At 49.8% G+C, this 71,199-nt stretch overlaps 1 long non-coding RNA gene across 6 annotated transcripts; it reads right to left on the reverse strand.

Annotated features, from left to right (window-relative positions):
• Window positions 1-19,616: 19,616 nt before the first annotated feature.
• LOC144731176 (uncharacterized) lies at window positions 19,617-45,377 on the reverse strand. Of its 6 annotated transcripts, XR_013587922.1 has the most exons (8): window positions 45,086-45,377; window positions 33,403-33,501; window positions 32,528-32,677; window positions 28,167-28,298; window positions 24,588-24,661; window positions 23,106-23,177; window positions 21,271-21,393; window positions 19,617-20,615 (listed from the first exon to the last, which is right to left on the reverse strand). It is a non-coding gene; the product is annotated as an uncharacterized LOC144731176 (long non-coding RNA). The 6 variants fall into 6 exon arrangements; XR_013587923.1 differs by lacking the exon at window positions 24,588-24,661 and having other exon boundaries at window positions 21,271-21,390; XR_013587919.1 differs by lacking the exon at window positions 24,588-24,661.
• Between the last annotated feature and the right edge of the window lie 25,822 nt (window positions 45,378-71,199).

The following is a 71,199-nucleotide window of genomic DNA, read 5'->3' on the forward strand; positions in this document are numbered from 1 at the left end:
GTGTGTGTGAGTCTCAGAGTGTGAGAGTGAGTGTGTATGTGAGTCTGAGAGAGTGAGTGTGTGTGTGTGAGTCTGAAAGTGAGTGTGTGTGTGTGTGTGAGTCTGAGAGTGTGAGAGGTGAGTATGTGTGTGTCTGAGAGTGTGAGAGTGAGTATGTGTGTGAGTTTCAAAGTATGAGAGTGAGTGTGTGTGTGCGAGTCTGAGATTGAGTGTGAGAGTGAGTGTGTGTGAGTCTCAGAGTGTGAGAGTGAGTGTGTATGTGAGTCTGAGAGAGTGAGTGTGTGTGTATGAGTCTGAAAGTGAGTGTGTGTTTGAGTCTGAGAGTGTGAGCGTGAGTGTGTGCGAGTCTGAGAGTGTGAGAGTGAGTGTATGTGTGTGTGAGTCTAAGAGTCTGAGAGTGTGAGTGTGTGTGTCTGAGAGTGTTTGTGTATGAGTCTGAGAGTGTGAGCGTGAGTAAATGTGTGCGAGTCTGAGAATGTGAGAGTGAGTGTGTGTGTGAGTCTGAGAGTGTGAGAGTGAGTGTGTGTGTGAGTCTGAGAGTGTGAGATGTAAGTGTGTGTGAGTCTGAGAGTGTGAAATGTGAGTGTGTGTGAGAGTCTGAGAGTCTGAGAGTGAGTGTGTGTGTGTGTGTGAGTCTGAGAGTGTGAGAGGTGAGTATGTGTGTGTCTGAGAGTGTGAGAGTGAGTATGTGTGTGAGTTTCAAAGTATGAGAGTGAGTGTGTGTGTGCGAGTCTGAGATTGAGTGTGTGTGTGAGTGTGAGAGTGAGTGTGTGTGAGTCTCAGTGTGAGAGTGAGTGTGTATGTGAGTCTGAGAGTGTGTGTGTGTGTGAGTCTGAAAGTGAGTGTGTGTTTGAGTCTGAGAGTGTGAGCGTGAGTGTGTGCGAGTCTGAGAGTGTGAGAGTGAGTGTATGTGTGTGTGAGTCTAAGAGTCTGAGAGTGTGAGTGTGTGTGTCTGAGAGTGTTTGTGTACGAGTCTGAGAGTGTGAGCGTGAGTAAATGTGTGTGAGTCTGAGAGTGTGGGAATGAGTGTGTGTGTGAGTCTGAGAGAGTGAGTGTGTGTGTGAGTCTGAAAGTGAGTGTGTGTTTGAGTCTGAGAGTGTGAGCGTGAGTGTGTGCGAGTCTGAGAGTGTGAGAGTGAGTGTATGTGTGTGTGAGTCTAAGAGTCTGAGAGTGTGAGTGTGTGTGTCTGAGAGTGTTTGTGTATGAGTCTGAGAGTGTGAGCGTGAGTAAATGTGTGTGAGTCTGAGAGTGTGAGAGTGAGTGTGTGTGTGAGTCTGAGAGTGTGAGAGTGAGTGTGTGTGTGAGTCTGAGAGTGTGAGATGTAAGTGTGTGTGAGTCTGAGAGTGTGAAATGTGAGTGTGTGTGAGAGTCTGAGAGTCTGAGAGTGAGTGTGTGTGTGTGTGTGAGTCTGAGAGTGTGAGGGTGAGTGTATGTGTGTGAGTCTGAGAGTGTGAGAGGTGAGTATGTGTGTGTCTGAGAGTGTGAGAGTGAGTATGTGTGTGAGTTTCAAAGTATGAGAGTGAGTGTGTGTGTGCGAGTCTGAGATTGAGTGTGTGTGTGAGAGTGAGTGTGTGTGTGTGAGTCTCAGAGTGTGAGAGTGAGTGTGTATGTGAGTCTGAGAGAGTGAGTGTGTGTGTGTGAGTCTGAAAGTGAGTGTGTGTTTGAGTCTGAGAGTGTGAGCGTGAGTGTGTGCGAGTCTGAGAGTGTGAGAGTGAGTGTATGTGTGTGTGAGTCTAAGAGTCTGAGAGTGTGAGTGTGTGTGTCTGAGAGTGTTTGTGTATGAGTCTGAGAGTGTGAGCGTGAGTAAATGTGTGTGAGTCTGAGAGTGTGAGAGTGAGTGTGTGTGTGAGTCTGAGAGTGTGAGAGTGAGTGTGTGTGTGAGTCTGAGAGTGTAAAATGTGAGTGTGTGTGAGAGTCTGAGAGTCTGAGAGTGAGTGTGTGTGTGTGTGAGTCTGAGAGTGTGAGGGTGAGTGTGTGTGTGAGTCTGAGAGTGTGAGAGTGAGTGTGTGTGTGAGTCTGAGAGTGTGAGATGTAAGTGTGTGTGAGTCTGAGAGTGTGAAATGTGAGTGTGTGTGAGAGTCTGAGAGTGAGTGTGTGTGTGTGTGAGTCTGAGAGTGTGAGGGTGAGTGTATGTGTGCGAGTCTGAGAGTGTGAGAGGTGAGTATGTGTGTGTCTGAGAGTGTGAGAGTGAGTATGTGTGTGTGAGTTTCAAAGTATGAGAGTGAGTGTGTGTGTGCGAGTCTGAGATTGAGTGTGTGTGTGAGTGTGAGAGTGAGTGTGTGTGAGTCTCAGAGTGTGAGAGTGAGTGTGTATGTGAGTCTGAGAGAGTGAGTGTGTGTGTGTGAGTCTGAAAGTGAGTGTGTGTTTGAGTCTGAGAGTGTGAGCGTGAGTGTGTGCGAGTCTGAGAGTGTGAGTGTGTGTGTCTGAGAGTGTTTGTGTATGAGTCTGAGAGTGTGAGCGTGAGTAAATGTGTGTGAGTCTGAGAGTGTGAGAGTGAGTGTGTGTGTGAGTCTGAGAGTGTGAGAGTGAGTGTGTGTGTGAGTCTGAGAGTGTGAGATGTAAGTGTGTGTGAGTCTGAGAGTGTGAAATGTGAGTGTGTGTGAGAGTCTGAGAGTGAGTGTGTGTGTGTGTGTGAGTCTGAGAGTGTGAGGGTGAGTGTATGTGTGCGAGTCTGAGAGTGTGAGAGGTGAGTATGTGTGTGTCTGAGAGTGTGAGAGTGAGTATGTGTGTGAGTTTCAAAGTATGAGAGTGAGTGTGTGTGTGCGAGTCTGAGATTGAGTGTGTGTGTGAGTGTGAGAGTGAGTGTGTGTGTGTGAGTCTCAGAGTGTGAGAGTGAGTGTGTATGTGTGTGTGAGTCTGAGAGTGTGAGGGTGAGTGTATGTGTGTGAGTCTGAGAGTGTGAGAGGTGAGTATGTGTGTGTCTGAGAGTGTGAGAGTGAGTATGTGTGTGAGTTTCAAAGTATGAGAGTGAGTGTGTGTGTGTGAGTCTCAGAGTGTGAGAGTGAGTGTGTATGTGAGTCTGAGAGAGTGAGTGTGTGTGTGTGAGTCTGAAAGTGAGTGTGTGTTTGAGTCTGAGAGTGTGAGCGTGAGTGTGTGCGAGTCTGAGAGTGTGAGAGTGAGTGTATGTGTGTGTGAGTCTAAGAGTCTGAGAGTGTGAGTGTGTGTGTCTGAGAGTGTTTGTGTATGAGTCTGAGAGTGTGAGCGTGAGTAAATGTGTGTGAGTCTGAGAGTGTGAGAGTGAGTGTGTGTGTGAGTCTGAGAGTGTGAGAGTGAGTGTGTGTGTGAGTCTGAGAGTGTGAGATGTAAGTGTGTGTGAGTCTGAGAGTGTGAAATGTGAGTGTGTGTGAGAGTCTGAGAGTCTGAGAGTGAGTGTGTGTGTGTGTGTGAGTCTGAGAGTGTGAGGGTGAGTGTATGTGTGTGAGTCTGAGAGTGTGAGAGGTGAGTATGTGTGTGTCTGAGAGTGTGAGAGTGAGTATGTGTGTGAGTTTCAAAGTATGAGAGTGAGTGTGTGTGTGCGAGTCTGAGATTGAGTGTGTGTGTGAGAGTGAGTGTGTGTGTGTGAGTCTCAGAGTGTGAGAGTGAGTGTGTATGTGAGTCTGAGAGAGTGAGTGTGTGTGTGTGAGTCTGAAAGTGAGTGTGTGTTTGAGTCTGAGAGTGTGAGCGTGAGTGTGTGCGAGTCTGAGAGTGTGAGAGTGAGTGTATGTGTGTGTGAGTCTAAGAGTCTGAGAGTGTGAGTGTGTGTGTCTGAGAGTGTTTGTGTATGAGTCTGAGAGTGTGAGCGTGAGTAAATGTGTGTGAGTCTGAGAGTGTGAGAGTGAGTGTGTGTGTGAGTCTGAGAGTGTGAGAGTGAGTGTGTGTGTGAGTCTGAGAGTGTAAAATGTGAGTGTGTGTGAGAGTCTGAGAGTCTGAGAGTGAGTGTGTGTGTGTGTGAGTCTGAGAGTGTGAGGGTGAGTGTGTGTGTGAGTCTGAGAGTGTGAGAGTGAGTGTGTGTGTGAGTCTGAGAGTGTGAGATGTAAGTGTGTGTGAGTCTGAGTGTGAAATGTGAGTGTGTGTGAGAGTCTGAGAGTGAGTGTGTGTGTGTGTGAGTCTGAGAGTGTGAGGGTGAGTGTGTGTGTGAGTCTGAGAGTGTGAGAGTGAGTGTGTGTGAGACTCTGAGAGTCTGAGAGTGAGTGTGTGTGTGAGTCTGAGAGTGTGAGGGTGAGTGTATGTGTGTGAGTCTGAGAGTGTGAGAGGTGAGTATGTGTGTGTCTGAGAGTGTGAGAGTGAGTATGTGTGTGTGAGTTTCAAAGTATGAGAGTGAGTGTGTGTGTGTGTGTGAGTCTGAGAGTGTGAGGGTGAGTGTATGTGTGTGAGTCTGAGAGTGTGAGTATGTGTGTGAGTTTCAAAGTATGAGAGTGAGTGTGTGTGTGCGAGTCTGAGATTGAGTGTGTGTGTGAGTGTGAGTGTGTGTGTGAGTGTGAGAGTGAGTGTGTGTGAGTCTCAGAGTGTGAGAGTGAGTGTGTATGTGAGTCTGAGAGAGTGAGTGTGTGTGTGTGAGTCTGAAAGTGAGTGTGTGTTTGAGTCTGAGAGTGTGAGCGTGAGTGTGTGCGAGTCTGAGAGTGTGAGTGTGTGTGTCTGAGAGTGTTTGTGTATGAGTCTGAGAGTGTGAGCGTGAGTAAATGTGTGAGTCTGAGAGTGTGAAATGTGAGTGTGTGTGAGAGTCTGAGAGTCTGAGAGTGAGTGTGTGTGTGTGTGAGTCTGAGAGTGTGAGGGTGAGTGTGTGTGTGAGTCTGAGAGTGTGAGAGTGAGTGTGTGTGAGACTCTGAGAGTCTGAGAGTGAGTGTGTGTGTGAGTCTGAGAGTGTGAGGGTGACTGTATGTGTGTGAGTCTGAGAGTGTGAGAGGTGAGTATGTGTGTGTCTGAGAGTGTGAGAGTGAGTATGTGTGTGTGAGTTTCAAAGTGTGAGAGTGAGTGTGTGTGTGCGAGTATGAGATTGAGTGTGTGTGTGAGTGTGAGAGTGAGTGTGTGTGTGTGTGAGTCTCAGAGTGTGAGAGTGAGTGTGTATGTGAGTGTGAGAGAGTGAGTGTGTGTGTGTGAGTCTGAAAGTGAGTGTGTGTGTGAGTCTGAGAGTGTGAGAGTGTGTGTGTGAGTCTCAGAGTGTGAGAGTGAGTGTATGTGTGTGTGAGTCTAAGAGTCTGAGAGTGTGAGTGTGTGTGTCTGAGAGTGTTTGTGTATGAGTCTGAGAGTGTGAGCGTGAGTAAATGTGTGAGTCTGAGAGTGTGAAATGTGAGTGTGTGTGAGAGTCTGAGAGTCTGAGAGTGAGTGTGTGTGTGTGTGAGTCTGAGAGTGTGAGGGTGAGTGTGTGTGTGAGTCTGAGAGTGTGAGAGTGAGTGTGTGTGTGAGTCTGAGAGTGTGAGATGTAAGTGTGTGTGAGTCTGAGAGTGTGAAATGTGAGTGTGTGTGAGAGTCTGAGAGTGAGTGTGTGTGTGTGTGTGAGTCTGAGAGTGTGAGGGTGAGTGTATGTGTGCGAGTCTGAGAGTGTGAGAGGTGAGTATGTGTGTGTCTGAGAGTGTGAGAGTGAGTATGTGTGTGTGAGTTTCAAAGTATGAGAGTGAGTGTGTGTGTGTGTGTGAGTCTGAGAGTGTGAGGGTGAGTGTATGTGTGTGAGTCTGAGAGTGTGAGTATGTGTGTGAGTTTCAAAGTATGAGAGTGAGTGTGTGTGTGCGAGTCTGAGATTGAGTGTGTGTGTGAGTGTGAGAGTGAGTGTGTGTGTGAGTGTGAGAGTGAGTGTGTGTGAGTCTCAGAGTGTGAGAGTGAGTGTGTATGTGAGTCTGAGAGAGTGAGTGTGTGTGTGTGAGTCTGAAAGTGAGTGTGTGTTTGAGTCTGAGAGTGTGAGCGTGAGTGTGTGCGAGTCTGAGAGTGTGAGTGTGTGTGTCTGAGAGTGTTTGTGTATGAGTCTGAGAGTGTGAGCGTGAGTAAATGTGTGAGTCTGAGAGTGTGAGAGTGAGTGTGTGTGAGACTCTGAGAGTCTGAGAGTGAGTGTGTGTGTGAGTCTGAGAGTGTGAGGGTGACTGTATGTGTGTGAGTCTGAGAGTGTGAGAGGTGAGTATGTGTGTGTCTGAGAGTGTGAGAGTGAGTATGTGTGTGTGAGTTTCAAAGTGTGAGAGTGAGTGTGTGTGTGCGAGTATGAGATTGAGTGTGTGTGTGAGTGTGAGAGTGAGTGTGTGTGTGTGTGAGTCTCAGAGTGTGAGAGTGAGTGTGTATGTGAGTGTGAGAGAGTGAGTGTGTGTGTGTGAGTCTGAAAGTGAGTGTGTGTGTGAGTCTGAGAGTGTGAGAGTGTGTGTGTGAGTCTCAGAGTGTGAGAGTGAGTGTATGTGTGTGTGAGTCTAAGAGTCTGAGAGTGTGAGTGTGTGTGTCTGAGAGTGTTTGTGTATGAGTCTGAGAGTGTGAGCGTGAGTAAATGTGTGTGAGTCTGAGAGTGTGAGAGTGAGTGTGTGTGTGAGTCTGAGAGTGTGAGAGTGAGTGTGTGTGTGAGTCTGAGAGTGTGAGATGTAAGTGTGTGTGAGTCTGAGAGTGTGAAATGTGAGTGTGTGTGAGAGTCTGAGAGTCTGAGAGTGAGTGTGTGTGTGTGTGTGTGAGTCTGAGAGTGTGAGGGTGAGTGTGTGTGTGAGTCTGAGAGTGTGAGAGTGAGTGTGTGTGTGAGTCTGAGAGTGAGTGTGTGTGTGTGTGTGAGTCTGAGAGTGTGAGGGTGAGTGTGTGTGTGAGTCTGAGAGTGTGAGAGTGAGTGTGTATATGAGTCTGAGAGAGTGAGTGTGTGTGAGTCTGAAAGTGAGTGTGTGTTTGAGTCTGAGAGTGTGAGCGTGAGTGTGTGTGAGAGTCTGAGAGTGAGTGTGTGTGTGTGTGTGAGTCTGAGAGTGTGAGGGTGAGTGTATGTGTGTGAGTCTGAGAGTGTGAGATGTAAGTGTGTGTGAGTCTGAGAGTGTGAAATGTGAGTGTGTGTGAGAGTCTGAGAGTCTGAGAGTGAGTGTGTGTGTGTGTGTGAGTCTGAGAGTGTGAGGGTGAGTGTATGTGTGTGAGTCTGAGAGTGTGAGAGCTGAGTATGTGCGTGTCTGAGAGTGTGAGAGTGAGTATGTGTGTGAGTTTCAAAGTATGAGAGTGAGTGTGTGTGTGCGAGTCTGAGATTGAGTGTGTGTGTGAGTGTGAGAGTGAGTGTGTATATGAGTCTGAGAGAGTGAGTGTGTGTGAGTCTGAAAGTGAGTGTGTGTTTGAGTCTGAGAGTGTGAGCGTGAGTGTGTGCGAGTCTGAGAGTGTGAGTGTGTGTGTGTGTCTGAGAGTGTTTGTGTATGAGTCTGAGAGTGTGAGCGTGAGTAAATGTGTGTGAGTCTGAGAGTGTGAGAGTGAGTGTGTGTGTGAGTCTGAGAGTGTGAGATTGAGTGTGTGTGTGAGTCTGAGAGTGTGAGATGTAAGTGTGTGTGAGTCTGAGAGTGTGAAATGTGAGTGTGTGTGAGAGTCTGAGAGTCTGAGAGTGAGTGTGTGTGTGTGTGTGTGAGTCTGAGAGTGTGAGGGTGAGTGTGTGTGTGAGTCTGAGAGTGTGAGAGTGAGTGTGTGTGTGAGTCTGAGAGTGTGAGATGTAAGTGTGTGTGAGTCTGAGAGTGTGAAATGTGAGTGTGTGTGAGAGTCTGAGAGTGAGTGTGTGTGTGAGTCTGAGAGTGTGAGGGTGAGTGTATGTGTGTGTCTGAGAGTGTGAGAGTGAGTATGTGTGTGTGAGTTTCAAAGTATGAGAGTGAGTGTGTGTGTGCGAGTCTGAGAGTGAGTGTGTGTGTGAGTCTGAGAGTGTGAGATGTAAGTGTGTGTGAGTCTGAGAGTGTGAAATGTGAGTGTGTGTGAGAGTCTGAGAGTGAGTGTGTGTGTGTGTGTGAGTCTGAGAGTGTGAGGGTGAGTGTATGTGTGCGAGTCTGAGAGTGTGAGAGGTGAGTATGTGTGTGTCTGAGAGTGTGAGAGTGAGTATGTGTGTGTGAGTTTCAAAGTATGAGAGTGAGTGTGTGTGTGTGTGTGAGTCTGAGAGTGTGAGGGTGAGTGTATGTGTGTGAGTCTGAGAGTGTGAGTATGTGTGTGAGTTTCAAAGTATGAGAGTGAGTGTGTGTGTGCGAGTCTGAGATTGAGTGTGTGTGTGAGTGTGAGTGTGTGTGTGAGTGTGAGAGTGAGTGTGTGTGAGTCTCAGAGTGTGAGAGTGAGTGTGTATGTGAGTCTGAGAGAGTGAGTGTGTGTGTGTGAGTCTGAAAGTGAGTGTGTGTTTGAGTCTGAGAGTGTGAGCGTGAGTGTGTGCGAGTCTGAGAGTGTGAGTGTGTGTGTCTGAGAGTGTTTGTGTATGAGTCTGAGAGTGTGAGCGTGAGTAAATGTGTGAGTCTGAGAGTGTGAAATGTGAGTGTGTGTGAGAGTCTGAGAGTCTGAGAGTGAGTGTGTGTGTGTGTGAGTCTGAGAGTGTGAGGGTGAGTGTGTGTGTGAGTCTGAGAGTGTGAGAGTGAGTGTGTGTGTGAGTCTGAGAGTGTGAGATGTAAGTGTGTGTGAGTCTGAGAGTGTGAAATGTGAGTGTGTGTGAGAGTCTGAGAGTGAGTGTGTGTGTGTGTGTGAGTCTGAGAGTGTGAGGGTGAGTGTATGTGTGCGAGTCTGAGAGTGTGAGAGGTGAGTATGTGTGTGTCTGAGAGTGTGAGAGTGAGTATGTGTGTGTGAGTTTCAAAGTATGAGAGTGAGTGTGTGTGTGTGTGTGAGTCTGAGAGTGTGAGGGTGAGTGTATGTGTGTGAGTCTGAGAGTGTGAGTATGTGTGTGAGTTTCAAAGTATGAGAGTGAGTGTGTGTGTGCGAGTCTGAGATTGAGTGTGTGTGTGAGTGTGAGAGTGAGTGTGTGTGTGAGTGTGAGAGTGAGTGTGTGTGAGTCTCAGAGTGTGAGAGTGAGTGTGTGTGTGTGAGTCTGAAAGTGAGTGTGTGTTTGAGTCTGAGAGTGTGAGCGTGAGTGTGTGCGAGTCTGAGAGTGTGAGTGTGTGTGTCTGAGAGTGTTTGTGTATGAGTCTGAGAGTGTGAGCGTGAGTAAATGTGTGAGTCTGAGAGTGTGAGAGTGAGTGTGTGTGAGACTCTGAGAGTCTGAGAGTGAGTGTGTGTGTGAGTCTGAGAGTGTGAGGGTGACTGTATGTGTGTGAGTCTGAGAGTGTGAGAGGTGAGTATGTGTGTGTCTGAGAGTGTGAGAGTGAGTATGTGTGTGTGAGTTTCAAAGTGTGAGAGTGAGTGTGTGTGTGCGAGTATGAGATTGAGTGTGTGTGTGAGTGTGAGAGTGAGTGTGTGTGTGTGTGAGTCTCAGAGTGTGAGAGTGAGTGTGTATGTGAGTGTGAGAGAGTGAGTGTGTGTGTGTGAGTCTGAAAGTGAGTGTGTGTGTGAGTCTGAGAGTGTGAGAGTGTGTGTGTGAGTCTCAGAGTGTGAGAGTGAGTGTATGTGTGTGTGAGTCTAAGAGTCTGAGAGTGTGAGTGTGTGTGTCTGAGAGTGTTTGTGTATGAGTCTGAGAGTGTGAGCGTGAGTAAATGTGTGTGAGTCTGAGAGTGTGAGAGTGAGTGTGTGTGTGAGTCTGAGAGTGTGAGAGTGTGTGTGTGAGTCTGAGAGTGTGAGATGTAAGTGTGTGTGAGTCTGAGAGTGTGAAATGTGAGTGTGTGTGAGAGTCTGAGAGTCTGAGAGTGAGTGTGTGTGTGTGTGTGTGAGTCTGAGAGTGTGAGGGTGAGTGTGTGTGTGAGTCTGAGAGTGTGAGAGTGAGTGTGTGTGTGAGTCTGAGAGTGAGTGTGTGTGTGTGTGTGAGTCTGAGAGTGTGAGGGTGAGTGTGTGTGTGAGTCTGAGAGTGTGAGAGTGAGTGTGTATATGAGTCTGAGAGAGTGAGTGTGTGTGAGTCTGAAAGTGAGTGTGTGTTTGAGTCTGAGAGTGTGAGCGTGAGTGTGTGTGAGAGTCTGAGAGTGAGTGTGTGTGTGTGTGTGAGTCTGAGAGTGTGAGGGTGAGTGTATGTGTGTGAGTCTGAGAGTGTGAGATGTAAGTGTGTGTGAGTCTGAGAGTGTGAAATGTGAGTGTGTGTGAGAGTCTGAGAGTCTGAGAGTGAGTGTGTGTGTGTGTGTGAGTCTGAGAGTGTGAGGGTGAGTGTGTGTGTGCGAGTCTGAGATTGAGTGTGTGTGTGAGTGTGAGAGTGAGTGTGTATATGAGTCTGAGAGAGTGAGTGTGTGTGAGTCTGAAAGTGAGTGTGTGTTTGAGTCTGAGAGTGTGAGCGTGAGTGTGTGCGAGTCTGAGAGTGTGAGTGTGTGTGTGTGTCTGAGAGTGTTTGTGTATGAGTCTGAGAGTGTGAGCGTGAGTAAATGTGTGTGAGTCTGAGAGTGTGAGAGTGAGTGTGTGTGAGTCTGAGAGTGTGAGAGTGAGTGTGTGTGTGAGTCTGAGAGTGTGAGATTGAGTGTGTGTGTGAGTCTGAGAGTGTGAGATGTAAGTGTGTGTGAGTCTGAGAGTGTGAAATGTGAGTGTGTGTGAGAGTCTGAGAGTCTGAGAGTGAGTGTGTGTGTGTGTGTGAGTCTGAGAGTGTGAGGGTGAGTGTGTGTGTGAGTCTGAGAGTGTGAGAGCTGAGTATGTGCGTGTCTGAGAGTGTGAGAGTGAGTATGTGTGTGAGTTTCAAAGTATGAGAGTGAGTGTGTGTGTGCGAGTCTGAGATTGAGTGTGTGTGTGAGTGTGAGAGTGAGTGTGTATATGAGTCTGAGAGAGTGAGTGTGTGTGAGTCTGAAAGTGAGTGTGTGTTTGAGTCTGAGAGTGTGAGCGTGAGTGTGTGCGAGTCTGAGAGTGTGAGTGTGTGTGTGTGTCTGAGAGTGTTTGTGTATGAGTCTGAGAGTGTGAGCGTGAGTAAATGTGTGTGAGTCTGAGAGTGTGAGAGTGAGTGTGTGTGTGAGTCTGAGAGTGTGAGATTGAGTGTGTGTGTGAGTCTGAGAGTGTGAGATGTAAGTGTGTGTGAGTCTGAGAGTGTGAAATGTGAGTGTGTGTGAGAGTCTGAGAGTCTGAGAGTGAGTGTGTGTGTGTGTGTGTGAGTCTGAGAGTGTGAGGGTGAGTGTGTGTGTGAGTCTGAGAGTGTGAGAGTGAGTGTGTGTGTGAGTCTGAGAGTGTGAGATGTAAGTGTGTGTGAGTCTGAGAGTGTGAAATGTGAGTGTGTGTGAGAGTCTGAGAGTGAGTGTGTGTGTGAGTCTGAGAGTGTGAGGGTGAGTGTATGTGTGTGTCTGAGAGTGTGAGAGTGAGTATGTGTGTGTGAGTTTCAAAGTATGAGAGTGAGTGTGTGTGTGCGAGTCTGAGAGTGAGTGTGTGTGTGAGTCTGAGAGTGTGAGATGTAAGTGTGTGTGAGTCTGAGAGTGTGAAATGTGAGTGTGTGTGAGAGTCTGAGAGTGAGTGTGTGTGTGTGTGTGAGTCTGAGAGTGTGAGGGTGAGTGTATGTGTGCGAGTCTGAGAGTGTGAGAGGTGAGTATGTGTGTGTCTGAGAGTGTGAGAGTGAGTATGTGTGTGTGAGTTTCAAAGTATGAGAGTGAGTGTGTGTGTGTGTGTGAGTCTGAGAGTGTGAGGGTGAGTGTATGTGTGTGAGTCTGAGAGTGTGAGTATGTGTGTGAGTTTCAAAGTATGAGAGTGAGTGTGTGTGTGCGAGTCTGAGATTGAGTGTGTGTGTGAGTGTGAGTGTGTGTGTGAGTGTGAGAGTGAGTGTGTGTGAGTCTCAGAGTGTGAGAGTGAGTGTGTATGTGAGTCTGAGAGAGTGAGTGTGTGTGTGTGAGTCTGAAAGTGAGTGTGTGTTTGAGTCTGAGAGTGTGAGCGTGAGTGTGTGCGAGTCTGAGAGTGTGAGTGTGTGTGTCTGAGAGTGTTTGTGTATGAGTCTGAGAGTGTGAGCGTGAGTAAATGTGTGAGTCTGAGAGTGTGAAATGTGAGTGTGTGTGAGAGTCTGAGAGTCTGAGAGTGAGTGTGTGTGTGTGTGAGTCTGAGAGTGTGAGGGTGAGTGTGTGTGTGAGTCTGAGAGTGTGAGAGTGAGTGTGTGTGTGAGTCTGAGAGTGTGAGATGTAAGTGTGTGTGAGTCTGAGAGTGTGAAATGTGAGTGTGTGTGAGAGTCTGAGAGTGAGTGTGTGTGTGTGTGTGAGTCTGAGAGTGTGAGGGTGAGTGTATGTGTGCGAGTCTGAGAGTGTGAGAGGTGAGTATGTGTGTGTCTGAGAGTGTGAGAGTGAGTATGTGTGTGTGAGTTTCAAAGTATGAGAGTGAGTGTGTGTGTGTGTGTGAGTCTGAGAGTGTGAGGGTGAGTGTATGTGTGTGAGTCTGAGAGTGTGAGTATGTGTGTGAGTTTCAAAGTATGAGAGTGAGTGTGTGTGTGCGAGTCTGAGATTGAGTGTGTGTGTGAGTGTGAGTGTGTGTGTGAGTGTGAGAGTGAGTGTGTGTGAGTCTCAGAGTGTGAGAGTGAGTGTGTATGTGAGTCTGAGAGAGTGAGTGTGTGTGTGTGAGTCTGAAAGTGAGTGTGTGTTTGAGTCTGAGAGTGTGAGCGTGAGTGTGTGCGAGTCTGAGAGTGTGAGTGTGTGTGTCTGAGAGTGTTTGTGTATGAGTCTGAGAGTGTGAGCGTGAGTAAATGTGTGAGTCTGAGAGTGTGAAATGTGAGTGTGTGTGAGAGTCTGAGAGTCTGAGAGTGAGTGTGTGTGTGTGTGAGTCTGAGAGTGTGAGGGTGAGTGTGTGTGTGAGTCTGAGAGTGTGAGAGTGAGTGTGTGTGTGAGTCTGAGAGTGTGAGATGTAAGTGTGTGTGAGTCTGAGAGTGTGAAATGTGAGTGTGTGTGAGAGTCTGAGAGTGAGTGTGTGTGTGTGTGTGAGTCTGAGAGTGTGAGGGTGAGTGTATGTGTGCGAGTCTGAGAGTGTGAGAGGTGAGTATGTGTGTGTCTGAGAGTGTGAGAGTGAGTATGTGTGTGTGAGTTTCAAAGTATGAGAGTGAGTGTGTGTGTGTGTGTGAGTCTGAGAGTGTGAGGGTGAGTGTATGTGTGTGAGTCTGAGAGTGTGAGTATGTGTGTGAGTTTCAAAGTATGAGAGTGAGTGTGTGTGTGCGAGTCTGAGATTGAGTGTGTGTGTGAGTGTGAGAGTGAGTGTGTGTGTGAGTGTGAGAGTGAGTGTGTGTGAGTCTCAGAGTGTGAGAGTGAGTGTGTGTGTGTGAGTCTGAAAGTGAGTGTGTGTTTGAGTCTGAGAGTGTGAGCGTGAGTGTGTGCGAGTCTGAGAGTGTGAGTGTGTGTGTCTGAGAGTGTTTGTGTATGAGTCTGAGAGTGTGAGCGTGAGTAAATGTGTGAGTCTGAGAGTGTGAGAGTGAGTGTGTGTGAGACTCTGAGAGTCTGAGAGTGAGTGTGTGTGTGAGTCTGAGAGTGTGAGGGTGACTGTATGTGTGTGAGTCTGAGAGTGTGAGAGGTGAGTATGTGTGTGTCTGAGAGTGTGAGAGTGAGTATGTGTGTGTGAGTTTCAAAGTGTGAGAGTGAGTGTGTGTGTGCGAGTATGAGATTGAGTGTGTGTGTGAGTGTGAGAGTGAGTGTGTGTGTGTGTGAGTCTCAGAGTGTGAGAGTGAGTGTGTATGTGAGTGTGAGAGAGTGAGTGTGTGTGTGTGAGTCTGAAAGTGAGTGTGTGTGTGAGTCTGAGAGTGTGAGAGTGTGTGTGTGAGTCTCAGAGTGTGAGAGTGAGTGTATGTGTGTGTGAGTCTAAGAGTCTGAGAGTGTGAGTGTGTGTGTCTGAGAGTGTTTGTGTATGAGTCTGAGAGTGTGAGCGTGAGTAAATGTGTGTGAGTCTGAGAGTGTGAGAGTGAGTGTGTGTGTGAGTCTGAGAGTGTGAGAGTGTGTGTGTGAGTCTGAGAGTGTGAGATGTAAGTGTGTGTGAGTCTGAGAGTGTGAAATGTGAGTGTGTGTGAGAGTCTGAGAGTCTGAGAGTGAGTGTGTGTGTGTGTGTGTGAGTCTGAGAGTGTGAGGGTGAGTGTGTGTGTGAGTCTGAGAGTGTGAGAGTGAGTGTGTGTGTGAGTCTGAGAGTGAGTGTGTGTGTGTGTGTGAGTCTGAGAGTGTGAGGGTGAGTGTGTGTGTGAGTCTGAGAGTGTGAGAGTGAGTGTGTATATGAGTCTGAGAGAGTGAGTGTGTGTGAGTCTGAAAGTGAGTGTGTGTTTGAGTCTGAGAGTGTGAGCGTGAGTGTGTGTGAGAGTCTGAGAGTGAGTGTGTGTGTGTGTGTGAGTCTGAGAGTGTGAGGGTGAGTGTATGTGTGTGAGTCTGAGAGTGTGAGATGTAAGTGTGTGTGAGTCTGAGAGTGTGAAATGTGAGTGTGTGTGAGAGTCTGAGAGTCTGAGAGTGAGTGTGTGTGTGTGTGTGAGTCTGAGAGTGTGAGGGTGAGTGTGTGTGTGCGAGTCTGAGATTGAGTGTGTGTGTGAGTGTGAGAGTGAGTGTGTATATGAGTCTGAGAGAGTGAGTGTGTGTGAGTCTGAAAGTGAGTGTGTGTTTGAGTCTGAGAGTGTGAGCGTGAGTGTGTGCGAGTCTGAGAGTGTGAGTGTGTGTGTGTGTCTGAGAGTGTTTGTGTATGAGTCTGAGAGTGTGAGCGTGAGTAAATGTGTGTGAGTCTGAGAGTGTGAGAGTGAGTGTGTGTGAGTCTGAGAGTGTGAGAGTGAGTGTGTGTGTGAGTCTGAGAGTGTGAGATTGAGTGTGTGTGTGAGTCTGAGAGTGTGAGATGTAAGTGTGTGTGAGTCTGAGAGTGTGAAATGTGAGTGTGTGTGAGAGTCTGAGAGTCTGAGAGTGAGTGTGTGTGTGTGTGTGAGTCTGAGAGTGTGAGGGTGAGTGTGTGTGTGAGTCTGAGAGTGTGAGAGTGAGTGTGTGTGTGAGTCTGAGAGTGTGAGATGTAAGTGTGTGTGAGTCTGAGAGTGTGAAATGTGAGTGTGTGTGAGAGTCTGAGAGTGAGTGTGTGTGTGAGTCTGAGAGTGTGAGGGTGAGTGTATGTGTGTGTCTGAGAGTGTGAGAGTGAGTATGTGTGTGTGAGTTTCAAAGTATGAGAGTGAGTGTGTGTGTGCGAGTCTGAGAGTGAGTGTGTGTGTGAGTCTGAGAGTGTGAGAGTGTGTGTGTGAGTCTCAGAGTGTGAGTGTGTGTGTGCGAGTCTGAGAGTGTGGGAGTGAGTGTATGTGTGTGTGAGTCTAAGAGTCTGAGAGTGTGAGTGTGTGTGTCTGAGAGTGTTTGTGTATGAGTCTGAGAGTGTGAGCGTGAGTAAATGTGTGTGAGTCTGAGAGTGTGAGAGTGAGTGTGTGTGTGAGTCTGAGAGTGTGAGAGTGAGTGTGTGTGTGAGTCTGAGAGTGTGAGATGTAAGTGTGTGTGAGTCTGAGAGTGTGAAATGTGAGTGTGTGTGAGAGTCTGAGAGTCTGAGAGTGAGTGTGTGTGTGTGTGAGTCTGAGAGTGTGAGGGTGAGTGTGTGTGTGAGTCTGAGAGTGTGAGAGTGAGTGTGTGTGTGTGAGTCTGAGAGTGAGTGTGTGTGAGTCTGAGAGTGTGAGAGTGTGTGTGTCTCAGAGTGTGAGTGTGTGTGTGCGAGTCTGAGAGTGTGGGAGTGAGTGTATGTGTGTGTGAGTCTGAGAGTGTGAGAGTGAGTGTGTGTGTGTCTGAGAGTGTGAGAGTGAGTGTGTGTCTGAGAGTGTAAGAGTGAGTGTGTTTGTGTGAGTCTCAGAGTGTGAGCGTGTGTGTGAGTCTGAGAGTGTGAGCGTGAGTGTGTGTCTGAGAGTGTAAGAGTGAGTGTGTTTGTGTGAGTCTCAGAGTGTGAGCGTGTGTGTGAGTCTGAGAGTGTGAGAGTGAGTGTATGTGTGTGTGTGAGTGAGAGTGAGTGTGTGTCTGAGAGTCTGAGAGTGAGTGTGTGTGTGAGAGTCTGAGAGTGTATGTGTGTGTGAGTCTGAGAGTGTGAGTGTGTGTGTGAGTCTGAGAGTGTGAGCGTGAGTGTGTGTGTCTGAGAGTGTAAGAGTGTGTTTGTGTGAGTCTCAGAGTGTGAGCGTGTGTGTGAGTCTGAGAGTGTGTGTGTGTGTGTCTGAGAGTGTGTGTGAGTCTCAGAGTGTGAGAGTGAGTGTATGTGTGTAGTTACCTAGAGTATTTTACAGGTAAGAACAACAGGTTCCACACTGCCCATCAGGGATCATGTGTCTGTCTGTCTGTCGTGCATATCCGGAATTCCGCCCACCCATGCACCTCCCCACCGAACACCAAGCTACGCCGCGATTGGTTGACGATGTCGGGAAGGGTGGTGGGGAAGGGTCGGTCAACATGCCCACTCATCCAACTGCCCCTACCCCCGAACGCCGTGCTGTCTAACCAAGTTCCGACCTGCCCACTCCGAAGGAACGTGTTTGTCTGGCTCTCGGACCATGGGGTTCGCCGAGAGAAAATATGGCTGGGAAGCACGCCCCGAGCCCTGCGGTGGGAATAGGCATTTCCGTTTTTTCGTTCCTAAACTTTAAAGCGGTCCGATTATCGATTTAGTGTGATTTCTCTTTATTTATTTATTTACGTTTGCCGACCAGCACGCGACGAAGCACGCCGTTGCGCATGCGCGAGACGCCGACCGGGGGTTGCCCTTGGCAACGGGCGGTTGCCCCTGGCAACGGGCAGCACGCCATCGCTGCAGGGCGGACGCCATTGCTCATTCCCGTTCCAAATGCACAAAAATGTACACGCCACGCTGATGTAAATTCATCCAAGTTTCATGTCCTCTTCTCTCCCACCCCACCCCAATGTGTGCAATTACTATTATAGGGTCGGTAGATAATAAAATTATAGCGATTAGACAGTATTATTCTAGCTCTGCACGGTACTAAGCCTCGACACCCCACACTTGTCAGGCGAAGACTTTGTGCTATAAACTCGATATACCCAGCGTTGCCCGGGGAAAAATACATTTAAAATCTTCTGAAAACGTTAAAACATAACATACCAATGAAAATAAAACTAATTAAAATGTTTAAACCTCACGCTCACCCTCACCACTCACCACACCCCTCACCGCTCATCAGTCACCCTAACCCCTCGTGAACACGACACACACACTCATGAACGCGACACACTCGTGAACGCGACACACACACTCATGAACGCGACACACTCGTGAACGTGACACACACTCGTGAACGCGACACACACACGAGTGAACGCGACACTCACACGAGTGAACACGACACTCACACTCGTGAACGTGACACAAACACGACCATAACATAGGGACATAATCGAACTGTTGACCGTCGGTCGAGTCTTAGCCCCGGCATTTCTAGCAATGGCTGGCCATAGCAAATGCTGTGGTAAAGCGGTGTCTAGAGTTGTGCGGTCGTGGTGGAAGTGTAAAACGTGTTAATATAGTCGCGTGGTATAGTGTCGTGGTACAGTGCAGTCGTGAGGCGGAGCGCAGTTGAACCTACTTGAAATTGATGTCGCCTTAAATTTTACCCGAACCGCACTCACCCGCATCTGCTCCCCGCCACTCATCGGACGTCCGTCATCTCGACTCTCGGTAGACGCGAAAATCGCGTGCGTGCGGCGAGAGGCTGAGACTTCGCGCTGCCGCCGCAACTGTGCCAATTCGTTGCTTGGCGGTGACATCACCCGCGCGTGACGTAATGAGGGCGTGGTTAGTCACGCACCCGACTTCACGCGCGCGTGACGTAACAGAAAACGAGGCGTGCTCAACCCTTACTTCACCTGCAGCGTGACGCAATAAAAGGGGCGTTGCCTTCCTTAACACCCACGTGACGTAATAAGGGGGCGTGGTTAATCACGCACACCTGACTTCACCCGCGCGTGACATAATAGCAAAAGGGGCGTGGTCAAGCACGCCCCCTTATTACATCACCAGCGCGTGACGTAATAAGAAAAGGGGCGTGGTCTTCCTTCACGCCCATCGACGCAAAGGGGCGCTGGAGCCACGACGAAACGTTGCGGAACCACACGAGTAGACGTAACACAAAAACAACATACGGACCCCGTCGGTCGATTGACCGTTGGTCCAGCCTTAGCTGCGGCGTCCCTAACAACGGCCGGCCATAGCAAATGGCGTGGTTAAGCGGTGTAGCATAAGTCGCAGTGGTAGCATTTCACCTACTTGTAATTGATGATGTAGCCTTCAACTTGACCTAAATTACACTCACCCGAATCTGCTCCGCCACTCGGATGGCCGTCGTCTCGAATGTCGATAGAGCTTAAAACCACGTCCATGCGGCAAGACGACTCCGTGCTGGGAGACCTCGTGCTGCCGCCTGCCACCGCTGCTTGTTGTGCCTTTAGTTGCTAGGCGACGCGTGACGTCGTAAGGGGGCGTGGTGAACAAAGGCCACGCCCATCGACTCGCGCCATGATCAAGTGGCCGCGGCACGCACTACCGCCCTTCACCACTAGATGGCGGTGACCATAACCACGGCGCGTTCTTGTGTAATGATACGTGCACTTGGCCAAGCGCAGTGTTCAAGATCCGCTGGCAGGTTACAGAACATACCCAGGTGCCATGGGCTGAGATGACTGACTGGAAGATGCACCGTGATCACAACTGCTAACCTTCTGGGTTATAGCCGTATAGCGCTCTGCTAGTTGTCGCTGGAGGGCGACTGCCTCCCGACTCCACAGCAGCGTCCTTCACGAACTTCCTACAGTGGCCGATCTTGACATCGCTGGTACCAGTAATCGGCAAGTCCAATCGGCTACGCATCCTTCTGTACCACTGTATTCCATCTCCCTAGTATGTGCCACACCCGTTTAGCCCTATCCGGCCAAACAGAAGCTGGCATGCAGTGGCTAGGTATGCAGGCTACATGTCACCGATGGAAGTGTCCAGATCTTTCAAGGTTCTGCGAGTTCCTCGCACAATCCAGTCTGGTTAAATCCAGAATAGATCGTATGGCTAGCCTGAATGTTTAAAAGTAGCGCAGATGTTCCATTAAGAGGGCTACACGTTTCCTAAGCATAGTGGACATAACTGTGGCCGAGAAGACCCGGAGTATGTATCATGCCAGGTAGCTTCTACATAGCGTTACACAGCTGATGAAAAGATGTCGCTCGACTGATTCAGTGAGACCTCGGCTGCCAAACCAGAGCTGGTCATCAGCACACTGCCCAAGTACAGAGACTTATCTACTCTCCCCACAACTATCTCATCACTTGAGGAGTTAATGGAGGGGAGCATGTGATGACATAAAATACTCAGGCCGGTGCTTTGTTTTTGTGGGGCCAATGGCAAGGCGCTATTTCTTAAGTAGCATGCTCCAGGTTCAGCAGCAGGATCTGCAACTCTTTCTCAGTGGGCAGCAATTGCCAGATAATGCGCATACGTATGGTTGACACAGACATGCAAAGATTCCCCCAAATCATGTACTGTACCACTAGGACTGCACAAAACATGATCTTATATTAAATATAATTTTGTACCAAATTGTGTTGCCTTTAAGGACTTGCCTTATTCAAAATCAGTCAAATTCACTAAGGGGTTGCACAAAACTTTCAAGATGCAAACCATAGGATATTTATACTATTTGAAAATATGCAAACATGTTGGAATGCATCACATAATCCACATTCATAACTCTTAATAATTTGTTCATACTCAACTGAAAGTCTGCACTATTGACTTTTTAGGCTGAATTTGAAGAAATATCCTGACAGCAGGTTGCTGGACGTATGTTGAACGTATTTCCCACCATACATATCCAACAATGCTTAATAAGTGCCGGGAAAGAAGTAGAAAAAGCAGTTCTAAATAATGTTAGTTAATGCTGGAGCTCCTGGATGTAACATCTTTCAAAAACAGATATCTTGAGCCGTCATCATCCTCTTCCACACAGAACAGAAAGAGGGAATAGTGCGTGAGCAACATCTTCCATTTTTAAACCATGAGACTTTCTTTAAAGTAGCAATCACAGTACACACGTGTAGGGACTGTGTTGGATACCGTCTCCTTTACTAAAACAGATGCTCCCTTCTTCCCCATCTCAGTCTCTCCACTGTCAAGTGGTTCAGGTGGACAAGCCTCTGAAGGAACCGGAATGACGCAAGGGTCACACGTGCAGCTGCACCGAGCCCTGCTGCAGTGAACATGTGAGCCCTCGTCTGCATAGACTGGCTGCTCAACAATTTTAAGATGTCCGGCACTTGCTGTACACCTTTGTGATCACGCCAATCGTGCGGGTTCCTTCCAAGGGTGAGGCGATGGGGGCGATCGCATCCCCCTTGAGACGGCAAAATTGCTATTCTGTTATTTTTTCTATCTACGTGGCTTTACCAAAAGACCCAAATAATATTTTATTGATATTTACCAGTAAGACATGTTTTAAGCAGCTTAAAATGTCGCCACTACCGTCTCTCCCGTTACGAAGTTTATAGACCCGCCTCTGCACTACTGTAACTCTAATCCAGTGTTGTTGCGCTGCTAGGTGTCATTCAGTGGGCAGGCAGGAACATCGAGACGTCGCTGCTGGGGTTCACTGGACACGCGGCTCGTGTGCAGCGCGTGTGGTCCTCGGTGGAGAATGTGGGTCTGGGACAAGTCCGTCGTCCACATCTTCACAGAAGAGGAATACTGTTTGGAATCGGAGACGTCCACATACGAATCTGCCAGCATCACAAAACAAATATAGGCGATGAGTCAAATTCCATTTTTGATCACAAATTTTCTTTTGAAATGTGAAATAAAGTACATTTAAATTAACATTGTTTTAGTGTAAGTGCTCATCTCAGAAATATCAACATGCAGCTGATTGCTCGCACCACTGCCGGCGGAAGAAACTCAACTGGGGGAGCTCTGGAGAGCTCCTCGAGGATTATAACTTATCTTTCAAGATGGCCAGGCGTCTTGGAAAGGAAGTACCCACACTTTACCTCACCACATGCGTATTGTCGATCAACTCGTTGCTGGGTGGACAGGCACCATGAATTTAGGAAACTTGCTTTCACCTTTAGGTCAACTCAGCCTTAAATTAGTCTGAACCTATACTAGGTCTCCCCTAGGTCAAATCAGCCTTAAATTAATACAAACCTATATTGGCCCCTCCCTTATGGTTTACATTGGATACATACAAGGCACAATTAGTATAACTAATACTCATAACCATACTATCGCTACCTCTAAATCTATTCCTAACATTTGCTCCTGTCTACAGCCAGAAGGTTACACTTCATATGAAAGTGTATGTGCTTGGATTTTAGATGTAAATTTGCAGCATGGGTCTTGCAACGTTGTAATGTACTCAGTGGGGAGAAAACTCACCACACAGGAAGTTGTCCATGGTGGAAATGGAACGATGAGATGGGCTGTGTGCAGGGGACGGGTCCTGGCATCACAGGACAGTGCAGGGTGGTAAGTAGCCTTGATCAGTGACCATCATGGCTGCTGATTGAGAGCATACACTAATGTTTCACGACGGATGACCACAACATTTTTTCTTCATAGTAGAGTTTTGTTATGGATATAGTGCAACAAAACATTCTGTAAGAATAATCTTCCTACAATATATACATTGCAAGCAATATTAAAACATGACATTCACTTATTTTGTACAAACTTATTGTGTTTAAACAGGAAAACATTTCATTTCAATGTGTCTGTTTGCAATCTGTCCCCTTTGAATATTATACGTGTGAAAATGAACCAGAGAAAGCCCACAGAAACCACAAGATAACACTCAAGCTAAGTCATTCAGTACTACGTCGCATATCCGACTTGCTGGGGAGTGTGGTATAGGCAGATCGGTGAAACCTTTGGATATGTGACCGAGCATGCATATGCAATGACAGTCAAAACATGCAAAGATGCTGCACTGGGTGTGGCCGGTGAATTGATCAGGATGGATATGCAACGTACTCTATGTCAAACATACTTGCTGTACCAAATCCTACAGGTACCATCCCATCACCCTGCAGGCGCATGCCCCCAGCAAACACGATAGCTCCATCTCCACAAAATCTACCAAACCTCAAGTACAAACCACTGGTTCACAGGCTCATGTCACATTGGTTATCATGCTGATTTACGTAGCAAAGCGTCATTGAGCACATTGACTATTTTTCAGAAGAGTCTTGCCAGGTTTGCACAGGAGTGGGTTACGATTGCTATGTATATCCCCAATTGAATCATTCAGGCACAATTTCTCATGACAATGAGGCCTCTGCCAGGAGAAGCGCGGAGCGCGTCCCGTGAGCCAGGCCGGCTCCAGTGCCGTCACTTTCCTCACGAAGAAGCGAGACATCTGCACCATCTCGTTCAACACCACCCAAACGCACGTGCACACAAGCACGCAGATAGTGACCCTCGTTTAGAATTAATTAAATACTGGAGGGGGCTGCTGTGGTGCAATGCCTAGCACACTGGCCTGGCAACAGGGAGGTTGCTCGTTCGACCCTCTGGCACAGCAGTTGAAACAAATGGTCAAGTAATCTTAAATTCCCCTGCCTATACCAAGCAGTAAAACATCTGACCAGTGTGGAAGAGTAGACCAAATACTTTGTAAAGGGGCTCTCACACGAGCATCCTCTTGTGGAAATTATTTCTGCCAGCAGAGGCATGAGAAAAAGCAACGTCATGACTGTGCCACAGCTCCACAATCCAAATTGTTTTGGCAAAGTGTTCAAAGAATGTTGCTAATTAAAAAGGTTGCTTATGTATTTAACACATTGGTGTTTAGAGGCCAGAGCACCGAACTGGCACCACCGAGTACCTGAGTTCGAATCCAGGCAGCTGCCTATGAATAAAGCGGGTTCTCAAATCGAGTGAATTAATGGTCTCAGTCCGGTCTTCATTGACTGCACAAAATAACGCATCATATTACTGTAATTCTGCACGACTAACATTACTCTCATATGAGAAACGGGTGGGCAAGTCCTGCCCTTTACTATGTGGACGAAAGGTCAATTAAAGGGTACAAAGTAGCTCTGTTAAATCAGATTCATTGGGCTATGATCTAAAACAATGCTTGTATTGCTCTGTAAGACACGAATGAATACTTGGGGACCCATGACATGATAGCGAGAGCACAATCGCGGTAAATTGGAAAAATATGTAAAAAAATGCAGGTTTACAAATAAAAAACATTGCGGGTTTATTACCACTACAGTAGCTTCTCGGCATTGAGCACGGAGGTGGTGTGGATGTAGGGCTCAAAGTCATCTCCTACCGTCCTGTTTCACGAAAAAGTGGAAAAACAGTACTAGTCAACAGACGTCTACTGCCATTAATATCAACAAAAAATATAAAACACGCACATTTGCATGAAATTGTCCACGTCTCCAACTTGGCCATGATGAACCCAGTGAGACAACCAAAGCTGGGGACAGCATGAAGAATCTCAGCACTGTTAGATCAGTTTCTCTGACAAAGACACTGACCCAGAAGCATGTACATATACAAAGATACCACATATAGCCTTTACCAAACTTTTGGAACAAGTGGTGTTTGCAAGAACCCATGAAGTCCGGCTGGCATACTAGGAGCTGGGTAGTCAGCACCACGCCCGGCCACCTTTGTCTCCCAAGTGGTTGTTTACACACCGCACCAGGTACTGATTTCAGGTTGAGTCGACATAGAGGAGGCCGAAAACCGGTTCAGATAATCGTCACTGGTGCTGGCCATGAGCGGGACCGAACTCGGGTCACCAGTTTCGTAGTGCAGCTCGCTAACCGCTACAATACCACTCCCCACCACTACACACATACGTACACACACACAAAACAAAAACACAAAGAGTCACATAGTTTATACAGGCTGCCTGGCACATGCCAGGCAAGTGCTGCTGGCATGTGCCTATTAAGACTGGCAATGTGCACAAGGGGGTGGTGGGGCCAGTTCCAAGCCTAGCTCCCTTTGCTGATGTTACTACACACTGAAGCATGTACTTATTTGGAGCTGAGTCTACACATATAGGAGACTCGAATTGGTTCAGATATCACTCACCACTGATGCGAGCCATGGCACGAAATCAAACTTAGGTCGCTGGATTTGTAGCCACTAGCGTCCTGCAACACATATACCAATTTCTACACACGTACACTCAAACCCCTGAAAAAAACCCAGAAAATACCAGGGATCCAATCTCAGGTCTCAACAGTGCCAGCGTAGTGTCTCTGACTCTGGCCATTGTGAACTCTTTCAGAGCAACAGGTAGATACCCCTCTTAATCCAGGATCTCAGCAGTGCTCATCACTTCATTTAGGACATAGCCATTCTGATTGCCCTGAACCACACAACCAACTTTTCTTATTCTAAGCCAAACGTTCCATTATTACATGGGGTCAGCTGCTTCTATTTCCTTTCTCCATGAGCTTCCATTCCGTGCCTTTTTTCTCGTCATATCCACCGTCCTCGTGTCTCGTGCCACCGCAGCCTCTCATCTCCCCCTCGGTCGCCCTCTACTCCTTTTGTGCTGCATCAGTAACATCTCCATAGCACCTTTCCCTTACACCTTCTTTATCTCTTCTCAACACAAACCATCAAAGTCTCACCTCTCTAACCTTCGTGATAATCTCAATAACCCCGAAGGCACATGACCACTTCGTCACATTAAAACATGAGGCAATATGGAGAAACGGCACCTGTAAGATTCACGGTGGTGCAGTTTGGCAGCATTGGTGAAGAAACCGGACACAATGCACGGGGTTGGCATCTTCTGCTCATGCAGATAAGACACACAACACACACATTGGGAATAGTGACTAAAATCCAATTCTTTGGTTCTTTCAGTAGTCACGTAGGTAGAAAAATAAAACAAAAATAATAATATATCACGACGTTTCGATCGCAACACAAGCGCTGGTTCAGCAGTGCCACTGCAGGATTATTTGTTTTGCCTGAGGACGACCGCTTGTGTTGCGATCGAAACGTCGTGATATATTATTTTTTCTGTGAATTTTCTACCCACGTGACTTTACCAAAAGAACCAAAGAGTATTGATTCCTGCAGTCACGAAAGCTTCAAATCAAGATTAAAATCCAATTATCTGTGATTACATTTTTGCCTTATCTGCATTTGTCCACAGGTAAGAGCAGATAATGAGAAAGTTGGCAATGTGAGAAATATCCTGGGTCAGCTGGGGATTTGATGAAGATAACTCTGCAAAGAAAAATGGAAAGGAAACGGGGAAGAGGGAGGAACTGATCAGTTGGTGGCAAAATGTGAACAGTTAGACGGGACTCTCCATGAGAGAGCCTGAAGATCACGAAAAATGAAGAGCATCGTCCTTGGACATCAACCCTCGGTTATGACAATGACAAGAGATGGACAGGAAAAATGAGATAAGAGTTGTCAACATTTAACATTATAATTGGTTTTGCACTTCAGCCAGGCGGAGGTGGCGCAAGCCTGTGATCCAGTACTGTGGAGGCAAGAGTTGGTAGATCACACAAATGTTTGTTAGAATGCAGCACAGCACAAATCTTGACGCCACCTGTTCCATCTGTATGGGAAGGAATGTTGCACTCCTCCGCACTCAGAGACTGATCTAGCCAACCATACTAAAAGAAAGTGTGCTAATCTAAGGTGAATTGCGAAAAAAATTACGATGAACGGTTACAAACCACTGCATTGACATAGTTGGGAACCCAGGTAACTGCAACTGTTAGTCAACCCGGTATGTTTACCTGTGACACATGTGTAATAACAGCCATAGAGGGTTCACGTGGGGATTGGCTTGCCGGTCCTGCTTGTAGCCAATAAGGGTTAAGATAGGGACCATGGCCCAGGCGTGATCACGACATGGCATCAGGAGTGATTGGCCTAGCCATTCGGGGCCCCAGCTAATGGGGAGCCGGATGAGGGGCGTGGTCCCGGGATTGACAGGGAACCATCGAGAATGGTCGAAGCTGTCCATGAACGATTGGCTGGGGGGACCACGTGACGAAGGTATTAAGAGAGAGTGAGGGAGAACGATCGAGAGCAGACTGGAAACTGACAAGAGCAGGGTCACACGCGGACGGGGCTCGGGGGTGCCACGTGCGCGGTGGGGACTTGGTGCGAAGTCTGTCCTCTCTCCGTTGTCTGCCAGCAACGAAAAGTGAGTGAGCGAAGTGTATTGTGGAGTGGAAATAAAAGGACTGATCCCGAAGCCGTCTCAAGAAAGATTATTACACATGGATCAGACTCACACGAGTTCAGCCCGTGAGCCTGTCACTCCACGTGGTCTCAAAGTGCCCCTCGCCTGGGCAGAAGCAGACATCGTCGGGAAGTCATCTGTACTTGTAGAACATTTCTGAGAGATAGTTACATCCCTCCATGGTTAAGACGGTGCTCGTGTACTTGTGGTTGAAGCGCTTTAGAATCTCTGGATTAAAAGTAGAAAGTAATGGTGCAGTTCTACAATTACTTGCTCGTGTCACTGCTGGCAGAAGGGCCTCCACTAGAGAGACCGTGCAGTGGCTGGTGCACCAAGCAGTGGCGAGGCCTTTGTGTTCCTGAGGTTGGTGATGATCAGTGTTGATTTCGTGAGCATTTCACTCTTTTAGTATTAGTCTACAATAACCTGCAACATTTTAGTCAACCCATCATCTGTTTTATTTAGTCGTTAAAATAAATATGCCAACTAAAATAAATCCACAGAATAAGACTTTACGTAAATTCCACAGGTTTTTGGTAACCAACAAAATTAACGTTCATGTTGATATATCAAAAGCCACCGACTACTTTTTGTCAGAGTTGACCTACAATCAGAATGGGAACAAAGCAGCATCGGTCAATATAACCATAGCACTGAAAACCAACACCACCTGCTCATCACATGCAATAGCACGGCATCGATACTTGCATTTTAAAGCCACACTAACATCAACCACACAATCAACTCAAACCTCTGCATTAAGAGGAGCAGATGTAATGATAATCCTCAGCTCGTCTCACTTCTTCTGAATTTGCCAAGAAAAATATATAATACCATGTGTATGTATGTATGTTTAACTTCTTTTGCACCATTCAAAGTCAACTGTGCTAATCGGAGGTGTGGTAATTGAAAGTGAATTGTGAATAAAAGTATGAAATAAAGAAGACAATTAGGGCAGGAGAGAGTGCTTTTGGAATATCGATTTGATCATCAATAGCAGCATAACAAAGTGCCTGAATAATAAAGGTGGTTTTCAATCGGTACACATTACCCACTGTGACAAAGATCAGAAAACAATGAGACTAAGCTAAAACGTATGCAAAGAACAGAGTTGCATTCTTGGGATTACAGTGAAAAACAGATAAGGGAACACGTGAATCAGGGACAAACACAACCAGATCAATCTTATTGTATTTATGTACAACTTCTTTCGCACGGTATAAAGCCAACCACGCTAATCGAACTGTTAAGAAAAGCAAGAGGGGGCTTAGGCTGGACACCACTTGATGGGATGATAGCCGATGGACAAAACCGGTGCCGGAATTGCAGCCAAAGGAGAAAACAAGGGCAAGACAGAGCGATGAGATAAGTTCAAGAGCGCGATTGATTGCGGCAGCACGCACGGCAATGAGGAATGCCGATGGTATGGGGATCTGTTCATTCAGCAGTGCAGATACCAGGGCTGATGTTGACAATTTGCATTACACATACAGTACATTGACGATTAAATTATGTACAGGGAGTAAAGCTGTTCTATTACTGTCAATCTTAGCTCATTACACTGAGGTTTAAACTTTCCTTTATAAATATGGTAAATGGTTCTAACTTTCTCAGCAGCCCAGGAGGAATATTGGTGTACAGTGTCCATTCATGGGCTTCATCAAATATAATGGCATAGCGGACACAAAAAATTAAACTCAATGAACCCTCGCACAGCGCTCACTAAACACTATACCAGGAACCAGAGTGCATTAGACACATTGTTTAAGGGAGGATGAGATACAATCCTGAAATATATAATTGAAGCCACTGCTGGCTGCAGGGCCTCAACTAGAGGGGACACTAGAGAGGTGAGTGTGACAGTCCGAAAGAGCCAGGTGAGTAAGTGAGTATGGATAGAGAGGTGAGTACGACATATCCAGGTAGGCGAGTGTGGGTGAAGAGGTGAACGGTCTATGTGTGGCAGTGAGATAGACTTGGGTGAGTAAGTGTGGGTAGAGAGGTGTGACAGTGAAACAGACCAAGGGGAGTGAGCAAGCGGGCGAGTCGCGAGCGAGGCGTGCGTGTGCAGCGTCGCTCTCACCCTTGCGTGGGTCGGGCACGAGGCTGTGGCTGCCACTGCAGGAGGTCGTCCACCCCCACGCATAGCTCCATCGTGTGGCTGGCAAATATAGTTGTCACCGATGCTGGCCGTGAGCGGGAATCCACCTACACCCTACACATACATAGACCGAGTTGTGATTCAAATGGATCCTCAAGTTGTATTGATTTTATGGTCTCAGCCCAGCCACCAATGATTTACATCGAGACCCAGTGAGTCACACAAGGCACCCATAGGATCAGAGAGACACACAGACTTCCACTGAGTTGTGATTAAACCTGGTCCTCAATTTCTGTGAGTTGATGGTCTCAGCTCGATCACCAATGACTTACGTAGAAAACAATAGACTATTCTGGATATACAATGACTCCTCTACTTAGCCTGGCACCATCAGTAAACCCCATGGCACCTGGGTTTCCCCCGTGACCTCCTGCACCTAGCCTGGCACCATGAGTCAACCCCTTGGCACCTAGATATGTAATGTGACCTCCTGCACATAGTCTGACACTATCAGTCAACCTCTTGGCACAAGGGTCTCACCAGTGACCTCTTGCACCTAGCCTGGCACCATCATTAAACCCCTTGGCACCTGGGTCTGTCATGAGACCTGCTGCACATAGCCTGGTAACATCAGCTAACCCATAACACCTGGGTCTGTCACGAAACCTCCTGCACCTAGCCTGGCACCATCACTCAAACCCTTGGCACCTGGGCCTGCAGAATGACCTTCTGCACCTTGCCTGGCATCATCAATAAACCCATTGGCACCTGTGTCTGTCCAATAACCTACATAAAGCATGTCATAATCAGGCAACCCAAAGTACCTGGGTCAATCATGTGATCTGCAGCACATAGCCTGGCATTTTCAGCAACCCCTTGGCACCTGGGGCTGTCCTGTGACATCCTGTACTTAGCCTGGCACCACCAGTTAACACCTTGACACCTGGGTCTGTAGCGTGACCTCCTACACATAGCCTCACACAATCTATAAACCCCATGGCACAAGGATCTACCAGTGACATCCTGCACCTAGTCTGGCACCATAAGTCAACCCCTTGACACCTGGGTGTGTCCCATGATATCCTGCACATAGCCTGGCACCACCAGTCAACCCCATGGCACAAAAATATGACATGTGACCTTCAGCACCACTTTTCTTCCTGTACCCTCTCATCTCACTGTACCCCCCTCCACACACTCACCTGTCTCTCTTCTCTCATCTCACTTTACTCCCCTCCACAAAGTGACTCGTCTCACATCTATAAAATCTCACTCGTCCACTCACCTGCCTCTCCCCTCTTCTCAATCTACTTCCCTCCACAAACTCATCCGTCTCTCCCAACTCACTCTACTCTACTCCCCTCCACACTAACCTGTCTCTCCCCTTTCATCTCTCTACGCCCCTCCACACATTCACTGTTGCTCCCCTCTAATCCTACTCTACTCCCTCCACATACTCTGCTGCCTGTCCCCTCTCATCTCAATCTACTCAACTCCACATACTCAACTATCTCTCTCCTCTCCTCCCATTGTACTCCCCTCCACAAACTCACGTGTCTCTCCTGTCAAATCCCACTGTAATCCACATTCACCTACCTCTCCCCTTTCATCTCACTCCTTCACCCTCCACATTCTCACCTGTCCCCCCCTCTTATCCCACTAGACTCCCCTCCACAAAACTGTATCTTACCTCTCATCCCACTCGACTCTGCTCCACACACTCACCTGTTTCTGCCCTCTTCTCACTCTACTCCTCTCCACAAACTCACCCGTCTCTCCCCGCTCATCTCTCTCTACTCCTCTCCACACACTATCCTGCCTCTCTCCCCTCTCTTCGAACTGTACTCCACTTCACAAACTCACCTGTCTCTACCCTCTCGTCTCCCTCTACTGAGCTCCAGACTCACCACTCTCCCCACATTTCGATGTACTCCCCTCCACACACTCACTATCGCTCCTCTCGAACCCCCCTCTATGCCCCTTCACACAATCTGCTTTCTCTGTCCACTCTCATCTTATACTGCACCCCTCCACACACTCCGCTGCCTCTGCCTTTTCACCTCCCTCGACTCCACTCCACACACTCACCTGTCTCACCCTCTCAACCCAATCTACTCCCTTCAACAAACTCACCTGTACCTCTCCTCTCATCTCACTCTACTGACCTCCACAGACTCAACTGCCTCTCCCCTCTCATCCCACTCCACAACCTCAGTTACTAACCTCTCATCCCAATGTACGCCCCTCCACACACTCCCCTGACTCTCCCCTTTCACCTCGCTCGACTCCACTCCACACACTCACCTGTCTCCCCCTCTCATCCCACTCTACTCCCCTCCACACACTCCCCTGCCTCTCCCCTCATTTCAATGTACTCCCCTCCACGAACTCATCTGTCTCCCCCATCTCATCTCACTACTCCTCTCCCCACACTCACTGTCACTCACCTCTCATCCCACTGTACTCCTGTCCACACACCAACATGTCTCACCACTCATCTCACTCTAGGCTACAATCACCTGCCTCTCCCCTTCCATCTTACTCTACTCCTCTCCACACACTCACCTGTCTCACCCTCTCATCCAACTCTACTCCCCTCAATAAACTCACCCGTCTCTCACGCTACTCCCCTCAACAAACTCACTTGTCTCTCCCCTCTCGTCTCACTCTACTCAGCTCCACACTCACAAGTCTCTCCCCTCATCCCAATGTTCTCCCCTCCACATACCAAGTCACTCCTCTCTCATCCCACTGTACTCCACCTCCACACACTCATCTGCCTCTCCCCTTCCATCTTACTCTACTCCTCTCCACACTCACCTGTCTCGCGCCGTTCATCTAACTCTATTCCCTTCCACACACTAACCTGTTTCTCCCCTCTCATCTCACTCTAGGCCACTCACATGTCTCTCTCCTTTCATCTTATTCTACTCCTCTCCCCACACTCACTGTCACTCCCCTCTCATACCACTGTATTCCCCTCCACACACTCCACTGCCTCTCCCCTTTCATCTCACTTTACTCCCCTCCCCATACTCACCTATCTACCCCTCTCATCCCAATCGACTCCCCTCCACACACTCACTGTCACTCCTCTCGAATCCCCCTCTACGTCCCTCCATACTCTGCTTCCTCTCCCCTCTCATCCCACTCTACACCCCTCCACAAACTCACCCGTCTCTCCACGCTCATATCTCTCTACTCCTCTCCACACACTATCCTGCCTCTCTCCCCTCTCTTCTAACTCTAATCCCCTCCACAAAATCACTTGCCTCTCCCCTCTCCTCCAACTCTATATTCCGCCCGACAAACTCACCTGTCCCTCCCCTCAAATCACACTCTAGTCCCTTCAACAAACTCACCTGTACCTCTCCTCTCATCTCACTCTACTGACCTCCACACAATCAACTGCCTCTCCCTTCTCATCCCACTCTACTCCCCTCCACAACCTCAGTCACTAACCTCTCATCCCATTGTACTCCCCTCACACACTCCCCTGCCTCTCCCCTTTCTCGTCACTCTACTCCCATCCACACACTCACCTGTCTCCCCCTTTCATATAACTCTACGCCACACTCAGCTGTCTCTCTCCCCTCTCATCCCACTCTACTCCACTCCACAAACTCACCTGTTTCCCCCTCTCATCCCAATCGACTCCACTCCACACTCACCAGTCTCTCCCCTCATTTCAATGTACTCCCATCCACACACTCACTGTCACTCCTCTCGAATCCGCCTATATGCCCCTCCACACACTCTGCTTCCTCTGTCCCCTCTCATCCACTGTACTCCACCTCCACACACTTCCCTGCCTCTCCCCTTCCATCATACTCTACTCTTCTCCACACACTCACCTGTCACCCCCTCTCGTCCAACTCGACTCCCTTCAACAAACTCACCTGTCCCTCTCCTCTCATCTCACTCTACTGACCTCCACACACTCAACTGCCTCTCCCCTCTCATTCCACTCTACTCCCCTCCACAAACTCAGTCACTAACCTCTCATCCCACTGTACTCCCCTCACACACTCCCCTGCCTCTCCCCTTTCACCTCACTCTACTTTTCTCCACATACTCACCTGTCTCCCCCTCTCATCCCAATCTATTCCCTTCAACAAACTCACCTGTGCCTCTCCTCTCATCTCAATGGACCTCCACACTCAACTGCCTCTCCCCTCTCATCTCACTCTACTCCGCTCTACACTCACCAGTCTCTCCCCTCATCTCAATGTACTCCCCTCCACACCCTCACTGTCGCTCCTCTGGAATCCCACTCTACGCCCCTCCACACACTCCCCTGCCTCTCCCCTTCCATCTTACTCTACTCCCCTCCACAAACTCACCTATTTCTTCCCTGCGAGTTCGCGTTGCATTGTAGCCATGCCAGTTGCCCCGGGACCGGCGCGCAGTTCCAGGTAGGCGAGTGGTGCCGCTGGTGTTAAGTTCCCACCACACTCGCCGCGCCACAGCTGGGTGCAGACCCCAGCTGCGCTCTGGGGGCGGGGGGCAGACAGAGAGAAGCAGACGCTCGCCAATTGATTCGCTGCTGGGTGGACGATGTGGCAGCGCATCGAGGTGCAGCGGGGGAGCACAGGAGAGAGGAGCGGGATCAGGATCTGCCTGAGCAGACTCCCACCACGGGGAGTTCATGGAATATTCTTGATTCCTCACGGGATGCGGTTGTTCTTGCTCTATTTCACCCTTGCAAATGCATCCAAACTCCTCTCTCGAGTCCTCATCTGGTGACATAAAATCAACTCTGGGATACTTAAGAATCGTATCTGGTTCACAGGTGTGTTTCTGGGTCGTGCCGCAAGGCGTGGTTCAGCACAATGACCGACGTCTTGCTCCACGTGTTGGGAGCTCGTGCAGGAACTATGGGGAAGGTGGTGTTGGTGGGTGGGGACAGTCAGGGTGGGATGGCTTCACGACAACAGCCAACCTCCCCCTTGGAGTAGCAAGACAACATACGATGAGGACGCCTGTCTCCACGGCTATGTCACTCTCCATGGTAACAGCAATGCCAGTGATTTAACTAAGACACCGTGAGACGGGTGCTGCCACATTTGTATGTTTTATGACAAATTCCATTACTCGTCACAGATTAGCATCATGTGGGAGGAAACCGGGAGAAAACTTGCCAAGTGTAAGTGGAGATAAGACGCTGATATTTAGGAATCCACTGCACACGTATCACGTGTCACTGTGCACCACCTGCCTTTCCCGCACGCGTTCTGGGAGTGGCCGGTGAGCCGGTGGCTCCACGCGCCGGCGACGAATGTGCAGATCGACTCCCCGCCACCAAGGAGTCCTGGTCCTGTAACAACAACAAACACAAAGATTCCCCCATAGCCTCAATGCTACGTTGGGGCAAGTGCTGAGTTGAAACCACGTGCTGAGTCTGTATGTTTTGCAAGAGTGTAGAGTGTGAGCGAGTATATGTGTTTGGGAGCGTGTCCGAGTGTGTGTGTGTGCGTGTGATAATGTACAAGTGTTTGCGAGTGGGGAGCAGTAGCATATTGGTGTGAACCCAGCGAAAACCGAGTTCTATTCCTGCTCACGGCCATTATCAGTGACAAATATATAAACCTGTTCTGGGCCTCCCCTAAGTCAGCCTGAAATGAGTACAGGCAGTCCCTGGGTTCGGGAAGACCCGACTTATGGAAATCCGACTTTATGAAAATGCTCCGATAGATGTAAAAAAAATGTAAGATGCGGAAATGTTTGCATAAGTTACGCAAGCGCAAATAGTGCAGCGCGTTGAGGTTGCGTATGAATACCGCAGAGCGACGCATAAGGCACGCCGCCTTACGCCTCACTCCACCAAAACGCCTCCCTTCACCAAGCCCAAGCTTCACCAGGATTATGGTCAATTGAATTGTTTTGTACCATTACGTAAATGTTTGATATCTATGCTTCGAACTATCTTTTTCCCCCATGTTTCTATTGTTAGGTTTTTACTGTATTTACTGTGTGCATGTGTGTGCCTGTGTGTGCGTGTGTATGTAAAGTCTAGGCCTAGCCTAATGCACGGTAAAAGAACATTCGGAAGTGACTGCTTTCTATTAACAATTTTTATTAAAATGTTTCGTGGTTTTCATAAACAATTGGATCCAGTACATGTTCCAGTTTAGTTATGGGTAGTGTTATTCGATTAAATGAAAAAATCATAGCAAGTGCAGAGTAAATTTCGATTTAAAGCTTTCGTGACTGCATGGATTCATATTCTTGGTTCTTTTGGTTCTTCACCTGAGGACGGCTGCTTGCGTTGTGGCCAAAACGTCGTGAGAATTTTATCTTATTATGTTTTATTTTTTATTATTTCCCTTCTACGTGACTTTACCGAAAGAACCAAGAATACGTGCAGAGTATGTACAGCAATAGAATAAAGGTAGAAATAGAAAACAGATGACAGCGCAATACAGTCCGGAGAGAAAACGAACTTGTATTCAGGTAGGGGAGGCACAACTATTTCTGGCTATTGGATTTTATCTTTATTTTAGGGTAAAATTGTTCAGTTACCGACATAATGAAAATTCGGGTTACAGATCGTTCTCAGGAACATAACCCTTTCGTAACCCGAGGACGACCTGGACCTGGCAGCACTGGGGAGACTAAGCCAGGTGTGGTGCTGGCCACCCACCCTCTCGTGTGATGTGTCGGCCTTCATAGGTGCTCTCGAACAGAACTTTTCCCAGGTAGCGTTTGTCTGCAGATTGCCCGATATGATATAATCACAACTTTCTGGACCACAGAGGACGAGTGCTGCAAGATTGGAAGGATGCCTTAGTGGTCCACCTATATAAGGGGGACCCGTACTACCAGAGCATCTTCCTCCTCAGTGTGCCGGGAAAGGTCCTAGCAAAAGAATGTTCAACATCGCCCTCTTGCCAAACACACTGCGGAAAGGCTTGCAGTGCCCCAGTGTAGTTTCAGGCGGGGCGGTCTGCACGGACACAGTATTTATTCTCTGTCCGTCAGCTATAGCAGCAGCAGATGCAGCCAAAGCAGCTCCACTTCTCAGGAAGAAATGCGAACTTGGCTTCCGATAAGGTGGATTCGCCGTGTTCATGATGCAGGTGGCGTCCACCTCCGTGAAAACAACCCCTCAGTGTTTAGTGGCAGCAGTAGTAGAGGAAGGCACGCCATAAAGAAGCGCGCGTGACAGAGGGGAGCATGGAAATTGTTATAAGTTTATTATAGTCATGAATAATGTTACCATCTTCGAAATATTATCGTTGTTTATAAAGTAGAATGCAATGTTGTTCATGTTATCATAGTTTATTGTTCTAGACAATGTTAAGAACGTTAGAAAGGTTGTCAATGTTGATATAGAAGAATGCAATGTTGTTAATGTCGATTTAGTTCATAATACAGTTGACTCGATTATCTGCATGCGATTTTTCCTTTTTAAGGATTAACCACGCACCTGATATTGACACAAATTAATAACTCATGAATGTTTCCCTTAATCCCAAATTAATAATCTAAAAACAGTGATACACTTATTCATGGAAATGTTTATTACAAGTCACGTGCTTAAACCGAACAACTATGTGCTCCGGTTAATCCGAAATCCACGTGATCGCTTCTACAGTACAGTAGTTGCATATCTTGACAAGTGGGTGGAGTGTGATTGATTTTGATTGGCGTGGCTATGCTTCTGTCCACTTAGTGGGCCGAGTCTTCTGCGCGGGAGCAGGAAAGTTATCACTGAGCATGCGCATCATTCGGTCGATCGTTATCATTCATTCTAAATCAAATACTTTTGTTCATTAACAAACTCAATTTCCTTAACTTAAACATTATTAGTGGTTTTTGGCAAAGAGATCCAAGTAAAGTAAAATTGATATTTTTGGATGATCCACAATTTTGAATTATCCGCGGCTGTCCTCATCGGCATTAGCACGGATAATCAAGAGGCTACTGTATTGTAATATATGTTACCATTTATCAATGTTGATGTAGTAAAATGCAATGTTAATGGGGGAGAACATACCAACTCCACACGCTCTCTTATACCCACTCTTATATTTGTAGAAGTGTTACGGTAGGGCGAACAAACACACCAGGGGTGGTTATGCCCGCACGTGGAAGGATGCTTACATCCACGTCCGGACCGTTTAGCCTGGGGGGCTGAAACGGCGCTGTGATCCCCCACGGCCCCACTCCTCGGAGGGGGAGTTGCTATATAAGGCGGTGAGCCGGTGGGCTCGGAGTTCAGTATTTAGCTTAAACCAGTGAAGAAGGAAGACCGGCTAGATAGGCCCTGGGACTCCCCTGGATCGCCGTCCTTCTAAGGACCGACCAGGGCAAGCCAGTGGCGTGGCCCCGAGAGCCCAGAGCCGATGTTCTTGTAAGAGCCGGTCTGGTGACTCAGGGTGCCGTGATCCCAGCTTGGCCAGAGCTGGATCAGCTAGCCTCCCCTAGCTCTGTAGTGGAGGACCTGGGAGTAGGCTAGCCGGGATAGAGATCGTGGGATCTCCCTGTTAGATGGGTGAAGGGGCCGATACCCCTTCGAGTGTTGTATACCTTGGCCTGTATAGAGTGAAACGGTTAATAAATAAGTGTGCCTCCGACTACGTCGTCCAAGTCTCTTTGAACCTATTAAATATTCACTCACTCACACTCTTGCATACTCACACTACAGAATAGCGGGCGAACATACAGAATCCACACGCTCTGATACTCACTCGCACACACACACACTCTTACCAAATAAATAGATATATTTTGAAAATGTAAAGGCGCAGCCCTGGAATTGCTTGCTCACGTCACTGTTGGTGGAAGGGGCCTCCAGTAGAAGGAGCTCTAGTAGGAAAGCCCTGATCCAGCAGTACATTGAAAATCGCTGTAAATAGAAATGTGTGGGACCCATGAAATCATAGAAGTTATGTTACCGGCTTCCTAGACGACCTGGGACAACTTTTCCCTGACACTCCCCAACGGCTCGCAGTTGACGACGCACTGACAAACGAGTGACTATACCAATATAGAAACCTTCTCTATTCACGACGGGTACAGCGGTCTTAAAAAGTCGCGAATCCAGAATTCGCAAATGTAGACATCTTGCTCAACAGGAAAAATGGGATAAGTTCTTGATACGAGAAGATAGCACTGGGGGGCACTAGCCGCAACACTTTCCCTGATTGCATTCGTCTTATTCTTAATGGATCTCACAGTCGACGCCAAAATGTCGCCCCATCACAAACATACTCTCGAGTGCTAAAATGATAACTGTGCATTGTTATCAAACACCTGCATCTCCCTAGGAGTCGTCCACATGAATTCCTCACCATCTCCATTGACATCAAATCATCATCATGAAAGGGAATAAAAAAACATTGTCATTCATATTTTATTATTTATTGCAGTCAGTGTTATTAAACTTTTACCATTCCCACCCTATGTTCACTCGTGCCAGGAATGTAACCCCATTTTTCCTGTTGAACAAGGTTTCTACATTCGCGAGCGTTTTCAAGAACATAACCCTTGCGGGTTGAGAGGGTTTACCGTCGATATTTTATTTTGGAAAAAGACAGTGTTATTGACGAATGCGTCCATGTATTTGTTGTTTTGCTTGTGTACCACTGCCAACGTAGAAACACCAAGTCTAGATTTGAAGCTTTCGTGACTGCAAGGAATCATATTCTTAGGTTTTTTCGGTAAAGTCACGTAGGTAAAACATCAAAATTAATGAAAATAAAATAAAACAAAAATCACGACGTTTCGGAGGCAACACAAGTCTCCGTCATCAGGTGGGACCGTCACAGCCGAATTAGCTGCATCAAGTGAGGCAATGATTCAAGAAGTAATCCCTTATAAGCAAGTTGAAGGGGGGAAGAGAGGGGGGGGGGGAGCTCATCAGAATGTGGTAGCCAATGAAAAACAATGTACTCCGGCTTGGACGAGGTTGCTGCTGCACACGCCAACACAATGGACAGAGAGGGGGGAGGGGAGGTCTGATACACATGATAGACAAAAGAACGAAAATGCCCATGTTTATACCAATGCTGGCTGAACAATGAAGAGAGCACTGCCAAAAAATAACTGGGGATGTTAACACTCGGTAAAGTAAAGTAAAATAGTGCCTGTCAGATAAGATGGTCCAAAAAAGTGTAATTAAGTCTTTTTTGCGTGGTTGATAACATCTTTCCAATGATTACTAAGTTTGTACCCATCATCACGGTTGAAATTATGTCTGTGTTTGTATATTTGTATGGCTTCGTGTACAAACCTTTGATGGTAGCCGGGAGGTTTGCAGAGAACCTTGGTCTCGGAAAAGACAATTTCATGAGAGCCCACCGAGTTGTAGCAATGATCGGCAACGGCAGAAGAATCAGTTCTGCCGTGTTTCAGATCTGACTTGTGCTCGCGGACACGATCAGAAACATGACGTTTCGTTTCTCCAATGTAGCAATCACCACAAATGCAACTCAATTTGTAGACTCCAGGATACTGTAAGTCAGGAACGACATCCTTCACAGATGGAATCAGATCACGGATTTTATGTACTGTACTGAATCGGACTTGGATCTTATGTTTGTTTAGAATTTTGGAGATCTTTTTGGTCACGCCTGCTATGTATGGTAACGTGATGGTTTTGGTCGGAGTTTCAAGTGGCTGTTTCTGTGTGGTGGGAGAGACAGCTTGGCGGATAGTACGGTCAGAGTATCCGTTCATCCTGAGGGCCCGATGTACATGTCTTAATTCACCGGTCAGGTGGTGTTTGTCAGAAATGCCATGGGCTCTGTGGTATAGCGTTTTGATGAGAGAATTATTTTGAGATGGGTGGTGGTGGGAATCCGGTTTCAAGTAGGAATCTGTGTGGGTGGCTTTCCTGTAGACAGAATGTCCCAAGGATCCGTCAGGCCTCCTCTCAAACAGAATATCCAAGAATGGTAGTTTACCGTCTTTCTCCACTTCCATGGTGAATCTGATGGATGGGTGTCTAGAATTGATGTGGTCCAAGAAGTGGTTCAATGCTGGGAGGCCATGTGGCCAGATGACGAAAGTGTCATCCACATACCTCTTCCACAGGGAAGGACGCAGGGTAGATGTCTGGATGGCGTCTGATTCAAACTTTTCCATGAACATGTTGGCTATAACTGGTGACAAAGGGGAACCCATAGGGGTACCCTCATTCTGTTTGTAGAAGGTGCCATTCCAGGTAAAATATGTGTTGGTGAGGCAATGCCTAACCAGCGCAGGTGCATCAGAATGGATTGAATTCTGATGCACCTGCGCTGGTTAGGCATTGCCTCACCAACACATATTTTACCTGGAATGGCACCTTCTACAAACAGAATGAGGGTACCCCTATGGGCTCCCCTTTGTCACCAGTTATAGCCAACATGTTCATGGAAAAGTTTGAATCAGACGCCATCCAGACATCTACCCTGCGTCCTTCCCTGTGGAAGAGGTATGTGGATGACACTTTCGTCATCTGGCCACATGGCCTCCCAGCATTGAACCACTTCTTGGACCACATCAATTCTAGACACCCATCCATCAGATTCACCATGGAAGTGGAGAAAGACGGTAAACTACCATTCTTGGATATTCTGTTTGAGAGGAGGCCTGACGGATCCTTGGGACATTCTGTCTACAGGAAAGCCACCCACACAGATTCCTACTTGAAACCGGATTCCCACCACCACCCATCTCAAAAGAATTCTCTCATCAAAACGCTATACCACAGAGCCCATGGCATTTCTGACAAACACCACCTGACCGGTGAATTAAGACATGTACATCGGGCCCTCAGGATGAACGGATACTCTGACCGTACTATCCGCCAAGCTGTCTCTCCCACCACACAGAAACAGCCACTTGAAACTCCGACCAAAACCATCACGTTACCATACATAGCAGGCGTGACCAAAAAGATCTCCAAAATTCTAAACAAACATAAGATCCAAGTCCGATTCAGTACAGTACATAAAATCCGTGATCTGATTCCATCTGTGAAGGATGTCGTTCCTGACTTACAGTATCCTGGAGTCTACAAATTGAGTTGCATTTGTGGTGATTGCTACATTGGAGAAACGAAACGTCATGTTTCTGATCGTGTCCGCGAGCACAAGTCAGATCTGAAACACGGCAGAACTGATTCTTCTGCCGTTGCCGATCATTGCTACAACTCGGTGGGCTCTCATGAAATTGTCTTTTCCGAGACCAAGGTTCTCTGCAAACCTCCCGGCTACCATCAAAGGTTTGTACACGAAGCCATACAAATATACAAACAGACATAATTTCAACCGTGATGATGGGTACAAACTTAGTAATCATTGGAAAGATGTTATCAACCACGCAAAAAAGACTTAATTACACTTTTTTGGACCATCTTATCTGACAGGCACTATTTTACTTTACTTTACCGAGTGTTAACATCCCCAGTTATTTTTTGGCAGTGCTCTCTTCATTGTTCAGCCAGCATTGGTATAAACATGGGCATTTTCGTTCTTTTGTCTATCATGTGTATCAGACCTCCCCTCCCCCCTCTCTGTCCATTGTGTTGGCGTGTACAGCAGCAACCTCGTCCAAGCCGGAGTCCATTGTTTTTCATTGGCTACCACATTCTGATGAGCCCCCCCCCTCTCCTCCCCCCTTCAACTTGCTTATAAGGGATTACTTCTTGAATCATTGCCTCACTTGATGCAGCTAATTCGGCTGTGACGGTCCCACCTGATGACGGAGACTTGTGTTGCCTCCGAAACGTCGTGATTTTTGTTTTATTTTATTTTCATTAATTTTGATGTTTTACCTACGTGACTTTACCGAAAAAAACCTAAGAATATAAAACACCAAGTCATTTGCTGTGCGGTGTGTAGATGAGACCAAACAGTCGGTGTGGTAGACCAAAATTGTTAACATGGGTGAGGGAATGAATCTGACTGCTCACCCTTCATCTCGATCAGGGGTCCTCAAACTACGGCCCGCGGGCCACATGCGGCCCGCCGAGGACATTTATCCGGCCCATGGTCACTAATTGGGCTGCGCTTGTGAGCACTAATTGGGCTGCGCTGGTGAGCACTAATTGGGCTGCGCTGGTGAGCACTCATTGGGCTGCGGTGGTGGGCACTGATTGGGCTGCGGTGGCGAGCACTGATTTGGCTGCGCTGGTGAGCACTGATTGAGCTGCGGCGGTGGGCACTGATTGAGCTGCGGCGGTGGGCACTGATTGAGCTGCGGCGGTGGGCACTCATTGGGCTGCGCTGGTGAATGGTTCAATGGGCCAATTGACTGGACTTGCCCCCCAGGCCTAAGGCTGCCAGCCCTCCCCTGGCTGCGCTTGACTGGCTCTCCCTCCCTCAGCTCCACTCCCAGTGATATTCCTGTGTGCTGGGGATGTACTGCGATCTGTGAACAAAACTGCAGGTGTAATTAACTTTTTAATGGCACCCGCACCAGTGTGAGCCTGGGGTAAAAGCGGAGTTCCCCAATCAGACTGCATTGATGGGCAGTGCAGTCTGTATGTCTCTGTGTGGGCAAAGTTATTGCTGGTATATTGTTTTTGTAGCGCTGTATATATATTGGTATAGCACTTTTGACTCCCTAGGAAACTGATGTCAAGAAAGAGAAAAATTTACTCGGAGTGTAGGATATTCAAAGAACAGTGGACTTATGATTACTTTTTCATGCAGTACAAGGAAAAAGCTGTGTGTCTGATATGCCAGAATATAGTGTCTGTGTTCAAAGAATACAATTTACGTCGACACTATGAAACTCAACATGAAGATAAATATGATTGTTTGGTCGGAAAAGTGAGAAAAGATAAAATATTAAAACTGAAAAATACATTAACAACTCAGCAACATACTTTTGTGAAGCAGAAGCAGCTAAATATTTCATCACTGCGAGCAAGTTTTCAAGTTGCCAAGCTAATAACGTGCACTGGCAGACCATTCGTGGAGGGAGAATTTGTTAAAGAATGCCTTCTTTCTGTTGCCAAAGAGATGTGTCCAGAGAAGGCCGATTTATTTAGTACAGTGAGTTTTTCAGGACCTACAATTACACGGAGGATTGAAGAAATGGGAGACAATTTGCATCCTATTTTTCCTTGGCACTCGACGAAAGCAATGATGTTCGTGATTCTGCACAACTTCTAATTTTTATTCGTGAGACGAATTACTATTTTCGAAGTCACAGAAGAGCTTGCTGCACTGCAAAGCATCAAAGGAACAACTACAGGAGAGGATATCTATGAAAAGGTTTGCCAAACTGTGAATGGTTTGGAGCTGAATTGGGCTAAACTAGCCAGTGTGACAACTGATGGTGCTCCTAGCATGGTGGGGTCTAAGAAAGGAGTAATTGCTCGCATTAACCAAGAGATGGACAAACATAACCATTCTCATCCAATAGCCATACACTGCCTCATCCACCAACAAGCGCTGTGTAGTAAATCACTGAAGTGGGACTCTGTTATGAAAATTGTGGTATCTTGTGTTAACTTCATTAGAGCTCATGCACTAAACCACAGAAAATTTCAGGAATTTCTGTCTGAGCTAAATGTTGACTATGAAGATGTTCTGTACCACACAGAAGTCCGTTGGCTGAGTCGAGGGAGAGTTTTGAAACGTTTCTATGACTTCCACAGATTACAGCTTTTCTGTTTTCAAAAAACAAAGAAGTACCAGAGCTCAATGATGCAGAATGGAAATGGCACCTTGCCTTTCTGACAGATGTAACAGAGCTACTCAACAGTTTCAATGTGCAACTTCAAGGAAAGGGGAAGCTCCTCTGTGATATGCAATCACATGTCAAAGCATTTGAAGCAAAATTAGGCCTCCTCATCAAACAAGTTAAGGAGGAAAACTTCTGCCATCTCCCCACAACTCAAAATCTGTTAGTGGAAAACCATTGGTTGCAATTCCCAAACAAAACATGTGTGGATTCACTGGAAAAATTGCAAAAGGAGTTCCAATTTAGATTTAAAGAGCTTCATCTCCATGAACAGGACATACAGCTTTTCCGTAACCCATTTTCTATTGACATTGAAAATGTGGATACAATTTACCAAATGGAACTGGCTGAACTGCAGAATTGTGACTCTCTGAAAGACGCATTCAAGTCAAGCAGCCTTCATAATTTCTATGCATCTCTCCCCTCTGAGACATATCCTCATCTCAGGAACCATGCACTCAAAATGGCAACCATCTTTGGCAGCACTTATGTCTGTGAACAGACTTTTTCCAGAATGAAACATTTGAAATCTCCAACCAGATCTAGACTAACGAATGCACACTTGCATCACTTGTTACGACTAGCAGTGACAAATATGGAACCGGACATTGACCATCTCATTAGCCAAAAGCAGGCCCATAATTCCCATTGAAATACTGGCAAGTTTGTTGATTTAACTTTACTTGTTCATTTTAAATATTGTATTTGTTCCCGTTTTGTTTCTTCACTTCAAAATAAGATATATGCAGTGTGCATAGGAATTTGTTCATAGTTGTTTTAACTATAGTCCGGCCCTCCAACGGTCTGAGGGACAGTGAACTGGCCCCCTGTTTAAAAAGTTTGAGGACCCCTATCTAGATGAATCATCGATTGTGCATTTCCTATAGTGTACCGTCAAAATACACGACTGCATTCTTCTTCAGGGTCATTTTCAATTATGCGACCCAACTGGGTGGGATCGTTTTGCATAATTTCATCGATTTCAGGCTCACAGCCTTGCAGGTCAATGCCGCGCAAAGAACACATTGTAATTTCAAACGTATGTGTGCATTCCATGTAGTCTTGGGTCTCATAAAGCCATCCTCATTGTCGATGTGATGGTAATGTCTGTCACTAATGGCTTCTCTAGGCCAGTGGTTCGCAACCGGGGGTACGTGAGGTGATTTATAAATGTGTGAAAATATAGCATATGAGAGTCACTGGTAAATAATCACGTATGAATCTGCCAAAAGAAAATTACGACGCTAATATTTAAATCCATATCGTAACTTAGAACGATATAAAAGACCTTTCTAAATTCATTCATTATCAACAATGTTGTTTCCAAAATTAACCAGAGAGCGCGAACAAATGACGTCGTTGATTTTGTATTCGCTTACTGGCTAGTTAGGGATACCTCACAAAATGGACAACTAGTTAACATATCGAAGTCCATTAGTCAAACATTTATTTCTCAAGAGCCATGATGGGTCAGGCAAGTGAGGGTAATCGGTTGAAACACAATTCTACAAGAAGACTAATAGTAGCCAGAGAAGGTTGAGAACCACTGCTCTGACAATCGGGTAAATATTTGCCGGACGCGAGGATGACAACACAATGGGGAGGTTAACACGAGGCAGTTTATATTTTGGACATTCGCTAATCCATGTATATAGTTTAAAGTGAAATCTCTGGAAGGCTTTAGACCCACGTCATATTGGGCACTTTATTTTACCATTTTTAATGCCATAAGTCACGCTCTGAAAAGAAATATTATCAGCACGGAGAGGACGGTAGAGCGAGCAGCTGATTGCAAACTGGACGTCTCGTAGTCCCATTATTTTTAAACGAATCTAGATAGAATATATTAAAACCTACGAACAAAAATATGCAAAAGACACTTAAATTGACGACTTGGTTAAGTTTGACTTTTAAACGCTTAACACTTTTTTCGAGAGAGAGAAAAGTCCTAATTTTGCAAAATAAACATTGAGTGAACCTCTGGGAGGGGGGGGGTAACGCACAAATCGATTCTGTGATATTTCCACGAATGTTAGTACAGTCGTATTTTTACCGCCAAAATATTGTACACGTGAATTTTACTCAAACTTGCCTCTACCAAAAAGTGTAGCCCTTAAGCGTCGGGCACAAAGAAAAGAAGAAGAAACTACATACCTGATATAAAATATATGTAACCCAACAATAATATAAGTATAGTAAAAAGCTTATTTACCCACCGCTGTTGTTTGTGAGGGCTGGCAGATTTTGCGATGGCGGCCCCGCCCGCCGATCCTCGGGAGTGGGGTCTAGCCACCACGCCCGGCCGCCTTTGTCTCCCCGGTGGCGATGTTTACACGCCGTACTAATTTGATGCCGAGTCGATCTCGGAGTGTCCCAGGACCACTTCGTACAATCGCCACCGGTGTTGGCCGTGAGCGGGAGTCGCGAGTCGCTCCCCACGCGCCGCCATGACAGTGCTGCTACCGCCACGTGGTCACGTGCTCAGGTGGCGTGCGCAGGGCACCGCCTTACGACGATCACGCCCCTTGCCAACACGGGACGTGTTGCGAACAAATTGGGCTAAATTCAAATTGCGCGTTCTAGCAGATTCTAGTGAAGAAGAACGCTCGTTAAGCGAGACGCGCCTGTGGTTGGGAAACGAAACGACGTGAAAGCAAATATGCAATGAAACCACAAATATACAAATGAGCGATCAAATCACAGCATCCGTGAGAGATAGTGTGTGGAAGATGAGTTTGTTGAAGTTGAGCTGCCGGCTCCACTCAATTTTCAAAGTTTCTTTCAGACGACGAAATTGACCCGTGCCCCCACTTGGGGCGAATACTGACCACCTCAGCTGCCTGGAAACACACTTCGCAACCAATGTCCCAGTTTCTTTCAGACGACGAAATTGACCCGTGCCCCCACTTGGGGCGAATACTGACCACCTCAGCTGCCTGGAAACACACTTCGCAACCAATGTCCCTGATTTTGACGTGAAAAGATGTGATTGGGTACAAAAGTAATTTCAATGCCCAGCCTAAAACAATGGATGTGACCGCAGCTGAAACGAAACTCATTGAAATGTCACGTGACAAGTTTTTCCTCACGGAAAAGAAAGAATCCGCAAAACCCCGACATCTTATCGCGTGCCTTTTGCAAGCATGTAGTGTACACGTGAGTGAGCGCACTGACTTTGGATGTGAGAGCTGAAGAAGGTGGGATGTGCAATGTCAGCCACACCGCAAGATTTTAAGAAACTGTCGCATGCCTCAAGCCCACGCGTCTCACTCAACCTGGTGAGTCCAAATTATTGCTTCATCATTTCTTTATCCAAATTTTTTATATTTGTTGTTCTGCAATACCGAAACAAAATGACCGTACATAATATCCTGTCACTTGAAATGTTTTTTTATTATTATTGGTTATTGTCAGTTTAATAGGAATTTTGTATTAAAACAGGGTCATACAGACGGACCTCACAAAACGACGTGCGACCTTCGCACTGCGCACACGCTCCCAGGGTATCGCCCTCGAAACGAATTTCTCTGTGCGCGTGCACGGCGCCACCCTCGAGGCGAGTTGTTAAACTCGCTCGCGACCGCCCCGGCTGGCGTCTTGTCACACGCAGGCGGGCATGGCGGATGCGGAAGAGGAGGCGTGAGATCCTGGGGCTTCAGGTGAGGGTTCGAGAGGGACGTGGCGCATGACGGCTCCCAATCCTCGTCTCTCCCTCTGTCGCCATGTCTCTCCTCCCTGTGGTGCGGGGGAGAGAAAACGGAGCCGGTCGGGTGAGACGCGGAGGGGAGGAGGCGTGGGGAAGGAGGTGGCGCCCCAGCGCGGAGCTCCGCCGCTCAACCCAACATCCACCTCCACGCCAGTCGCCTCCCGACTCACATTTTTCATTCTCTCCTCGCCGCAACGAATTTTCCACCCTTGTGTTTTTAAATTGCGGAACAGATGAGCGACGGCTCACTCTTCAGTGAATTAAAGTATCTCTAACACGACCCATGGGTTCACTTGTAGTGCATCATTTCAGCGGCATTGATTCGGGACAAGCAAACTGATCGGTTTTGACATTCGGTGTGTTGTTTTTTTTCACCGTCCAGAGTGTCTTCTTTATCCAGGTGAGAGCTCTGGGAGCCTGGGAGGAGAGCCCTCGATTTGTAAGAGCGAACCAGGTACACGTGCGCAAATAACTTTGGCTCGTTCCGATGAGTTCACTCCAACGATTCGATTAAAGATTTATTGCATCGGTGGGATTGAATGTGTGTGTGTTGAAATGAACCGCCGTGGTGCACATGGGCTGCTACCCGGGGCAGCTATTGCAGACAGCACTATAAATTAGTAAAAAGATGCACGGATGAGAACTGGGTTTGAGTGGAGTTTGTTTTGGTAATCCCAACTTGACGATAGGAAGTTGCTACCCTACATTACGGGGCAAGGCAATGTGGTCGTAAAGAATAAAGTTTGTAATCGATATTGTGTGTGCTGTAACCTGCCCTGCTCAGAAACTCCGCATTCACTTGACGCTGCATGCGGAGATGCATCCTTGCGATGACAGCGAGACTGAAAGTGGTAACACTTGGATTAGAACACACACGCAGGTTAAAGTGTTTAGAGAATTGAGTGGGGCCCGGGGAGGGAGGACATGTCCCGGCCGCTAAGTGACGGATCGCGTGCTAGAGCGGCGCATATGGGGGAGATGGAGCGATGGAATTGGCTTTTGTGCATGTGCTGGGTTGCTGTATATCACAGGTTTTTGGAGGCCTTCATACAACAGTGGGTTGGCCGTGTCTGAAGGTTGTGGTAGTGCATGGATAATCGCCTGTGGCTGCACAGGTTGCCATCTGCTCAGGGTACACAACAGCGAGGCTACGGGTTAGGCATTTTTCGTCAAATGTAGGGCTAAGGTCCAGATAAAAGCAATTATTCACATAAAGGTCACGGAAAAAGTTGGCGTGTTGATCACTGATGTGTGCTTCATCGCTGTGGCATGTGTATCCCAGTGGTGTGTGTAACGTTTTGGTGTGTGTGTAATAAGAGCCTATGTCCGGCTCACGTGGTGATCGGCTCTGCCGGTCCCGCTTTACAGCCAATGGGGGGAGAGCCTGGGAGCATGGCCTCGGCGTGATCACGGGATGTCAGCTAGGGTGATTGGTTCTGCTGGTCTTGGCCTCAGCCAATGGGAAGACAAGTAAGGGGCGTGGTCCCGGGAGTTGATGAGGAATCTGGAACATTCGGCGCAGGCTATTAAGGATTGGCTGGAGGGTACCACGTGACCCAGGCGTTAAATAAGGGGAGAGATCAGAGACACGGGGTCAGACACGGAACGAAGAGAGAGGCCACGCGCGAGCGGGGCTCCAGGTGCCACGTGGCGGTGCGTCTCTTGTGGGCTGTCTGCCCGCTTCTTGTTGCCTCTGCGGCGTCGGGTTCGTCGACGGTACGGGGTACCATCGAGAGCATCGACGTCCGTATTTTGGTGGACACTGGCGCGTCTGCCACCATCATTTCCGATGTTATTTTCTATCTTTTGTCTATTCCCACGTCGCGAATCCGCCAGGTTAATGACGCGTGTGTAGCCGCAAATGGGGGTAGCATGGGTATTTTCGGTCAAGTCGATGTGCGTATTGCTATCGGTATTATTTCCGCCAAAGGATCGGTGTTGATCTTGCGCTCACTGGCCGTCCCATGCTTATTAGGCACCGATTTCTTGCGCCGCATGCCACTTAAGATACTGGTCGACCAGGATTGTTTAGAAATGCCGGGGGGTCGTAGGATGTCGTTCCTGCCTTCCCTGCTGGCCCGTTCGCCACCGGGTAACGCAGTTAATGCCATGGTCGCTGCCACAGTAGAGGTTCCATCAGGCTCACAAATGCTTATCCCGCTGCGTTACCGTAAACCCCTTCAGGTTAAGGACGGTGCGATGGGTGTGCTATTATCCCCGTCGAATTCGGTGGCTAAATCTTTTTCCTTGGTGGCAGCCCAAACGATCGTACGGCCGGGTCAGGCCCCGTTCATACAGGTGTTGAATGGTGGGCCGGACCGGGTTGTTGTCCCGGCTGGATCGGTATTGGCTCACGCCACTACCGATTTCGCCACTTTTGACGGAAAGCCACAAATTAAAACACCCACTGATGGACCGCCACGCGATTGTCCACAGGAACGGTGGATCGCGGACTTGTGCGGGGAAAATTCATCTTTATCAAACGCGCAAAGGACTGCTTTGCATTCATTATTATTACAGTATGCTGACGTTTTCAGTAAAAATGATTTGGATCTCGGTCGTACGTCGCTTTTGTCGCACCATATTGACACCGGTGCGACACCTCCGATTTGTATGCATCCGCATAGCATGAGCCCTGCACAAAGGGAACACGTGCGCGGCGCGGTAGACGAGATGTTGGCGGCGGATATTATTTCGCCGTCCAACAGTCCTTGGGGCGCGCCGGTGGTACTGGTTAAGAAAAAGGATGGTGGGACGAGATTTTGTGTAGATTTCCGCCGGTTGAATAAGATATCCGTGGCGGACGCATACCCTTTACCACGGATGGATGACTCATTGGACGCTTTATCAAGGGCAAAATTCTTCTCCACCCTCGATCTGTCCTCGGGCTTTTGGCAGCTCCCCCTCGATGACGCGTCGAAACCCAAGACGGCATTCCGCACGCCACAAGGCCTCTTTGAGTTTAACCGGTTACCTATGGACTTGAATGCGGCTCCGGCGACGTTCCAACGCCTGATGGAACTGGTACTGGCGGGACTACAGTGGGAGACGTGCCTCATATATTTAGACGATATCGTTTTTAGCCGCACGTTCGAGGAACACCTCCAACGCCTGGAGACTGTCTTTCAGAGGATGCGGTTTGCTGACCTAAAGTTTAAACCAAAGAAATGCCACCTTTTGCAACACTCCGTCCGTTACTTGGGTCATATCGTCAGTTCGGACGGCGTGTCCACTGACCCTCAGAAAACGCGATGTGTCCGAGAGTGGCCCACACCCACTTCGGTGGGCGACGTTCGGCGCTTTATTGGGTTTGCATCCTACTATCGCCGGTTCGTTAAGAACTTTGCCACACTGGCTAAACCACTGCATATTCTGACGGGCAAAAATCAAAGGTTTAAATGGGGTCCGGAGGAGGAACGCTCTTTTCACTCGCTTCGGGATCACCTCGCCACGGCGCCTACGCTCGACTACCCAGATTTTTCCCAGCCATTCATCCTTGACACGGATGCTAGCGATATCGGCATCGGGGCCGTTTTATCGCAACGTAAAGACGGAGTTGAACGAGTGGTTGCATACGGCAGCAGGGTTTTGTCCCCGGCAGAAACACGATATTGTGTGACAAGGCGGGAACTTTTGGCGATCGTACATTTTGTCCGCCTGTACCGGCCGTACCTGTATGGAAGGAAATTCCTCGTTCGCACTGATCACGCGGCTCTGCAATACTCGTTAAAATTGGACCAACCATCAGGCCAATTGGCTCGCTGGTTGGAATCGTTATAGGAATTTTCCTTCGATATCACGTACCGCAAGGGTGCTCGCCACGCCAACGCGGACGCTCTCTCCAGGTTACCACCCATTTCTCCGTGCACTTGTCTGACGGGTATGCACCGCTGCGCGGCGCCGCTTACCTCGCCCTGTCCGGTTATGGGGGCGATGTCGAACGAGGACAGCCAGGATGTGCCAGTGGATACTGATGATACCCTGCAGTTGCCGCACTCAGTTTGGCTATGCGAGCAGGAGGCCGATACCTCTCTGGCTCCACTGCGGAAATTGATCGGGAAACCAAGAGCTCATTTGGCGAGATGGAAGTGGCGGATGTTCCGGGGCCAGGCGGGACTATTGATGTGTACCGATGGATTGTCTGACCGACCACGCCTGGTCGTGCCTACATCCCTTCGCCATGATCTGCTTCGCGCTCTGCACGCTGACAAATTAATGCACCTCGGCGTGCAGAAGACTTTGGCCGCAATGCAGAAAGATTTCTTTTGGCCCGGCATGACAGCAGACGTTAACGACTTTGTCCGGTCATGCCATGATTGTGCGAAGAGGAAACCGCCTCGAAAACATTATGTGCCGCCATTACGTTCCATTGAGGTATCCCGTATAAACGAATTAGTTGCTCTGGACATCCTCGGGCCGTTCCCTCCATTGGCTAGGCGCAACAAATACCTTTTGGTCGGGGTAGAATATTTTTTTCGATGGCCTATGGCCTGGCCTCTGCCTGACCAAACGGCCGCGTCCATCACCGATGCTTTCTTGAATGGTTATGTCATGGATAAAGGAGCACCCGAGAGGCTGCTCACGGATCAGGGACGTAACTTCTCCTCCAAATTGCTCAAGGATGTTTGCGATGCGCTGGGCACAAAGAAAATCCGCACTTCCCCTTACCATCCGCAAACGGATGGCATGGTGGAACGATTTAACCGCACCCTTTCGGCTATGCTTTGTCACACGGTGAGTGAAAAGCAGACCGATTGGGACTTGCACATACCGGGCGTCTTAGCGGCATACCGCATGGTTCCGCACGCGTCCACGGGATATTCGCCATTTTTCCTGATGTATGGTCGTGAGAACGTACCCCCCATTGATGTACAACTGGGTACGCCGAGGAAACAACCGTCCCTTTCTTGGCCTGATCACGTACGGGACTCGCTTGAACGGGTTACAGAGGCGCGAGACGCCGCCAGATGTGCGACGGCCCGTACGCAGGCAAGGAACGAGAGGTGTGCGCGTCGATCGCGTACCCACATGCCCTGGTCGGTGGGCGATCTGGCATGGCTCCACTGCCTTCAGGTGCCGGTGGGCACATCCCCTAAATTGCACAGGCCTTGGCGGGGGCCTGTGACGTTGATGGACATTCGGAACCCACAGAGTGTTCGCGTCCAGTACGGAAAACGTCGGTGGTACGTCCATTCGTCGCGACTTAAACCCTACGTTGGTCTGCGTGCCGATCCCTCATCTCCACTTGTTGACCTGCCGGGGTCTGCTGTGCCGAATATGCCGCTTGCCTCGCCCGTTGATCAGGTTTTGAGGGCTGATGAGACCCCCGCCGTCCCTCCTTCAACGGGACCTACCCTGGACATGACCGAAACCGAACATTCTCCTTCTTCTTCTTCACGCCAACCACCTCCTGCTGATCCAGCGGCAAGGCGACCGTACGCAGGAAGCGGAGAGGGTCCCGCGTCACGTACGCGGTCGAAATCTCTTCCGTTTCAATAGCATTTGACTGCCTTGCAGTCCCTTCCCTGTTGTTACCGCGCTGTAGGGGCGCCCTAATGTATGTCTGTTTTATTCATGGGTGATTTTTTTATTTTCGTTCGGCGCATAGACGCCCATTTCGCCCTTCATGGTTAATGCGTCTTTGACGCCCTAATAAGCAACTTGGAATCGGCTTGTCACCCTTTTCCCAGCCGAGACGGCTGACTTTTTCACCGGGGGGGGGGGGGGGGTGATGTAATAAGAGCCTATGTCCGGCTCACATGGTGATCGGCTCTGCCGGTCCCGCTTTACAGCCAATGGGGGGAGAGCCTGGGAGCATGGCCTTGGCGTGATCACGGGATGTCAGCTAGGGTGATTGGTTCTGCTGGTCTTGGCCTCAGCCAATGGGAAGACAAGTAAGGGGCGTGGTCCCGGGAGTTGATGGGGAATCTGGAACATTCGGCGCAGGCTATTAAGGATTGGCTGGAGGGTACCATGTGACCCAGGCGTTAAATAAGGGGAGAGATCAGAGACACGGGGTCAGATACGGAACGAAGAGAGAGAGAGGCCACGCGCGAGCGGGGCTCCGGGTGCCACGTGGCGGTGCGTCTCTTGTGGGCTGTCTGCCCGCTTCCGATTGCCTGCCAGCAACGGGGAGTGTTTGTGAACTAAAGAAGTGAAATAAAAGGACCGATTCCACAAGCCGTCTCCAAGAGGTTTATTACATGTGTATCATTGTGCTGTATGCAGGTTTTATGTGTATCGCTGGGCTGTGTGTATCATTGTAGTCTGTGTATCACTGCGATGTCTATTTATCTGGTGTGTAACATTGCGGTGTGTGTATCGTTGCGGTGTGTGCTTCTCTGCGGTGTCTGTTTCTTTGTGGTTTGTGTAACATTGACATATGTGTATCATTGCAGTGTGTGTATCGCTGGGGTGTGTATAACCCTGCGTTGTGTGTATCGTTGGATACACACAACGCAGGGATATGTTTCGCTGCAGTGCGTGTATCGCTGGTGTCTGTGTATCGTTGTGGTGTGTGTATCGCTGGGGTCTGTATCGTTGCGGTGTGTGTATCACTTGGGTCTGTGTATCATTGCGGTGTGTGCATCGTTGCGGTGTGTGTATCGCTGGGGTCTGTGTATCGCTACGGTGTGTGTATCGCTGGGGTTTGTGTATCGCTGGTGTCTGTGTATCGTTGCAGTGTGTGTATCACTTGGGTCTGTGTATCATTGTGATGTGTGGATCGCTGGGATCTTTGTATCGCTGGTGTCTGTATCATTGCGGTGCGTGTATCGTTGGGGGGTCTGTGTATCGCTGAGGTCTGTGTATCGCTGCGGTGTGTGTATTGCTGGATCTTGTGTATCGCTGCGGTGCGTGTATCGCTGGGGTCGGTGTAACTCTCCGCTGTATTTCTCTAGCTGTGTCGGGTGCAGGCAGACATCGCTTGCAGCCATGGCGGTGCGTGGCACTCAGGTGTTCAGCACCAGCAGCATGAGGGGCCGCACCATGAGCATCAGCTTGGATGGACCCGCGAACGCCCTTAGCGTCTGCCGGGATGGCTCGCAGGTGACAATCACTTCATCATCACTATTAAACACACAGACTAGGCAGAGTATGAGAAATAACAACACTCCTCCTGGTTCTGCACAGGGACCCCAGCGGTCACGTGATCTGTCCTCTAGAGAAGTGGTTGACCCAGACAAAGCTTTTTAGAGTTGTAACGATTCACCACCCACATACCCCTGGTGATTTGACATAATGATGATTCAGGGTCGTGATTCAATTCAAGAAAAAAAACCTTGTCTTTTTTGGCTAGCCGTCCCGGCTAGGAATGAGGCAACGCACAATACGAGAGCCAACGAGAATAAACAATAACTCAGCAGCAACAACAATAATAAGATGCATAGCGAACGCACTAGGCAAGGTAAGTAAGAATAACAATCAACGAAAGGGAACAGATTTTGAATGTGTACGCGATGCCAGCCCATCCCCTGCAGAAGCACGAGGCCTCCCCAGTTCCAACGCAGCAGGAGTTGGAAGAGTAGAAGGTTCAGCGTCCGTCGCAGTGGAGGAAGGCCCGGCCGGAGCGGGGTTGCTGGCAGCACCAGGGGCATTCAGGGCCTGTGAGTCTGTAGGAGGCAAAACAGGCCCCTTTTGGGGATCAACCAGCAACCGAGGTGGCATATCGGACGCATCAGACCCCAGCAGGGCAGGCAATGGGGATGAAGGATCAACGCGCGGAGCAAAGAAGGGCTTCAACCGGGATGTGTGGATGTACCAACGGTGCGAACCCGCCCGGATACGTATACATTGAGGATTGCGTATTTCTATCAAGTCGACAGGCCCTTGCCATGGTCTGTGCAGTTTGGGAGAAGTACCCACCGGCACCTGGGGACAATGGAGCCAGGCCCGGTCGCCCTCAGCCCATGGCATGTCACATCGCGATCGACGAGCGCATCGCTCGTTACGGGCCTGGGTCTTGGCCGTGGCAATCCTTGCTGCCTCGCGTGCTTCTGTGACACGGCAAACTGAATCGCGGACATGTTCTGGGAGGGTCAGTGCGGGTTCCTTAGCGGATGCTCCCAGTTGTACACCAATCGGTGGCACGTTCTCCCGACTGTACATGAGGAAGAACGGTCAGTAACCCGTAGAAGCATGCGGGGCCATACGGTAGGCGGACAGTACGCTACAAATGTGAAGTTCCCAATCGGCCTGCTTTTCGCTCACCGTGTGACAAAGCATGGCAGATAAGGTACGGTTTAATCGTTCTACCATTCCATCCGTCTGCGGATGGTACGGTGAAGTGCGTATCTTTTTGGTGCCCAAGGCATCACACACATCACGCAGCAACTTGGATGAGAAATTTTGGCCCTGGTCCGTGAGCAGCTGTTCCGGTGCACCTTTGTCAATCACATAACCATTCAAAAATGCATCCGTGATGGACGATGCTGATTGATCAGGAAGGGGCCAAGCCATCGGCCAACATGAAAAATATTCCACTCCCACTAACAAGAATTTGTTACTCCTGGCGGAAGGAGGAAACGGCCCGAGGATATCGAGAGCCATGAGTTCATTAATGTGCATAACCTTAATCGATTTCAAGGATGGAATATATTTCTTGCGCGGAGGTTTCCGTTGTGCGCATTCGGGGCATGCCTGAATAGCATCGGCAACATCAGCCGTCATGCCAGGCCAAAAAGAATCCCTTTGCATCGTGAGTAAGGTTTTCTGCACGCCGAGATGCAACAATTTTTCGGGGTGCAGTGCCCGAATCAGCTTGTGTCGAAGCGCGATGAGAACCACCAGACGCCAACGGCCTAACAGATCATCCCTCCACATCAACAACCCATCTTGGAAGGTAGCCTCTTGGGAGTCGTACTGGATGAGGCCACCCGCGATCCATCAGCTCGACCTCGCAGTGAAACCAACGAGTCATCCAAAAGCTGCTCGCGTATCCACACCGATCGTAGCAGGTTTAATGCACTGTCAGCCGGCCTCGGCCCGGCATGGTCCACGGAGTCCGTCACCGCGGACATGATAGGCCGCGGGGGTTGAGGAAGAATCGTGCACCGATTAGTGCCCGACGCACATGCACAAGGGAAGGCCTGCGGCAACCTGGAGAGCATGTCCGCATTACCGTGGCGAGCACCTTTACGGTAGCATGTCAAAGGAGAATTCTTGTAACGTCTCAAGCCATCGCGACAGCTGGCCAGACGGTTGTTCAAACTTGAATGAGTATTGCAGGGCAGCATGGCCAGTCCGTACAATAAACTTTCTGCCATACAGGTAAGGACAATATTGGCGAACGAAATGGAGGATCGCCAATAGTTCCCTGCGCGTAACACAGTACCAAGTCTCCGCCGGAGAGAGAACCCTGCTACCATACGCCACCACCCTTTTCGCGCCATTTTTACACTGGGACAAAACGGCGCCGATGCCCGTATCGCTGGTGTCAGTGTCCAGGATAAAGGGCAATGAAAAGTCAGGACAATCGAGTGTTGGCACGGTCGCCAATCGATCCCGGAGGGTTCGAAACGCCAGCTCCTCCGATCCCCATTTAAACCTCTGATTCTTCCCCGTCAGGATGTGCAGAGGCCTTGCGATGGTAGCAAAATTCAGAACGAAACGACGGTAGTAAGACGCGAACCCGAAAAATCGCCGCACATCCCCCACAGAGGTGGGGGTTGGCCAGTCACGGACGCAAGAGGTTTTGTCCGGGTCCGTGACGACTTGAATTTAAGATTACTTGACCGCATCCTGTCGAAAACAGCCTTCAATCGCTGAAGGTGTTCCTTGAACGTACGACTGAACACAATAATATCGTCCAAGTATATGAGACATGTGTCCCATTGCAACCCGGCCAAAACCAGCTCCATCAGGCGCTGGAATGTGGCGTGAGCGGCGTTCAGCCCCATGGGAAGGCAGTTAAATTCAAACAGGCATTGAGGTGTACGAAACGCCGTCTTTGGTTTCAACGAATCATCGAGGGGCAGCTGCCAAAACCCCGACGAGAGATCGAGGGTGGAAAATAATTTGGCTTCTGACAAGGTATCGAGGGAATCATCCATCCGTGGCAGAGGGTACGCATCTGCCACGGACACCTTATTCAGCCTACGAAAATCGACACAAAACCGGAGGCTACCATGTTTTTTCTTAACGAGCACAACAGGAGCGCCCCAAGGGCTATTAGATGGCGAAATTATGTCAGCAGCGAGCATTTCATCCACCGCGCAGCGCACATGGTCCCTCTCCGAGGGACTCATGCGGTGTGGTTCATCCGTATTGGGCTCGCCTCACCGGTGTCAATGTGGTGGGACAAAAGCGATGTGCGACCAAAATCAAAATCGTTCCTGCTAAAAACGTCAATCTAGTCAGACAGCAGCGCCCGCAGCGCGCCACTCTGCTCACTAGTCAATGATGAATTTTCCCGGCACAATTAGGCGATCCACCGATCGTCAGAATCCGCACTGTAGCCCACTCCCCCAGCCAATTCGTGCGGATGGCCCTCCTCATGATCGGTGAATGCGGTAGTGGCGTGAGCCAAAACCGTACCGGCCGGGACCATAACGCCTTCCGGGCCCTTTTCAAAACTTGCAAGAACGGGGCCTGACCGGCTCGGACAGTTGTCTGAGCAGCCACAAGAGAAAGACTCTTGGCGACGGTGTTAGACGGGGACAGCAGAACCCCTGCTGCCCCGTCAACTTCACCGAAGCGTTTCCAATAACGTAATGGGACGAGCATTTGTGTGCCAGGAGGAACCTCCACCGTGACGTCTGCAAGCGCCTGCACGGCAAGGCACGGCGATGGACGACTCAACGGGGACGGCAAAAAAATAATTTTTCGCCCTTCCGGCAATTCCAGACAGCCCTGATCAACAAGAATTTTAACGGGCATTCTACTAAGAAAGTTGGTGCCCAACAAGCAGGGCACCGCCAACGACGGTGAAATCAAAACCATCCCCGACGTGGCTACATTACCAATGGCGACATGTACCTCCACCTGTCCTTTGATGCCCATACTCCCCCCATTAGCAGCAATACATGCGTCGAAAGCTGGTCGCACACGCGAAGCAGGGATAGACAGGAGGTGGAAAATGACATCGGATATAATAGTCGCCGACGCGCTGGTATCCACCAATATCCGAACGTCCACCCCCTGTATTGTACCCGGCACCATGGAGGACCCCGCCGAAGCCGCCACGACACGGCGCGCCAATCTTCTCCATTGAGTGATTGTACGCGGCGAACCCCCAACGGCATCGCGCAAATCGCGAACTGATGGAACATTGCGCACGTCGGAAGTTGCATGAGGTGTCAATATATACCGGGTGTCTGACGCGTGCCGATTTGCCTGGCCGGGGTTACGTTCCGTCCATGGAGGCGACGACGCAGATGGAGCTACGGGCGGCGGAGGAGGACGGGGACGACTCCGACAGTCGCGCGCGAAGTAGCCCATCCGGCCACACTTGAAGCACGTCGTCCCAGCCCGCCGGGCGGCCCCATCGCCATCCCTGCGCGGCGTCGAGGGGGGTCCCGACGCCCCACCAGTCGCCGTCGCGCCACCCAGTGAGGTGCGGCAGCGGCCAGGTCTTCGTCTCCCGTGTCGTCCGGAATGTGGACAACGCGAGATGGCGCCCATCCAATCGGCACACCATCCTTGGCAGGGTCTCCCGTCCAGGCAGCCATCTGCGCCCAACGGCGCAAGATGTCTTTGGCGTCGAGGCACCTGGCGGCCCAACGGGATGTCAGCAGCTCATGGCCACACACCGGCAGTGAGATACCCATTTCTTTGGATAACTCCAGCATCCTTGCTAGAATCAGAGGGTCAAGTATATCGGGCGTGGAGTCGGGGTAGGCGGCCATCGCGAGCATCAACAGCGCGCCGCGGTAGGCAAGGGGAGACTCGTTAATCCCCTGGCAACGATGCATGAACTTCCTCTGAGCGTCAGACGGTGGTTCGTAAACTTCCACCATCTTGGCGAACGCGTCCTTCAACGTCTTATTCTTCTCCGAGGGAATGGAGCGGAACACCGCTAACGATACGTCGTCAAGTAGTGTAGGTAAGGCGTCCAACGCCTCCTCCTCCGTCCACCGCACTGAACGAAAGGCGGATTCGAACCGCCAAGTAAAAGCACTCCCGTGACTAATTCCTTAATGTTGGGAAGGCCGCTATCTTTGGGCGATGCTGCCTCCGCCAGCCGCGCGCCACACGGCTCCGTCAAATTGCGGGCTCAGATCGCGCACACGCAGCCGCGCCCAAGATGGCGGCCTCGCGCTACGTGGCGGACGGTCCTTCCAAGACTGCCATGGCGGCCGATTTTTGCACGAGGGGACTCTCCGAGACCCCCCGAATGGAGCCCTGCTCGCCTCCACTCGGTAGCGTTTCCTGCGGTCATCCCGACACCGCGGACGAGGTGACCAGCATCACAAGGTTGAGCAGAACCGCGCGGAGAGAATCGATCTGCTCCGCCACCTGTCGCCAGTCGTCGTCTGCGGCCGGAGGCGAAGACGGCTCCGCTCCGACGTCCTTGCCCGGCGCCTTGGCTGAGCCAGCCGCGGTTGCAGTATCTGGGTCCACAGCTCGGGGTCGGTAGGTCTTGGTTGAGCGAGTCGTCATCGTCGTCTGAAGACGGCGCAGGTGGGTTCTTTTTCTTGAGATGCTTGGAAATTGTCGCAGCGCCTGCTTCATCCGATTTCAAGAGTCACTTCGACACCACTTGGAATAAAGCACTTCGACGACGATCTGTAGTTCGTGTCTTCTTTATTATTTCGCGACGGCTGGACAGCTCCGCGTTCTCTTCACATCGACACCGCTCCACTCTCGTTCCGCGCGTTAGATGTTGTCGCTCCGCTCACGGCTCGCTCACGCTCTCCGCTCCTGCGCGCCGCTGGCAGACGGCGCGCAAGGAGACAGCCTCCGGCCCGCCACATGGCCGCTGGCGTGCCGGAGGCGCGAGACGTGGTCTTGCCTCTAGACTCCACACACTGACCCCGAGCCTCTTCCTGCTTCCCCTTATAACCCCTCACCAAGTCACCAAGCCCTGCCTATAGCCACGCCCCCTCACGAACCTTCTCGATGGTTACCCACAAGAACCCTTGAGCTCCGCCCTTGAACTTTGGCCAAATCAATCGCATCCATCTAATTAGCTAATGGCTGAAGCGGCGGAGCCTATCCCACCGAACGGCGACCGTCGGTGAACTCTCATATTACATAAATAGAAAATCAAAAATCTGTTTTATTTTCACTTACCTTGAGTCCTGATTGCTGGCTTGTCGGAAGGAGTGCAATGAGCCATTACATTTGCACGCACACAGACACATCAATGACAACGACCCCCCATATAGTCTGAAGAGACTGTTGAAAGGCAGCGCCTAAGAAGACCGTCACAAGCACACTAGGGGTAGATTGGGCAGCAACCATGCCCAGGCACCACACTAAACAGAATCATTTTGCAAGGAATCATGTCTGCATTAACCACACATATTCGTGGTGAACGTGGAAACAAAAACATGCTCTTATAGTATATGGCATTGCTTTGAAACTGATTGGTCTACACCAGAGACAGCAACCTTATCTAGGGCCTAGTCTCAACCAGTGTTAGAATGCCAAGAGGCGAACGACAAGAGTGCAGGACAACAGGGTGGATGGGGGGGGCTGACTGCGAAGGAACCATATCGATCTTCAACCCTTCTACTATGAAAATAAATAAAGACTTACCCATTTTTCCGAAGCGGACCTCTCGAAAGGAGCTTCTTTACACAGCTACTAATTTGATGCCGAGTTGAGCTAGGAGAAGGCCCAGGACCCAATCAGATGATCGTCACTGGCATTGGTCGTCAGCGGGAGTCGAACTCGGGTGGGCAGGTTGGGACCGCAGCGTGCTAAACATTGCACGACAGCTCCATACACACACAGGAGCGTGCGCTCGCAAACATGTACGCGTGCACAAGACACATACAAACATCTCCCGTATAGCCTTAACAGACTGTTGGGGCAAGTGCTGTTTGCGAGCACCTATGAAGGCCAGCAACGGCACACGAGGGAGTGGGTTGGTCAGAACCATGCCCGACCGCCTTTGTCTCCCCAATGGAGATGTTTACTAAACACTGCACCAGGTACTCATTTGAGGCTGAGTCGACCTGGGGGAGGCCCAGGACCGGTTCAGGTAATCGACACTAGTGTTGTCCGTAAGCAGGAATCGAACCCCGGTCGTCAGGTTCGTAGTGCAACGTAGTGCTAACCGCTACACTACGCATGCACGAACACTCACTCACCGCGCGAGACTCATTACAGCTCACGGAAGATCTGAACAAAACAGTTCCGTGGTTACATTTTTAAGTGCGAGTTTTAAGTCAATGTGTAGTGGAGTAGCACGCAGGGTTTTGCAACAGTGTGCATGCACGTGTGAGCCGCGGACAGTGAAGTCACGTCAGGGCACACAGGTGCGGAGAGAGACAGCAACCAGAGAAGGTGACCAATTAAGATGCATAGTGGTGATTGGCTGGCTGCAAATGCAGACACGGTGTAGGCGCCTCGGAGTCTGCTGTTTTAGGACGATAGCTGCGGAAGCCACGTGCGAGAGGCGACAGGAGGACGCCAGCTTAATTCGAGCGTTTAATGAGGAGCAGGATAAATACGGCAACGTGTGAGGCAAGTAGTTGAGTTGTGTGGAGTGAAAAGAAGAGTGAACACAAGAGAAGACCAGGGCCCCGCTCTCCACACCTCGTCCTCTCCAGCGGTGATGGCGGACCCCTCCCCCCCCCACTGGAATCAAGGGCGAGGTTGGAGAGGCGAGGGTAGACAGGCTAGCAGTAGAGAGGCTAGCGGAATCCTAAGTGTGAGTGCGCGAAGGCTAGCAGTGGAGAAGCTAGCAGAATATATAGTGAGAGGCTAGTAGTGGAGAAGCTAGCAGAGTGTATAGTAATAGGCTAGCAGTGGACAGGCTAGTAGAGTGTACAGGGGGAAGCTACCAGAGTGTGTAAGTGATAGGCTAGCAGAGAGAGAAAGTGGAGCGAGCAGATCGTGGCAGACAGGCTAGCAGAGTGAGAGAGAGCAGGCTATCAGTGGAGAGGCTAGGAGAGAGAGAGAGAGAACAGGCTAGCAGTGGAGAGGCTAGGAGAGTGAGAGAGAGAACAGGCTAGCAGTGGAGAGGCTAGGAGAGTGGGAGAGAGAACAGGCTAGCAGTGGAGAGGCTAGGAGAGTGAGAGAGAGAACAGGCTAGCAGTGGAGAGGCTAGGAGAGCGAGAGAGAGAACAGGCTAGCAGTGGAGAGGCTAGGAGAGTAAGAGAGAGAACAGGCTAGCAGTGGAGAGGCTAGGAGAGTGAGAGCGAGAGAGCGAGCGAGCGAGAGAGTGAGCGAGAAAGCGAGCGAGGGCTACATAAAGCCCCGTTTAAAAAAAAAATTTTTTACGAAATGATGAACGACACAAAGTGCCGAATACACCGAGCATCTTCTTGTTTCCACTGATCGTAAAAAAAAAAGAGAGTGAGAGAGAGAGAGCAGGCTAGCAGTGGAAAGGCTAGGAGAGTGAGAGAGAGAACAGGCTAGTAGTGGAGAGGCTAGGAGAGTGAGAGAAAATGCTAGCAGTGGAGAGGCTAGGAGAGTGAGAGAGAGAACAGGCTAGCAGTGGAGAGGCTAGGAGAGTGAGAGAGAGAACAGGCTAGCAGTGGAGAGGCTAGGAGAGAGAGAGAGAACAGGCTAGCAGTGGAGAGGCTAGGAGAGTGAGAAAGAGAACAGGCTAGCAGTGGAGAGGCTAGGAGAGAGAGAGAGTGGAGTGAGCGAAGCGAGCGAAGCGGGAGAGTTGCGATGGAGCTACGTGGTGTTGAACGCGAGGAGTTTTGTTCGAATAAAAGTGACAGGAGAAAAAAAGTTGTCTGCGTGAAATAACACCATTACAAAAGTAAACATTCTATTTCATGAAAGCTGGTTTGTAAGTGCGGGTGTTCATAAGTCGGGTTATTCTTAGGTTAAGGACTGCCAGCAGCCACATTGAGTCAGGTTTGGGAGTGTCATTATTGAGTCGGAATCCTTATGATGATGCAATGTGCTGGCAGTTGAGGAGTCGTGGAAATCATATGTTTGTAAGTAGTGTAGAACTTATTTTGCACCGTATATAGCCAACCGTGCTAATGTGAGGTGCGGCGCATAGTGTGTATTTATGTTGAACTTCTTTCGCAACATATATAGCCAACCTTGCTAATCGGAGGTGCATTAATCATCTTGGGTACGAATACAAGACGGTAACAGGCGTGTGTCTCTCTGGTGGTGCTGTGTGCTGCGTAGTTGTGAACAACAAGGGCAGCATGGCGTTCAGGAAGCGCGTGCTTGTGCTGGGTTCGGGCTACATCGCCGGGCCCGTACTGGACTACCTGAGCCGGGACGGGGGCACCGTCGTCACCATAGGTAGTGCACACAGCTCGCACTCCGCTCACGATAGCACATGCAGCGGTGTATTCGGGGCACGTTCCTCATTCTCGAGATTAATCCACAAGATGAAATAATCTAGGCCAAGACATCTCTAATGTTTTAGGTTTGACAATATTGTGATGTCATAGGAAGTACTGTATTGTCACTTCCACGATGTCACTTCTGTGTTGACGATATGCTGCCCCTCATTTGCTGAAATGTCTGAAACTGCGCACACGCAATTGTTATGTTCCCATTGGTACATTGTGTTAAAAATGTAAATTCAACGATGAATATTCGAATTATTAACAAAAACAATTTGCAATTAGGTGTATAAATTCTAAAATCGGTATCAGAAAAAACTAAATAGAAAACTCATCACTATATAAACCAAGAATAAACAACCCGTTACACACTCTCCTGAGCATTAGGCACAGCCATGCGGCTTCGCTAACAACCTGGCACTGGCTCCCCATTTATTTTGCTTTGCAAGGATGGGTCAAATCCATACCTGTTAACCAATCCGGTTTATCCATATACTTGTACAGGGAAATTGAGTTTTCAGGTCCATACGGCATACAGCCGTTTAAATACGGGCAAAAGAATGTGTCTATTTGTTTGTGTTTATCCCTTGTGCTGGGACTTTTTAGGATGAACGTTGAGATTTATAAGGGCACGGTGTGACCAATATGGTCTGAATTAGTCTGTAATAAGGTAGACTCTGATGGCTGCTGCCCTAGTCATGTGTGGATCAAGCCGAACATTCAACTGACAAACTTTCAGAGATATATGAACAAACATGTCTGTATGTCCAGTTGTTCGTTCGGACTGAGAGTCTAAGTCCAACCGCCACGCAATAGATAGCGGTGGTGAAATCTACATCTGCAGAACATGTAGAACCAGTGTAATCTACATTTACAGGAAATTATACAAGTGTAGTGGTGATACGCGCTGGGTGTGTACGTCATGTGCCAGCGCGTATGTACGTGTGTGTGTGGTGACGCGCGCTGACGGGGAGGAGCAGGCGTCAGTGCGCGGGTGGGGGTAGTGCTGCTGATTGGCTGTGTGCCGGTGACGCGCTGAGAGGGAGTGATCGGGTGGCAGCGCGGTGTGATTGGTCGAGGAGTGGAAACACGCGCTGGGCGGAAACGGATCGTAGAGATAGCGCGTGGTGATTGGGTAACTGAGGAGCGGTGCCGACGTTGAGGTCCGCATCCGCTCCGTCTCCCGGGAGGAAGAGATATATAAGATGATGCACAGAGGAGTAGAGGGCAGAAGTGGAACCATCTAAGAATGAAGACGAAGGTGCAGAGATAGAGCCCGGAGAGGAGAGTAAAGGAGAGTAATGGAGAGTAGAGGAGAGTAAGGTATAGGTGTGTAGCCAGAGAGAGAGAACGGTCTACACGAGCTGAGTAATGTATAGTGTGTAGCCAGAGAGAGAGAACGGTCTACACGAGCTGAGTAATGTATAGTGTGTAGCCAGAGAGAGAGAACGGTCTACACGAGCTGAGTAATGTATAGTGTGTAGCCAGAGAGAGAGAAAGGTCTACACGAGCTGAGCGATGTATAGTGTGTAGCCAGAGAGAGAGAAAGGTCTACACGAGCCGAGTATGCATACGGTGTAGCCAGAGAGAGATGCAAAGTCTACACGAGGCGAGTGGAGAGTGTAGCAGAGGCGCAGAGTCTACACGAGACGAGAGAAGAGTGTAGCTGAGGCGCGGAGTCTACACGAGGCACAGAGAGCCAGCAGCACAGAATCTAAGAGAGTCAAGAGAAGCGTAGGGCGGAGAGAAGAGGTCACGAGTTGTACCGTTGTATGGTGACCGCATTGTGAAGAAGAGAGGCCACGCGTTGTATCGTTACAAGTCAAGATTTAATAAAAGAAGTGTGTTCCCGTCAAGGAGTTTCCTGCCGTCATTTTCCAATACTTCATCTGGCGTCAGAAGTGAAACGGGCTTCCAAGCATGGAGACAAGGAAGACCCGTAGGACCCAAGGGATTGACCGCGAGGAAAACCTGGACGACTCGGGGCCGCTGGTGGCGGGGGGCGAGGAGGAAGACTTGCCCACGCTACAGGATCCGTCGACGGCGCCGGCCGAGCGACCGGGGACCGAGGCCGTGCTTCGTGAGGCGCACTCCCGACTGGCGGAGCTGCTGCTCGCAGCCGCGTCCATCTTGGCGGAGATCAGCTCGTCGGGAGGAGCGGGGACGGTGGGGGACATTTTACAAGGTCGCCCCGCAGATTCCCGCCAAAACGAATGGGGGATTCCCGCCATTGCGCCTGGGCCTACTTTTGGCGGGAACGGCGAGCGCCATGTGGTGGTGGGTTCCCAAGCGCGCGCATCGACGTCATCAGCGCGCGAGGGGGTCCGCCATTTTACGTCTGCCGCTGGAGCCGCCATCTTACACACCGACGGAGAGGCGGAGAGGAACCACGAGGCGGATGACTTCATTTTTCAGCAGCGTCTGCCCACGTTGTCAGCCTTCAAGGCGGAAGGCGGAGACTGGGGCAAATTTCAGCGAAGGTTTTTGGCGCATCAAGAGATGTCAGCGTGGTCCGATGCTACGGCGCTGCGGGCGTTGCCTGCCCTGCTGGACGACGACGCGCTCGCGGCCTTCAGGTCTGCACGGAAGTCGGACCGCTCCACGCTGAAGGATGCACTGGGTTTGTTGGCCAGGGTCTACGGACCTCCCTCGGCGTGCCGCCATCATTTCTACGCAAGACGGAAAGCGGCCACGGAGACCGTGCTGGCCTATCGCACGGCGTTGCTGGCTCTTGCTGATGCTGCGTTCCCTCGGATGGACGAGGAGGGCCAAGACGCGATGGTTTTGGAGCAGCTGCTTAAGTTGGCGCAGGACCTGGGGGTCCCTATCAACACAGCTGACGAGATTGATATTTCTTCTTTGAGAGTCGCCACGAGTATTCAAGCGCACGAGGCCCTACAACGGAAACAAGGAGTTGGTTGCAACGCTGCTGTCGTCGCAGCTCCGGGTTCGGTGGTCACCGAACCCCAAGTCGTCAGCCCACGAGAGGAGGCGTTCGCCACGGGACGACCAGGGGACTGGAGGCCGGGGGCCCGGTCGCCTCTGCGATCGGGCCGAAAGTCGGAGCAACCAAGATCTACTCCGACCCTCGTCACGTGCTATAACTGCGGCCTCCGGGGCCACGTGGCGTCCGGGTGCCGCGCTCCGCGTCAGCGCGCCATGGGTGCTCGGCTGGACGACGACCGAGATCCCAAGTCATCTCTACAATCCCCGGCAAGTCGCGGCACCTCACACGCTCGGCCTGTTTATTCGGCACACATGGGACGCCGCGTTGCGGCGGAGGAGGGCCGGTTAAGGTTCGGGGATTCGGTTCGGCGAGGGGGGTTCGGCCGGGACCAGGGAGACATTGAATGGGCGGAATTGGGGCATAGAATTGTGGCTGCTTCGGCGGGTTCGTCCGTTGTTACGGGATCTATTGATGGGGTCGAGATTAGGGTGTTAGTGGACACGGGGGCATCGGCAACTATTATATCGGACCTCATTTATGATATTCTCCCAGTCCAATGTCGTCCGCTGCTTCCAGTGGATGTGCCATTTTACGCCGCTAATGGGGGATCGTTGGGCATTATCGGTCAGATTAGGGCGTCCATTTGCATTGGAAATATCAAATTGTCGGGACCCGTTTTCGTTTCGTCTTCTTTGGCGGTTCCGTGTCTTTTGGGCACTGATTTTTTGGCTAAAATGCCCATTAAAATTCTTATCGATCAACGATGCATTGAACTGCCATCGGGTCGCCGGATTGCATTTTTGACGAGCCCTACTGACATTCGGACGGCGTGCGCTACGATACAAGCGGTGGCGACACAGACCGTGCATGTGCCCCCGGGTTCACAGATGTTGATTCCCCTCCGGTTGCGGAAACCATGGGTGAGGGAGGCTTCGGAACAAAGTATGCTTTTGGGTCCTTCTAACAAGGCTGTCGGGGGTCTTGATTTATCGGTGGCTCACACTTTGGTGCGGGCTGACAGGGATCCGTTTGTGATGGTTTTGAACGCGGGGTCGCGGCCAGCTGTCATTCCACAGGGCACCGTGCTGGCTCACGCGGCGCGGGTCCCTGTGGATGATGGGTTGGTTGCGCAGGTGGGCTCGAGCCCCGCGCGGAACGTTGAGCCAAGGGAAGACCTTGAGTGGGTCCATTCGCTATGCGCCGCCTCGGACGATTTGTCGGCGGCGCAGTTGGGTGCGCTGCGCGAGTTGCTCATAGAATTCTCTGATGTGTTCAGTAAACATGAGTATGACATTGGGTGCACGGATTTGTTGCACCACCACATTGAAACGGGCGATGCGGCGCCGGTCAAGCTAAATCCCTTCCGACTGAGTCCCGTGGAGAAGGAACATGTTCAGTCGGCTGTTAACGAAATGCTAGAAGCCGATATTATTTCGCCCTCCTCTAGCCCGTGGGGAGCGCCTATTGTGCTGGTTAAGAAGCAGGACGGGTCCCTGCGATTCTGCGTTGATTTCCGTCGCCTGAATAAGATCTCTGTGGCTGACGCGTATCCGCTCCCCAGGATGGATGAGTCCCTCGATGCATTGTCTGGTGCGCGATATTTTTCGACTCTTGATTTGTTATCGGGGTTTTGGCAGTTGCCGCTCGACGAAGAGTCGAAACCTAAGACAGCATTTCGGACTCCAGGGGGGCTGTTCCAGTTTAACCGGTTACCCATGGGACTTCACTCCTCTCCAGCGACGTTTTAGCGACTTATGGAGTTGGTTTTGTCGGGCTTGCAGTGGGATACATGCTTGATTTATATGGACGATGTCATTGTTTTCAGTAAAACGTTTGAAGAACACCTCCAGCGATTGAGAGGGGTGTTCTTGCGAATGCGATCGGCTAAGCTGAAATTTAAACCGGCCAAATGTCACCTCCTTCGGAAGTCGGTTAGATACTTGGGTCACATTGTCGATTCTTCGGGGATCTCCACCGATCCCGCGAAGACGGATTGTGTCGGTTCGTGGCCGACACCTACGTCCGTTTCCGACGTGCGTAGTTTCATCGGGTTTGCTTCTTATTATCGGCGGTTCGTTGAGCACTTCGCCACTATTGCAAAACCCTTGCACACTCTAACGGCGAAGGGAGTGAAGTTCAAATGGGGACCGGAGGAGGAGGCCGCGTTTCGCTCCCTCCGGGACGCCTTGGTGGGTGCCCCACCCTTGTGTTATCCCGATTTTGCGAGTCCCTTTTTGCTGGACACGGATGCTAGCAACACGGGCATTGGGGGGGTGCTATCCCAAGTCGTTGGGGGTGTCGAAAGAGTTGTCGCCTACGGTAGTAGGGTGCTGTCTCCGGCGGAGCAGCGCTACTGCGTCACCCGTCGCGAGCTGCTTGCCATTGTCTTTTTTGTGCAGCAGTTTAGGCCATATCTCTATGGTCGTCACTTTACGGTCCGAACGGACCACGCGGCGCTACAGTATTCATTGAGGGTCGCCCAACCCTCGGGCCAGTTGTCGCGTTGGTTGGAAGTCCTCCAGGACTATCAGTTTACGACTACGTACCGTAAGGGGTTGCGACACACAAATGCCGATTGCTTGTCGCGGTTGTTGCCTTGTGATGAATGCGCGTGTTTGTCGGGATCGGCGCGCTGTAAACCGACGCTTGCGGGGGAGATGGGGGCACTGGCTGCGACAGCGGGCGCACCGATCGTGGATGATTCCACTGCCTCTCAGGGTCGGGACTCGCTGCTCTCGTTGTCGCTCAGCGAATGGGGCCGTCTCCAGATGGCGGACAGCTCGCTGCTAGCATTGCGCCGCAAGGTTGGGGGTCCCGAGGGGGACCAGGAGCGTACCGGCTCCTATGTACTTGAGCAGGGCATGTTATTGAGATGGGACAGTTTGTCCCGGCGGAACGCACTCGTGGTGCCTTCCGCTGTAAGGGGGAGGGTTGTCTTGGCGGCACACGAACGCCTCTTGCACTTGGGAGTTAACAAGACGCTTGCCCTGCTTCAGCGTGACTATTACTGGCCGGGAATGGGAAGTGATGTGGTAAATATTCTGAAGGGGTGCGTTGAGTGCGCCAGGCGTAAACCACCGCCCGTGGCAGCTAATCCACCGCTGCAATCTATTCAGGTCTCGCGTACTAACGAGCTCGTTGCACTCGATATTTTGGGGCCCTTCCCAGTCACGCCGAGAGGGAATAAATATTTGTTAGTGGGGGTCGAATACTTTACCCGATGGCCTATGGCGTGGCCTCTCGCTAACCAGTCGGCAGCGGCTGTGACGGACGCCTTCGTCCAGGGCTATGTCCTGGACAAGGGGGCTCCCGAACGCCTGCTGACCGACCAAGGTAAAACATTTTCGAGTAAATTGTTGCAAGAGGTGTGCGATCTGTTGGGTACCAAGAAGGTGCGTACCTCCCCGTACCACCCGCAGACAGACGGGATGGTGGAGAGACTCCACAAAACTTTGACTTCCATGCTGTGCCAGCAGGTGTGCGAGGCACATGTAGATTGGGACCTGCAGGTCCCGGGAGTCCTTGCCGCGTATAGAATGGCCCCCCATGCAGGTACGGGGTTTTCCCCATTCTATTTGATGTACGGTCGGGAAGCTGACCCGCCAATGGAAACGCAACTTGGCCTGTCCGCTCCACGAACTAATTCTAAATTGGCAGAACATATTACGTTTAATATTCACAAGCTGACAGAGGCGAGGGAGGCGGCACGGCTTAATTCGCGGGCTCGCCAAATTGCTAATGAACGGTTGCGGGCACGGAAGGTGTCCGGGCACGATTGGAAACCAGGTGACAGGGCCTGGCTGCATTGCCCTCAGGCACCCTTGGCTACGTCGCCTAAATTGTTGAGACCGTGGAGGGGACCCGTGGAGGTCGTGCGCGTTGCACGACCCCAGTGCGTTCAGATAAAGTGGGGAAAGCGCCGTTGGTACGTTCACCCCTCCCGACTGAAACCGTTCTCGCCTCCATATGGCCTCCCCTTGTGTCGTCATGGCCGAGCGTGTGACGTGACCGGCGACCCACAGGGGGAAATGTCTCTGCCTGATCCACGCGTATTTTCGCCTGATCTGCTCCCAGGTGTCTCGGATCTGACAGCTGCCGACCACCGGCGGCCGGATCTCCGCGGCGGGGCCGGCCCTTTCAGGCCCGTTCCGCGCCGTCTGGAGCAGCCGGAACCGTCAGACGGTCGTCAGTGTCCCGCCCCATACGACGGACCAGCCAGACGGACTCGCGCCAAGTCGTGCTACTTTGCGCGACCCGCCTCGTGAGGAGTCGGGGCTGTTGGTGCGCCTCGTCACTGCGTGTAGTCGCAGGGGCGCGGGGCGCGTTCGTTTTCTGGAATTTGCTTGTATTGTGTTGTTGTTGACTTTTCGTGTTCGTTGTCAATTTGTACATAGTTGTTCTTGTTGTTGTTGTTCTTGTTGTTATGTTACGGGGCACACTGGGGGGTTACGGGGTTTTTTTTGGTTGGTTGTCATCTTATCGTAGCGGTTGGTTGTTGTTAGCAGCCGGGCCGGCTGCGAGCTATGTGGGAGGGGGTGATGTAGTGGTGATACGCGCTGGGTGTGTACGTCATGTGCCAGCGCGTATGTACGTGTGTGTGTGGTGACGCGCGCTGACGGGGAGGAGCAGGCGTCAGTGCGCGGGTGGGGGTAGTGCTGCTGATTGGCTGTGTGCCGGTGACGCGCTGAGAGGGAGTGATCGGGTGGCAGCGCGGTGTGATTGGTCGAGGAGTGGAAACACGCGCTGGGCGGAAACGGATCGTAGAGATAGCGCGTGGTGATTGGGTAACTGAGGAGCGGTGCCGACGTTGAGGTCCGCATCCGCTCCGTCTCCCGGGAGGAAGAGATATATAAGATGATGCACAGAGGAGTAGAGGGCAGAAGTGGAACCATCTAAGAATGAAGACGAAGGTGCAGAGATAGAGCCCGGAGAGGAGAGTAAAGGAGAGTAATGGAGAGTAGAGGAGAGTAAGGTATAGGTGTGTAGCCAGAGAGAGAGAACGGTCTACACGAGCTGAGTAATGTATAGTGTGTAGCCAGAGAGAGAGAACGGTCTACACGAGCTGAGTAATGTATAGTGTGTAGCCAGAGAGAGAGAACGGTCTACACGAGCTGAGTAATGTATAGTGTGTAGCCAGAGAGAGAGAAAGGTCTACACGAGCTGAGCGATGTATAGTGTGTAGCCAGAGAGAGAGAAAGGTCTACACGAGCCGAGTATGCATACGGTGTAGCCAGAGAGAGATGCAAA

This window comes from Lampetra planeri, chromosome 38, assembly GCF_965212315.1.
Source record: "Lampetra planeri chromosome 38, kcLamPlan1.2.h2, whole genome shotgun sequence".
NCBI lineage: Eukaryota > Metazoa > Chordata > Hyperoartia > Petromyzontiformes > Petromyzontidae > Lampetra > Lampetra planeri.